This window comes from Odocoileus virginianus, chromosome 14 (assembly GCF_023699985.2).
Source record: "Odocoileus virginianus isolate 20LAN1187 ecotype Illinois chromosome 14, Ovbor_1.2, whole genome shotgun sequence".
Classification (NCBI taxonomy): domain Eukaryota; kingdom Metazoa; phylum Chordata; class Mammalia; order Artiodactyla; family Cervidae; genus Odocoileus; species Odocoileus virginianus.
This window is the reverse complement of record NC_069687.1, coordinates 29872670-29944758: the sequence shown is the minus strand read 5'-3', so window position 1 is coordinate 29944758 and position 72089 is coordinate 29872670. Positions and strand designations below refer to the sequence as shown.

General features: G+C 42.5%; 1 protein-coding gene, 1 long non-coding RNA gene and 1 other non-coding gene across 4 annotated transcripts in view; 1 reads left to right on the top strand and 2 right to left on the bottom strand.

Annotated features, from left to right (window-relative positions):
- Window positions 1–2218, bottom strand: part of LOC139038181 (uncharacterized) — a 6468-nt gene extending 4250 nt beyond the window's left edge. The window contains exon 1 of the long non-coding RNA XR_011491105.1: window positions 2110–2218. This is a non-coding gene — a long non-coding RNA (uncharacterized lncRNA). The remainder of the gene's footprint in view (window positions 1–2109) is intronic.
- Window positions 2219–39137: 36919 nt separating this feature from the next.
- C1QTNF3 (C1q and TNF related 3) lies at window positions 39138–66672 on the top strand. 2 transcript variants are annotated; one of them, XM_020891512.2, is made up of 6 exons: window positions 39138–39626; window positions 46916–47027; window positions 49373–49527; window positions 55571–55700; window positions 62793–62892; window positions 64526–66672. In XM_020891512.2, the coding sequence occupies exons 1-6, from the start codon at window positions 39324–39326 to the stop codon at window positions 64683–64685; spliced, it is 960 nt and encodes a 319-aa protein (XP_020747171.1). In that variant the 5' UTR covers window positions 39138–39323; the 3' UTR covers window positions 64686–66672. The 2 variants fall into 2 exon arrangements, with proteins under 2 accessions (XP_020747171.1, XP_020747173.1); XM_020891514.2 differs by having other exon boundaries at window positions 39141–39407.
- LOC139038335 (U6 spliceosomal RNA) lies at window positions 59136–59242 on the bottom strand. The gene has a single exon (XR_011491328.1). It is a non-coding gene; the product is annotated as a U6 spliceosomal RNA (small nuclear RNA).
- Window positions 66673–72089: the final 5417 nt, after the last annotated feature.

Sequence of the window (72089 nt, the reverse complement as noted above, 5' to 3'; positions counted from 1 at the left end):
TATGGACACTCGGGCTATAATTGAGCAGGGCCTGGGGATCCTGATCCCTGTGAAACTGAACCCTTGTCCTGCAGCTGTGTGGGGAGGGTGGGGGTCAAGAGATAGAGGAGCTTGGGGCCCCCGAGGCTGGAGGAGGGGGGTCAGGGTGGGGCTGGAGGCTGGGAGATGAACAGCACATGGAATTTCTAGGTGGCTAAGAGCACAAGCTCTCATCTGACTGCTTGAATCCTGGCTCTGCCACCTACTGTGTATGTGTGTGACCTGAGTTGGAGGCTTGGACTCTCTCTCTCTGTGCTCCTGTCTCTAAAATTCTAAGGCAGCCAGAGTAGGACCATAGCAGGTGCTGCTCAAGTGCCACCCCTAATCCCTTCAGGACACCCCTCCCTGAGGGCTTTGCTCTTTCTGGATGCCTAAGCCAGCTCTCCGCATCTAAGTGCCCTGTCCTCATCCGCTAACAGGACAGCAGCCCCCGAACGATGACTGCTCAGATGGGTATGTCCAAAGCCCCGCCCTCTTGGCCCGTTGTGACTGTGTGTCCTGTGCGGGTTCTAGAGCTTCCTCAGCAGGAATAAGCTCCAGTGACCTCGGTGAGCAGTACGTGAGTCTCACCCCTTTCCCTGTCTCACGTTCCAGCTTTCCTCAGCTTGCTTTCCAAGACCCCCTTCTGAACAAACAGCCTGCTCTTGAGTTCTCACCACAAGGTCCCCTTTGGGGGAACCCGAGCCAACCCAAGCGCTTCCCCGCTAAGGTTCATGTGAGGTTAATGCAATCAGCTTCGAGAACCATGCTCCACACACAACAGGTGCTCCATAAAGGACTGCCATTGCTGTTAGTAGCTGAGCACTGAGTGTGGAGTCAGGAAGCCCGATTCCAGTCTTGCTTTGCACCAGCCAGTGAGGGGAGCCTGAGGAAGCCAGTTATCCCCCCACCACTGCCTGAGGGTCAGTTTCTACCCTTTCAGGGCTCTTTGGAGAACAAAACAGAAGAGCTCAGCAGGCACTTTGCAAACTGTGAAGGGAAACACCAAAGTGAAAGGTAAGAGGAACCAATACCTGAGGAAACTCGCCCAGCTCAGCTCTATCTACCCTGGATCCCAGAACCAGGACTGCCTCGGGCCCAGATAGAACCCTCCTGAACCAGTGCCCACTGCCTACGGAGGCGGGGATGCTGAGGAGTGCTGAGTGCTGCTGAAAATTGGGCCTTTTGGTCCACCCTGTGCTGAGCACTTGGGGCTGAGTATCTTAGGCATCATAAGAGTTTTATTTCAAGGTATTTAAAATGGGTCTATTAGAAACAGGAGCAATTCCAAATGGGGTCTGAATACAGTTACATTCCAGTATTTATCTTTTACAAATTAAATGTTCGTAACAGGGAAAGTGTGAAGAGCCAACTTATTGGAAAAGACCCTGATGCTGGGAAAGATTGAAGGCAAGAGGAGAAGGGGACGACAGAGGATGAGATGTTAGGAGGGCATCACCAACTTAATGGACATGAATTTGAGCAAACTCCAGGAGATGGTGAAGAACAGGGAAGCCTGGTGTGCTGCAGTCAATGGGGTCGCAAAGAGTTGGACATGACTTAGCAACTGAACAACAAAAGGAAAAGTGCAAGGCAGTGTGAAAGCGCCATCAGCATGGCAATTAAACTATTTATGAATCATTCTTAATGCACAGTGCAGGACAGGCACTGGTCCAGGGCAAGGCTCGGAAGTCGTCTGCCCTGAACCATGTGAATTTTGTCGAAGAACCCGCAACCTCAATTGGCCACGATATCAGAGGCCCAAGTCCTTGGCCCGTGTCCTCTACCTGAGCAGGGAAGGCCGTTTTGAAAGTGGGGGTGTCAGAAGGGCTTTCTGGGGGTCCTGTGGATTGAGGACTGCAGAGGAGAGAAAGAGAATTTATTTGGACATAAAAGCAGCAAGCCGACTGGGATCCCGAAGGGCTGAAATAAAGACATAGAAAATGGTGACAAAAACGTGAAAGGGATTGACAGAGATATTTTGAAGGGAAAGGCTTTTTTTGTTTTTTAACCTCCATGAAATAACAGTAATACAACCAGAATTATTCATAGTAGAGGGCCATTTTTAAAGAAAGAATATGATGAGTTCACCTGTAACTTCCAGAAGCTTCCAGCAACTGGTGACTTCTGTCAGGCGACTGCTTCACTGACCTGGAGGAAGAACAAACTTTACTGAGGCAGGCAGCTTGCCAAGGACTGTTCCTCCAGCCAGGCACGGTTGTCTTTTTCTCCCCATGGCATGTTTTCCCTCAAAGGGAAAAGGACAAACAAAACATGTTTGTCCAGGCAAAGGGCAGTAGGAGACGACATGTCCCAGGGTGGTCAGTGTTGCTGACAAATACTGTGTCCCCTCAGACTTCATCCTGTAAGGTGGGAAAATGCTGAGGTGTCCAAGATGCTGCGATGCTGGAGGGGAGACTTGTCTGAAACAGAAGGGAGGGCGGACCCCAACTCTTCAAGTTAAAAGTGCCTGTGAGGGCGGAGGCGGGGTCCCAGGAGGGAGAAAGGGCCCCTGGAAGGTTGGCCAGGTCCCCTCCTCTCTGACGTAGTGCTCACCACAGGGAGGGGTCAGGCCGGTTGCTTTACCTCAAAGGCCTCAGTGTGACCAACTGAAAAGTGGTAATAACATGGCAGGGACCAGCTCCCAGACAGGCTTCAGTCTGAGAAGAGGCGGGTGCTGGGAGCTGGGGAAGCAAGAGGCCCAGTGGAGAGAAGCCAGCCTCCTGGTGATGGCCGAGGGTTCTGGGCCTTTGGGGGGTTTCTGAGAATGGTGGGAGCCTGTGCCTTGTGAGCACACAGCTTGCAAGGCCAAGTATGGGATTTCTGCAGGGCTCAGCCATGGAAACAAGAGAAGAAAGCTGAGAGCCATGGCCTAGAGACTGAGGCAAAACATTCCTGCTTCTTCACTTAGCTCAGGAGAAATGGAGCCGCCTGTCTTCAAATGGAGTCACCCCTCAGGGTGACTGGGAAAGAACCACATCTAGAGTTCCTCTTTCCAAATGTTGGCTCTTTGGATTCTTCTTGTCCGACTCTAGAGAGGAAAGACACCCCCAAAGGTGACTGGGTCAACATTTCTCTTCACCTTTATATGAATGCAACAGCACACAACTCCAGGCTTGTGGAGTTTAGCGCTTGGGAAACTTGGAGAGCCCTCTTTAAGAAAAACAATTCAAGGCTATGAATATACAAGGAGGTGTAGAAGTGATTGTTTATTCAGAACAAGAGCAGAAATCACAACAAATGACAAAATTTCAGCAGTGGACTGTATTAAATTCCTGTGGCTGCCTTAACTGATTACCCCACACTTAGTGACTTGAGGGAAATCGATTCTCTCATGGTCCTGGAGGTCAGAAGTTAGAAGCCAAGCCGCCAGTGAGGCCACACTCCCTCCCTCCCAGTGGCTCTAGGGGAGAACACTTTCCTGCCTATTCCAGCTTCTGGGAGCTCCCCCAGCGGGCCTTGGCTTCCTTGGTTTGTGGCCGCGTCACTCCAGTATCTGCTCCGGTAGTCACTTTGCCTCCTTTTCTTCTATTTTGGCTCCTCTTTATATTTCTCATGAGGACACTTGTCAGTGGATTCTGGGCTCACCTGGATAATTGGTCTCAATACCCTAACTTAACTATATCTGCAGGGAACCCTTTTTCCAAATATGGTAAGTTTCACGGGTTCCAAGGGAATAGGATGTGGACCTATTTTTTTGGAGGCCACTGTTCATCTCACTACACTGACAAATACCATAAACCTGACAAATATCAGGAAAATAATATTACATTTTTATTAAATAACCACCTGACACACTTCTGAAAGCTTTTTCCAAGTTTTTTGTCTGTATAATCTTTGACTGCCTCTCCAGATGACAATAATTTTATAATAATCTCATTTTCTGTACAGACAATAGAAAGAAGTTCCGTTTACTCCATCATGATTTATTCAAGTGTACATATTATGATTGAAAGTTTGGATGCCTAGAGTATATGATTCCACACATTTACTGCTTCCAGGACTGCTATAGATTTGTATACAAACACAGGAATTCTGATGAATTTTATTTCATGTGATTTCTATCAAAAGAGGAAAAGAAAATCTATTGTGCCATATTTGTTTCCTAGGGCTGATGTAGCAAAGTAGTACAGGTTGGATGACTTAAAACAGCAGGAATATATTTTTTCACAGGTCTGGAGGCTAGAAGTCCAAAATCAAGCTGTGGTCAGGGCCATGCTCCATCTGAGACTCTGGATAGAACCCTCTTCTCCTCTCTGTAGCTTCCAGTGTTGCTTTTTCCAGCACTTGGCTTTCCTTGGCCTTCCTTAGTTTGCAGCAGCATTATTGCAATCTCATCCTCTGTCATCACCTGGCGTTTTCCAGTGTGGCCAAATTTCCCTCTTTTTATAAGGCCATCAATCATTGGGTTAGAGTCAACCCTACTCCAACAGAAGTTGTTGGAGTATATGTAAGTATGAATCATATATGAATTTCTTATGAATTACATGTGAATCATATGTAAGTATGAATTTATTTTAACTGATACTTAATTATATCTGTCTTGAAATAAAATTTATATTTAAGGCAAGAAAAGAATAATTCAAACATAGGTTTTTTTCTTTGCCTATTTCAGCCTCTTCCCTCCCCTCTAGTGTTCATTGTACATCTGCATTATGCATTAACCAGACCTCTCCAACAGAAGAAATATCTGTTCAACCATAAAGCTCAATTTATCTTCTTTTGGCCTTGTAACTCCTTAGAAGATAATTTTCTTTCTTGGTCCTGTAAGGGGTCATAATGACCCACCATTCTCCATGTATGAGCAGAAATCTTTGATGAACTTTATGTGTAAAGTCCAGTATGTCATTTCCTTTAAAAACTAGAGTTTAGTTAAGGAACAGACCGGATCAGATGACCTGTGGAGCTACTGAACCAACCTAACGGAAGTTCTGAGCTTAAATACTTGTGATCTTACTAATGTCAGCAGTATTCTGCCTATTCTACAAGGCTATTTTTTTCTTGTATTACCAAATGTGTGACTGAGACTCCCATAAAAGTAATGATGACTAGGGAACTTGAAACAAGTGACCAAATGAACAGTGCTGTAAGATCAATGATTGTAATAGTGTAACTCTAGATATGGGAACAAGCAACAGGCAGCAACCATTTCCTGGATCATAACAGACTAGTAAAACAGTGGTCCAGAGGCTATCGGCCACTGTTAACTGGGCCTGACCCAGGAATAGTACATGAAGAGTCTTAACAAGGCAATCTTGACCTGGCCTGAGAATGAGAATTCCCAGTACAGTGGGATAGTTGGTCACAAAATGCCTCCCAAACCTTAGCTGAAATTGAGTAAAAGGGAGAGGACTATAAAATAAAGAATGGTGCCCACAAGCCAGTTCTACAAGAACCAAGTCATTAGCCACTGCAGTTGTTGACCTACAATACACTCTGAAAGAAATTTAGGGTGAAGATCAAGATGAGGCATTTTGTGCTCTGGGAAAGCTGGTAGAATTAGTCCCCAGATAGTTTTAAAGCCTTTTTAGAAGAATATCTTATGAACCCAGCTTCCTGCATCTTCCCACACTTAGAAAAGCACTGAAACCAGTGACTAAGATGTCTGGTCCTCGAGAATAACAGTCACCTTCTACCAAGATGCATGCTTGATGGCATGTACCCCTTCACCAAAACCACATACACCCTGGTCTCTCCCCCAACCCCCTTACCTCTTCACAACAGTCCTCAGGGCTTTCTGAAAGACTGTCTCCTGGGTTAGAATCCTCAGGTTGTCTCTAATAAAATTTTCTTTCCTTTTTGATTGACTATTAATTAATTTTTCCTCCGCATCTGCAAAGACTTCATTTCCAAATAACGTCACATTCATAGGTACAGGGGATGGTGGTCAGACTTCAATCCATCTTTTTGTGAGGCACAATTCAGGTGCACTTATAATTGTATAGGACACCTTCTTCAGTATATAGCAGGAGAGAGACTTCATTTCAGACTCTACATTAGTGAGAAGCTAATCCTCCACTGAGAGGTTTACAAACCCTCCTGATGACTGTGATCACCTTTCACAGGCTAGTTTCCATCTCTGGACATTTCAAACCTGTTTATTATGTTTGTCATCATTTTATGGAGGAATGGACCTATATCATAAATTCAGAAACCTCAAGTGAAATGCCCCCAGAGAAGAACCCAGAAAGAAGACTGTGATGTAGAGATGAATGTCTTAGGGCAGTGGGTGTTACCTCTGGATGGAGAACTGAGTGAGTTAATTCCTGAGAATGCTGGGGGTCATGAGATCTTAATGCTTTCACATGCTAGCAAAGTAATGCTCAAAATTCTCCAAGCCAGGCTTCAATTTCATGTGAACCGAGAACTTCCAGATGTTCAAGCTGGATTTAGAAAAGGCAGAGGAACCAGAGATCAAATTGCCAACATCCACTGGATCATAGAAAAAGCAAGAGAATTCTAGAGAAATATCTACTTCTGCTTCAAAGACACTAAAGCCTTTGACTGTGTAGACCACAACAAACTGTGGAAAATTCTTCAAGAGATGGGAATACCAGACCACCTTACCTGCCTCCTGGAAAACCTGTATCCAGGTCAAGAAGCAATAGTTAGACCCAGACATGGCACAACAGACTGGTTCCAAATTGGGAAAGAAGTATGTCAATGCTGTATATTGTCACCCTGCTTATTTAACTTATATGCGGAGTACATCATGTGAAATGCTGAGCTGGATGAAGCACAAGCTGGGGTCTCCATTGCTGGGAGAAATATCAATAACCTCAGATATGCAGATGACACCACCCTTATGGTGGAAAATGAAGAGGAACTAAAGAGCCTCTTGATGAAAGTGAAAGAGGGGAGCGAAAAAGCTGGCTTAAAGTTCAACATTCAAAAAACGAAGATCATGGCATCTGGTCCCATCATGTTATGGCATATAGAAATGGGGAAACGATGGAAAAAGTGACAGACTTTATTTTCTTGGGCTTCAAAATCACTGCAGATGGTGACTGCAGCCATGAAATTAAAAGATGCTTGCCCCTTGGAAGAAAAGCTATGACGAACCTAGACAGCATATTAAAAAGCAGAGACATTACTTTGCAGGCAAAGGTCCGTCTAGTCAAAGCTATGGTTTTTCCAGGAGTCATGGATAGATGTGAGAGTTGGACCATAATGAAGGCTAAGTGCCAAAGAATTGATGCTTTTGAACTGTGATGTTGGGGAAGACTCTTGAGAGTCTCTTGGACTGCAAGGAGATCAAATCAGTCAATCCTAAAGGAAATCAGTCCTGAATATTCATTGGAAGAACTAATGCTGAAGCTGAAGCTCCAGTACTTAGAGAACTGACTCATTGTAAAAGACCCTGATGCTGGGAAAGATTGAGGGCAGGAGGAAAAGGGGACAACAAAGGATGAGACAGTTGGATGGCATCACCAACTCGACAGACATGAGTCTGAACAAGCTCTGGAAGTTGGTGATGGACAGGGAAGCCTGGCATGCTGCAGTCCATGGGGTCTCAAAGAGTTGTACATGACTTAGCGACTGAGCTGAACTGAACTTGCTGTTGCTTTAGTCTTTTACAACTCTGTCTGAGAGTTCTTCAAACCTCATATGTCTCCTGCTTTACTTTCAGTTCAGTTCAGTTCAGTCGCGCAGTCGTGTCTGACTCTTTGCAACCCTATGAATCGCAGCATGCCAGGCCTCCCTGTCCATCACCAACTCCCGGAGTTTACTCAAACTCATGCCCATCAAGTCGGGGATGCCATCCAGCCATCTCATCCTCTGTCGTCCCCTTCTCCTCCTGCCCCCAATCCCTCCCAGCATCAGGGTCTTTTCCAATGAGTCAACTCTTCACATGAGGTGGCCAAAGTATTGGAGTTTCAGCTTCAGCATCAGCCTTCTAATGAACACCCAGGACTGATCTCCTTGAGGATGGACTGGTTGGATCTCCGTGCAGTCCAAGGGGCTCTCAGGAGTCTTCTCCAGCACCTTTTTGAGTGTAGGGGTCTCAGGACAGACACTGATGACTGGGCATGCTTGTCCTCCTGCCCTTCCTTCTGCCAGGATGCCAGGATCACTGAGCCGGGGCCCAGCTGCAGAGCGACTTCATTTGCATTGCTCCTCAGAAGCAAATGGCTCAGCTCCAAGGAAAGTCTTTCCTTTCTAACAAACAAGCCAGTATGTGGCATTTTTCTTTTCCTTACTCTGCAGGATAAAATGAACCTTGCAGATGTTCCTATAATCCCAGGAGAATAAGATTTGCAGATGAGCCGCTGAGAGTGGCTTGGCTTTGGTACTGGGTTAGCCAGTTGCCATGTGGCCTGTGGTCAAGTCCGAGGGAGCAGCTGGGAATCACATTTGAGAATTGACTTCATGGCTGCAATCAGAGAGCCAGAAAGCCTGTTTGTGCAGAGCCTCCCTCCACAAACTGCAACAAGTGAGCTTCCCCCAGTAACAAAGCCTGTGACAAAGAAGCAGAGATTAGAGCGCCTCCTTGTCCCAGTCAAGTGGTTGGGGCTCAGCTTTCTCTGACCTGGTGGTAGTGATCAGGCTGCGGAAATCCACGAAGGGTGGAGAAGGCAGGACCCCTAACCCACAGGGACTGGACTCAGGGGATTCAGATACATAAAAAATTCTACAAAACTGGTCCCTGATGACTCTGGGAATAGCTGTCACTTTAATAAGTAAAAGCAAATGGATGCTGGGCCTGAGTATACTGTGCAGACCCATTTTACTAAACCACGGTCAAAGGCACGTTCAAACCAACCAGTCAGCTACTATCTGTTTCCAGGGTCTTGTGGGCAGATCAACCCCAGGTTCCAGGCCCCAAATTTCAACCAACACCAAGAGGATACATTTAAGGACCATGCTCATGTTCAAATGTCAGAGTCTATTTGAGAAAGAGTTCAGTTTGTGAGTAACCATTAGATCACAACACAGCAAAACTCTTCTCACTGATGAAACTGATGCCCTTTTCTCTTCCTCATTCCATGCTGATTTTCACCCTTGTAAAACTGTGGAGGAGGGGGAAAAAAAGACTTTCCCTGCCCTCCTAGATTCTGCCTCTGGAGCCCTAGAAATTAAACTGACAAAAGGTAGATTAACAAGAGAAAAGGCATACACATTTTATTTGGTGTTAATATATTTATGTGTACTTGTAATCCTTCATATAAAAGAAATCAAGACCCTCCGGGGAGGTGGTTAAGCCTGAGAGTTTATAGACCATTTTTACCATAAAGAGATACATCATAGACATGGGACAGACAAGAGAAGAAGTTTGAACTTTTAGAGGCAATAAATTGTGGAAAAGTAAGTACATGGAGGAAAGTCATAGGAGGTAAGGGTCAATCAGTAAGATTTGTTATGCAGATTCCTCTCCCTGTGTCTCTGGGCTGATAAGAGTTTAGTCCTCTCTGGAGTTTAATGGTGAGTTAGAATTGTTCTGTCCTTGGTATGCAAAAGGATGGGGAAAATCTCCACAAAGGGAAATTAATGCCCTGATTTTAGACAAACAGTGTGTCTGTGTCTTTTTAAAGAAATATCATAACTGGATAGTAAAATGGTAAAAACAGGATTTATTCAAGGACTACTCCAGTAGGGGTAAAGAGACCTCAGTACAGAACTGGGCTCAATTCCAACTACAGCAGGGCCAAGTGGGGATTTATAGCCAAGAAGCAGGGTGGGGGTCAGTGGAAGGAAAATTACTAAGGAAACATGGAAGAGGAGGTTGATTCTTGGTGAAGGCAGGCCAGAGTCATTAGACATCACCAGGATGGGTGGAGGTGAGGAACCTGATGAAATATGGAGGATGATCAGATATTGAAGGTGGGGATTCTAACTAAACTGACAGCAGGATTGCTAATTGGATAGTGTAGAGGTAAAACACAAGTACAAAAGTCAAGATTTAGCCAAACAGTGCTCAGAAGAGCCGAACTGAAGTTTGGTTAAGGAGAGTGCATGTATGCTAAGTCACTTCAGTTGTATCCGACTCTTTGGGACCTATGGACAATAGCCTGCCAGGCTCCTCTGTCCATAGGATTCTCCAGGCAAGAATACAGGAGTGGGTTGCCATGTCCTCCTCCAGGGATCTTCCCAACCCAGGGATCAAACCCGGGTCTCCTGCATTGGCAGGTGGGTTCTTTACCACTAGCGCCACCTGAGAAGCCTGGTTAAGGAGAGCTTGTCAATCTGCTCTTTGTCAATTGCTTTCAGCTCTAAATGATCTTTATGCCAAAGTGGCATATTTGGAGCAGCATATTCTGATGCTGTTCCTTGCTATCATAGAATTCAACCATGTACCTGCATCTTTCAGGTGACCATGACAAGAAAGGGGACCCTTGGGCTGTGCATTTTAAATAATTTCCATAGGCACAGAGGCATTTGATTGCCATCATTGCAAGAACTTTTAGTTACAAAGATACGAATCTGCCCCAATTTTAAAAATTCAATAAAATAATATAGAGAAAATGACTAAAACATCGTCCCAATTATCTTAAAAATGTGCATGTATACATACTTGCATATATAAATATATTTGCATTTGTACCTGTGTTGATGATTCATATCTGTCTCCCCTCCTAAGTGCAATCCTCCTTGAGTGGCAACTGGAGTTTGCGAAAGAATGACTTTCTAAACAAATGAACAAGTGAAGAATTTCCATCAGTCAAATGTATTATATTTTCAGCCCCTTACCATGCCCTGGCTTCCCAGGTGACGCTAGTGGTAAAGAATCCACCTGCCTTGCGGGAGACCTGGGTTTAATCCCAGGGTCAGGAAGATCTCCTGGAGAAGAGATTGGCAATCCACTCCACTATTCTTGCCTGGAAAATTTCATCGACAGAGGAGCCTGTCGATGGTGGCATATAGTCCAAAAGGTCACAAAGAGTCAGACATGCCTAGTTATAAATGGCTTTCTCAAAAAAGATTCTGACCTTCAAGGCTTTGGACATTTTTAGATCTCTTTATTTAATCTCACAAATGACCAACATCCCAGCTGCTGTGGTCGAAATCCATCATCGGGTTCCCATGGAGACCAACCTTTCCCTGGGCTGCTCAGTAGTGGCAGGGACAGCAAGCAGGCTCATTTCTGGGATAGGTTGGTTTGAGGGTTCCTCGTCAGCCTTGCCAAACTTCCCTGGAAGTCCTACAGTCCCAAATGCTTCTACCCAACCTTCCTTCCTTCTCTCGCTCCTCCTGAAAACAGAGAAACCCTCTGACTTCCAGGGCGAACCACATGGAAGCACACACCAGAAGAGAAGATTCTGTGGCAGAAAATAGAAGTGGCTGCTGGATAATACTGGAGCTGAGCCTGAGAGAACCCCCTGAGTGGCGGCCCTGGGCCGGGAGGGACACAGAACACCCCTGAAGATGTCCTTTAGCTGTAGTTTTGAGGTATACTCTTTCTCTTAAAAACTTAGTTGTCATCCTAAGGGGGAAAAAATGGGAAAATTTCAGGGAGCTTCCTGAAATTGAAAATTTTCATACATGAAGAGATTGAATTATTACTAACTTAACCAAATGTCTTGCACTGGCAGCATCACTTCTAGAGGAAATGACAGCTCAAGATACAAATTTAGTTTAAGTTTGGAACAAATTTTAAAGGTAGGGGTTACAGATGAGTTTTGTGACTTTGAAAAATTTTTCACTGAGACACATATGTTTATTGTGTAAGTACCTTTTACACCGGACATTTCTTGACACAAAGTATGGTGAGCATCTTCCGTGTCAAGGAACAGGTTTTCATTTTTCATAGTCACAGGCTATCTGTTGAATAACCGCACCATCATTTACTCACTCACTCCCTTCCTTCCTGGTGGTCAAACAAAGCCGTTGTCAGCTCCTTGAGGCCACCTACATTCCTTGGTCAGCTGATCCCTCATCTTCAAGTGAGCAAAACTATGTCAAGGCCTTCTCACACTTGGAATTTCTCCAGCTTTCCCTTCAGCTGTATCTCTTCTGCCTCCAACCAACTCCAAGGTCCTCCCTATTCTATGTCTGTAATCTAAGTCATATCTGCAAAGTCCCTTTTCCACAGAATAGAACATCTTTCCAGGTTCCAGGGATCATGGCGTGAACACCTTTGGGGCCTGTTCCACCTGCTGCAGTGCTTTGTATGATATATACCTACAGGTAGGTGCTTTATAAATGTGAATTGTCTCAGTTTTCTGGTCTTTCCATTTCATGTTGCTCTTAGCTGTAGATAACATCACATTCATTACAATGAACCCATTTGTTTTGTTCTGCCTGAGTCATATCTTAAATATTCCAGATTTCCTCCACCCTGATGTTAACTCTTAAGGTGAGAACAAGGACCACAGCTGTAATCTTAGTTTGGAAAAGACACTTCATTCTACCTATGCCCAAGAATATAGAATTGAGGGTTGAGGGGAATAATGTAATGTACCTGGAAAAATCTTGTATCACTTAGAATTAGGCTCAACTCCAGGTGACAGACAATTTAACCTTTAAAGACATAAAGGGGCATGAATAAGACTGAAATTCATTTCTCTCATAGCAATGAAATCCAGAATTAAATTGAGTTGAATCCAAGAGCTGGTACAGTAAGTGCACAGTAGTCTTGGACCAAGGCTTTTTTTTATTTAATTGCAGTACTTTCCCCATATGGTTTCCATCTCATGGTACAAAATAACGGCTTGAGTTCTAGCCATGGCATCCACATTCCCATGAGCAGGAAGGACAAAAGATGGAGACATCACCCTTAAGACCTTTTCTATCCCATTGGCCAAAAGTTGCTCATATGGCTACACCTACCCTAAGGAAACCTGGGAAATGTAATCTCTAGTCTAAGTGGCCACTTTGTCCTTGTGTGTGTGTTCAGTCACTCAATCATGTCCAACTCTTTGAAACTCCTTGGACTATACCCTGCCAGGATCCTCTGTCCATGGAATTATCTAGGCAGGAATATTGGAAAGGATAGTCATTTCCTTCTCCAAGGGATCTTCCCAACCCAGGGATTGCACTGGGTTGCACTGCATGTGGATTCTTCACCAACTGAGCCACTAGAAAAGCCTATGATACCCTGCATGTTCTTAGTAATAAAGAAGTAGAGGGGACCAGATACTGTAGTGAAACCAGTAGTCTATCCTAGATCTAAATCTAAAATCATTTTCAGTTTTCATTCTGACTCCTCATACCACAGGATGAGGAAGCCACGTCTGGTGAGCTGTGGATATGCCCAGAAAGACGTGAAGGAAATACAGAGGAGCCTTACTGTCCAAAGATTCCTTATTTATTCCTCAAACAAGGAATTAAAGGTCACCAATGACCTAACTATATAGAAATGTCACCCCCACCCATCTCTCCCTCCTCACTTTACTAACATCTGTCACTATCCATCTCTTCACAACTCTGTCTTCAGCCTCTCCCAGAGTTTTAGCCCATGCAACAGGCAAGTGCCAGGCAACTGATTGCAAAGTAACACTGCAGATATTAAAACAGGTCCAGGGTTTCATGAAATCCATGAAATGCTATTAGGGAACCTCTTGCAGCCCAGCAAAACCAATGACAAATGAGCACCTCTAATCAGTGAGACTAATGAGCAATTAAAGAAGGAAAGATTGTTGAGGCATTTCAAAAGGGAGTTCTTTGAATACTTAAGGTTTAGGAAAAGCACTTGGTGAAATTTGTGAAAAGCATCATAGCCATGTATCCTTTTGAGTTAAAATTTTCTCTGTCCTTTCATCTTTCAATGTAGCCATCACGGGAAGGTTAATGCTTCAGTGCCCAGGTTATGCATGGACATGGTGGGCCTCTTCTCTCACATGGAGGAACGGGCTATGTGGAAACACCAGACCTATGTGGACAAGACAAAAGAAGTGTCAAAGACCAGGGCGGACGTGGAGAATCATGTTATCAGCTCTCTAACGTTGCTCAAGGCCACTTCCACAGTGTCAGACAGTGAGGTCATTTCAGTGAGGAAATATTTGCATGAGAGCCCCTGTGGTCAAGCTGGTATAAATAGTCACATTCTACAGGCTGATTGCATCTTCAGAAGGGTATCACTTAGAGACATGACTAACCCTTCCATCAGGCGCTGAAGAAGGCGGCCACTCCTCATCATGTAATAATACCCTCGGAGATGGAGTGGCAGAAACAGAATCCAGGGACTCTGGGGTTGTGGTGGACTTGGCACATTTTGGAGGCTGGGATGCTGGGGCCTGAAGTGTGGGCCAGGCTCCTCAGTGGCCATTGCTCTGGTTATGAGCTGAGCTATGTTCCCTGAAAGTTCACATGTTCAAGCTCTAGCGGCCAGTAGCTCAGAATGTGTCTTTATATGGAGAAAGGGCCTTTGAAGAGATAATTGAATTAAAATGAGGCCTCTGCTGTGGGCCCTAATCCAGTCTGACCAGTGTTCTTATAAGAAGTATGAATGCCCACAGATGATCATGTAAGGGTATATCAAGAAGGCAGCCATCTGCAAGCCAAGGAGAGAGGCCTCAGGGTTAACCAAACCTGCAGGCTCCTCAATCTCAGACGTCCAGGCTCCAGACTTTCAAAAAAATAAGTTCCTGTTGTTCAAACTGCTCAGCCTGTGGTGCCTTTTTGCAACGGCTCAAGCCAACCAGTAGAGCCGTTAAGAGGTGGGGAGCTGCTTGGCACCTCCAGCTTCCCCTCTGCTCTCCTGCACCTGGTGTGAACCTTCACTGCAGCTTTTCACGTGGCTGTAATTCTCTGTTCTCCTCATGGCCTCCTCCTCCGACTGCGAGTGCCTAAAGATGAGGGACTGTTTTGGTCCCTTTGTATTTTTAACACCTAGCACTTTGATTACATTGTGAAGGTTTGAGGAAAGTATCACTGGGAACTTTTGTGCCTGTCATGCTGAAGATGTAAACATTTATTCATTTGTTCAGTTATTGTGCCAATAATTATTTGTTCATTTAAAGAGTTAACACACAGTCACTCTTGCAACCTAAATTAGAGTGATGGTGTAGATTCTTGTTGTTGTTAGTTAGTCACTAATTGTGTCTGACTCTTTGTGATCCCATGAACTGTAGCACACCAGCCTTCCCTGTCTTCTACTATCTCCCATAGTTTGTTCAAACTCGTGTCCATTGAGTCGGTGATGCCATCCAACCATTCCATCCTCTGTCATCCCCTTCTCCTCTGCCTTCAATCTTTCCCAGCATCAGGGTCTTTTCCAATGAGTCAGCTCTTTGAATCAGGTAGCCAAAGTAGTGGAGCCTCAGCTTTAGCATCAGTCGTTCCAAGGAGTGTTCATGGTTGATTTCCTTTAGGATTGACTCGTTTGAGTCAAGGGACTCTCAAGAGTCTTCTCAGGCACCACAGTTTGAAAGCATCAATTCTTTGGCGCTCAGCCTTCTTTATGGTCCAGCTCTCACATCCATACATGACCACTGGAAAAACCATAGCTTTGACTAGATGGACCTCTGTTGGCAAAGAGATATCTCTGCTTTCTAATATACTGTCTAGGTTTGTCATAGCTTTTCTTCCAAGCAGGAAGTATCTTTTAATTTCAAGGCTACAGTCACTATCTATAGTGATTTTGGAGCCCAAGAAAATAAAGTCTGTCACTGTTCTCATTTTTTCACATCTATTTGCCATGAAGTGATGGGACTGGATGCTATGACCTTATTTTTTTGAATACTGAGTTTTAAGCCAGCTTTTTCACTCCCCTCTTTTACCTTCATCAAGAAGCTCTTTAGTTCCTCTTCACTTTCTGCCATTAGTGCAGTATCATCTGCATATCTGAATTTGTTGATATTTCTCCCAGCAATCTTGATTCCAGCTTGTGATTCATCCAGCCAAATATGTATATATATATTTGCTATTGTTGTTGTTGTTGTTGTTTTCCCTTTCTCTTTCCAGTAGGGAAGGAAAGTAAATCATGCCCGTCTTCTACTCCTAAGAGAGCAAGAAGAGGCCCCTATGTGTGCCTTTAGAGTCTTCTCTTAGATTGACTGGTTGAAATAAATGGGGCAGTTGACTGAGCCTTATGCAGGATGGCAGATAGAATGTTAGGACAATTGTGATTCCAACAGTGGGCTTTGAAAGTCTGCTTTCTGCAACTTAACACATTGTATAAGGCTTTGAGCTAGATCAACTGCTAGAGGAAGGGGAAAACGCAGAGCTAGCTGCCAGTAACATTTCCATCTCCTCTGTGCTCTGGTATGCACTGAGAGCTGGCCAAGCCTCCCTTGCCAGCCCATCATTTGTCTTACTTAGGCTTTCACTAGGGCTGAAAGCTATCATATTCTGATGAGAATGACATTTCTCTGAGCCCACTGGGTTGTTTGGATGCATGCGGAGTAGCTGCTCAATAGTCGTGGAAACAATGTATGGGTGAGTTATAGATTTTGGCAGGAACTCTAGCAGGAAAAGTGGTTAAACAGGTCTCTGCCTTGCCCCTCATTTCTCTCTCTCTCCAACTATATTGCTTTCCTTCTACCCTCCACACCATATCAGCAACTTTTACTCAATGATGGCAGAATCAGAATTCACAAAGAGCTCACAGTCTTCATTTAAACTTCAGAGAAGATAGGTGAAATAAAGGGGTGGGGGAACCAAGTCTGAAGTGAAAAGAAGCTTCCTATGATATCCACAGAGAGGAAGCACATATGATGGGAAAATAAATCAGACTGAGATTTTCCAGAGGAAGTTCCCCATCATTGACTCTGTCCTTTGTTCTCTAGGAGTATCTGGAGAAACTCACAGACATGCTTTCAGTGGACTGAGCCATCTTCGCAAATAAGCCAGAGGCAATCCCTGTCCTTCTCACCAAAAATGGTCCAGATTGGAGCTCAGGTGTCTGAGGAGCCAAGGGAGCCTGCTTCCTGCCCAGGAAGATAATTTAGGGCTTCATCTAAAAGCCATTTTCTTCAAGCATCCACTGGCACGTTTACAGTGGGGAGAAAAGTGTTTTCCTGGCTCTCTTGGAGGAACTGTGGATTCTGGGAACTCAAGATACCTCCTGCCTCAGCTCACAGACAGGGAGTGCTCATTAGCCATGAGTTACACTGGTCAATGGGAAGCATATGCCTCAGGTTCCCAGCCTTCCTCATTGCTATGAAGACAAGTTTCCTGCATACAGAGAAACTTTCCCTGGTGGTGGTGGTGGTAGAGTCGCTCAGTCGGGTCTGACTCTTTGTGACCCCATGGACTGTAGCCCACCAGGCTCCTCCGTCCATGGGATTTTCCAGGCAAGAGTACTGGAGTGGGCTGCCATTTCCTTCTCCAGGGGATCTTCCCGACCCAGGGATCAAACCCCGGTCTCCCGCATTGCGGGCAGACGCTTTACCATCTGAGCCACCAGGGAAGTTCCTGGATACAGAGAAACTTTCCCTAGTCATCAAAAAAAAAAAAAAAAAAAAAAAAAGACATTCAGCAAAGGATTGCTGCTAGAAGATTTAGAAAGCACATTTATAAATATTTTAGAATTGCTGAAGGGCACATCTTCCTGGAGAATGGATTATGGGAAAGAAGATTACAGGGAAAATCTGTCAATTGGCAAAAGTAAGCTGGGAATAAATGGCTTAGGAGACAGCTGCACATTTTTGTCCTCATAGTATGTAGCATGAAGATAAACGTTCCTGTACATCATCTGTGCCCATGCAAAGTATTTCCTGAAGAAGGCCAGTCATACATTATTATTATAAGTTCATTGTCATTTTTGTCCTGTGCCTGACTCAGTTTCACACATTCATCCTTAATGATTTGTGTTAGGGTTGTCCAGAGAAGCAGAACCAATGTATGGAGAAAGAGGCAGAGATTTATTTAAGGAATTGGCTCATCCCCTGGAGGAGGGCATGGCAACCCACTCTAGCTATCTTGCTTGGAGAATCCCATGCACAGAGGAGCCTGGTGGGCTACAGTCCATGGGGTCACAAAGAGTCAGACCCGACTGAGGCACACAGCACAGGTATCAGCTAACTTTAATAATGGGAAATTGCAAGTCACTAAACCAACCAAACAAAAGCATGAAATAAGGAACTGACTGACAGAATTATGAAAACTGGCCTGTCCAAAATCTGACAGTAGGCTGTCAGGCTAAAGACCCAGAGAAGTTAACGTGGTTCAAGTTCAAGGGCCATCTGTTGCCAGAATTCCTTCTCGCTTAGGAAGGATGGGAGGAATTCGTCTTTGTTCTTTCAAGACCTTCAAATGATCAGATGAGGCCCACTTATATTATAGAAAGCCACATGCTTTACTCAAACTCCACTGATTTAAATGTCAATACAATTTAGAAACACACTCATAGATACATCCGAAGTAATGTTTGGCCAAATATCTGGGCACTGTGGTGCAGACAAGTTGACACATATAATCAGTCATTCACACTCATGCTCATGATCTTCAATGGTGTTATAAATGATTCCTAGAGATCCTTTCAACCCCAAACTCAATGATTTTAGGGTCTAAATATTTCCATGCCACTTGTTCTACTTACCACTTGACATTGTTGATGAAAATTCAATGAACTATCAAGTTCAGAAGAAAAAGGGAATTTTGTTCGAGCCAAACCAAGGATCATGACCCAGCAAACAGACTCTCAGAAGCTCTGAGAACTGTTCTGCCTGTTAGAAGTCAAAGGCACAATCATATACATTTTTGAGATAAATGATTGTAATTAAAATGACATACTGATATTTTACATAAACTTCACCAAGGATACATAGTCCAGTGATGCATGTACAAAGCGAGCAGCAAGGCACCATGACCCCATACAGAGCTGGGAAAGAACACTATTCTTAAGAAGTTACATTGCTAGTGTCAGAAAAAAAGGCAAAAAATCAATCTTTCTGGTCAAGCAAGCACTTTGAGGAGCTGTGGTTAATGGAATGCAGATGCACACTGCATACTGGGGAGTGAGGGAGGGAGAAGGCCCACACAAACTCAGAGAGAGAATTCTAGGTTTAATCTTTTTCTTGTCCTGCCTTCAGATATAACTTTTATTTCATCAACGTGAAAGCCAAGTACTTTTCAAGTATAGTCTTTGAAACAACTGTTTGTCACATCTCCATAATATGGTTAGCAGGTAGTGTGACAGTTTCAGAAAAAAATAAGTGGATGTAAAAAACTGTCACAGATTTTTGAGGTACTAACTGGAGTATTAGCCCAGAAACAACACAGCATCCTTTATAAGTGTTATACTTTGTAAGGGAACCGAAGGTTGAGCTTGGGCCACTGGACTCTGCTTAGGTTCAGTTAAAGAAGACATTGGAGTCTGCTGAGGGCATTAAGTTGTTGTTGTGGCATTGAGTAAGTTGTTGTTCATGCTTGTTAAATTCACTTTTTTTTTCATTCTTTCTTTTTTATTTATTATATCCCAATTCATAAAAATGCATTAAGTACCTGGACTGGTTCACTAGATTATAAGGTCATGATAAAAATTAACAAGTAAAATTCTACAACCCAGAATAATGTCAAACTTTAAAAAAGTGAACTAGGACTCTTGGGTAAATAGTGACTAGTAAGTGTGTGTGTTTTGGGACAGGTAAAATCATGAGTGTGATAAATATACCCAAGCAACTGTAAGAGAAGGGCAAAGAGGCTGTATCATGATGAATACCTACAATTGAGCTTCGTTATTCTGTATTTATTCAGTCCCCATATTCTCTCCCTTTCCAATGTGTTGCCTATTGAGAAACTACAATGGGTTAGAACTCATCAAAGTCTTTAATAATTTTCAATCAAAGCAGAGAATCTTTTCATGTAAACTAATGAAATTTGGGGGGAACAAGTGTAAAACTCATGGTGGCTTCCCAGGTGGCACAGTGGTAAAGAATCCGCCTGCCAGTGCATGAGATGCAAGAGACTCGGGTTCTATCCCTGGATTGGGAAGATTCCTTGGAGTAGGAAATGGCAACCCACTTCAGTATTCTTGCGTGGAAAATTCCAAGGACAGAACATCCTGGCAGGCTACAGTCCATGGGGTCACAAAGAATCAGACCCAACTGAGCTCACACACTTGTTTGCTTGGTAAAAATCATGCATTCAAGGTAAAATTAAGGAATGCTGCCCCTAAATTGGAGAAGAGCAATCCTAGAAATTCTAATGACAATGACCAGGTTAGGTGATACATCCCCAGAGAGGCTTGTTACCTAGAACTGCAACCATTTGAGCAAAATGACCAGCTAATGAAGAGTGGCTGTCAGTGGGCAATGAACTCTGTTATCCCCAGGCCAAGCAGCTGTCTTCCAGCTGCTGTGTGTTTCAGGATTGAAAAGTGATGAACAAACGCACATTCCCCACTGCACACTGGAAAATATGAGATTTTCACAGGCATAACTGCTGGGGCATTGTGTCTGTCTCTGGAGTTTCAATTTATTGGTAAAGAGCCTGAGGACTTAGAAAACACATGTGGCCCACCCAGCATTGACAGGGGTATAATCCCCTCTCAGTGATTAATCTGTAGCCTTGGGCTCCCTCCATGAACTGAAAATCCTTCTACTGCAGGGAATGTGAGTCTGATTATATTGACAATCCATACCCCCAACTCATGCCTGTGCCCATAGGCAGAACACATGGGACAACGTTCTGGTCAGTTTAGAATCCACCCCTCAGATGTCAGTCCGCAGATATGAATTGGGTATTTCACACAGGGATCAAATTATGGCTTTGAATTTCCCATCTGTGCTAGTTGACTTTTGTCATTGCATTGGCTAGAATTCCCCATTGTGTGTAGTGCTTGTGGGTCTCAATGGCCTGTTGTCCACTAAGACACTTGAAATATAGAGATCTCTTGTCCTACCTACCCACTGCTAACTATGGAGTGGGTTTGTGTGTGGTTTAGAATCAGGCAGGACTTCAACTAAACAAAAAAGAATTGAAGGGTCAGTTAAAATTTAGTGATGGTGGCTTCATGGTCTCCAGGAGGACACAGGATCTGATCTGCAGCCTTATGTTTCCTCCTGCAAGATAATTGATTCACTTCCCATATAGGAGCCTCTATAGTGCCTTTGTGACATGTTTTCAAAGTCTGGTCCTCTATCTGTCAGTCCATTGTATGAGCACCTCAAAATTTCCCAGTGTGAACTTTTTTGCCTAAGACATCCTGTGATAGTTTCCATTGCTTCCACCCACATCCCTGATTGATACACATGCCTTTTGGTCTCTGTATGGTGGGGAACAAGTGACCCATAGTGGTAATCAAAAAGGAGGAGGAGGAGGAGGAGATGATAAAAATATCATGAAGATATGAAAGTGAAAGTGCAAGTTGCTCAGTTGTGTCTGACTCTTTTTGTCCCCATGGACTATACAGTCCTTGGAATTCTCCAGGCCAGAATATTGGAGTGGGTAGCCTATCCCTTCTCCAGTGGATTTTCCCAACCCAGGAATCAAACTGAGATGTCCTGCACTGCAGGTGGATACTTTACCAACTGAGCTATGAGGGAAGCCATGAACATACAGATGAAGACAAAAGACAAATACAAAAGTTATGAAGTAGATGAAAAATTTAGATTCTCACAGCTCTTTTAGAAGCATCATCTGTTATCCCTTTTTTTTTTTTTTTTAAAACTGCATCTTTCTGAATAATATTCCTGGTAAATTACAACTGTTCCCTAATTCAGTCAAGAAGACTCTGGAGAGACCAGGCTTAGAATAAACAAGGGGTCTGCAACCTGTGGGCCTCCATTTTTTTTTTCTTTTATTTTTATGAGTTGGAGGCTAATTACTTTACAATATTGTAGTGGTTTTTGCCATACATGGACATGAATCAGCCATGGATTTACATGTGTTCCCCATCCTGATCCCCCCACCCACCTCCCTCCCTATTCCATCCCTCTGGGTCTTCCCAGTGCACCAGCCCTGAGCACTTGTCTCATGCATGCAACCTGGGCTGGTGATCTGTTTCACCCTTGATAATATACAGGTTTCAATGCTATTCTCTCAGATCATTCTATCCTCGCCTTCTCCCACAGAGTCCAAAACTCTGTTCTATACATCTGTGTTTCTTTTTCTGTCCTGCATATAGGGTTATTGTTACCATCTATTTAAATTCCATATGTATGTGTTAGTATACTGTATTGGTCTTTATCTTTCTGGCTTACTTCACTCTGTATAATGGGCTCCAGTTTCATCCATCTCATTAGAATGGATTCAAATGTATTCTTTTTAATGGCTGAGTAATATTCCATTGTGTATATGTACCACAGCTTTCTTGTCCATTAGTCTGCTGATGGGCATCTAGGTTGCTTCCATGTCCTGGCTATTATAAACAGTGCTGTGATAAAAATTGGGGTACACGTGTCTCTTTCAGATCTGGTTTCCTCAGTGTGTATGCCCAACAGTGGGATTGCTGGGTCATATGGCAGTTCTATTTCGTTTTTTAAGGAATCTCCACACTGTTCTCCATAGTGGCTGTACTAGTTTGCATTCCCACCAACAGTGTAAGAGGGTTCCCTTTTCTCCACACCCTCTCTAGCATTTATTGCTTGTAGACTTTTGGATAGCAGCTATCCTGACTGGTGTGTAATGGTACCTCATTGTGGTTTTGATTTGCATTTCTCTGATAATGAATGATGTTGAGCATCTTTTCATGTGTTTGTTAGCCATCTGTATGTCTTCTTTGGAGAAATGTCTGTTTAGTTCTTTGACCCATTTTTTGATTAGGTCATTTATTTTTCTGGAATGGAGCTGCAGGAGTTGCTTGTATATTTTTGAGATTAATCCTTTTTTCTTCATTTGCTATTATTTTCTCCCATTCTGAAGGCTTTCTTTTCACCTTGCTTATAGTTTCCTTTGTTGCAAAAGGTTTTAAGTTTAATTAGGTCCCATTTGTTTATTTTTGCTTTTATTTCCAATATTCTGGGAGGTGGGTCATAGAGGATCCTGCTGTGATTTATGTCAGAGAGTGTTTTGCCTATGTTCTCCTCTAGGAGTTTTATAGTTTCTGGTCTTACATTTAGATCTTTAATCCATTTTGAGTTTATTTTTGTGTATGGTGTTAGAAAGTGTTCTAGTTTCATTCTTTTACAAGTGGTTGACCAGTTTTCCCAGCACCACTTGTTAGAGAGGTTATATTTTTTCCATTGTATATTCTTGCCTTCTTTGTTGAAGATAAGGTGTCCATAGGTATGTGGATTTATCTCTGGGCTTTTTATTTTGATCCATTGATCTATATTTCTGTCTTTGTGCCAGTACCATACTGTCTTGATGACTGTGGCTTTCTAGTAGAACCTGAAGTCAGGCAGGTTGATTCCTCCAGTTCCATTCTTCTTTCTCAAGATTACTTTGGCTATTTGAGATTTTTTGTATTTCCATACAAATTGTGAAATTATTTGTTCTAGTTCTGTGAAAAATACCGTTGGTAGCTTGATAGGGATTGCATTGAATCTATAGATTGCATTTCGGTAGTATACTTATTTTCACAGTATTGATTCTTCCAATCCATGAACACGGTACATTTTTCCATCTGTTTGTGTCCTCTTTGATTTCTTTCATCAGTGTTTTATAGTTTTCTATGTATAGGTCTTTTGTTTCTTTAGGTAGATATACTCCTAAGTATTTTATTCTTTTTGTTGCAATGGTGAATGGTATTGTTTCCTTAATTTCTCTTTCTGTTTTCTCATTGTTAGTGCATAGGAATGCAATACCTATCTTACTCAAACTCTTCCAGAAAATTGCAGAAGAAGGTAAACTTCCAAACTCATTTTATGAGGCCATCATCACCCTAATACCAAAACCAGACAAAGATGTCACAAAAAAAGAAAACTATAGGCCAATATCACTGATGAACATAGATGCAAAAATCCTTAACAAAATTCTAGCAAACAGAATCCAACAACATATTAAAAAGATCATACATCATGACTAAGTGGGCTTTATCCCAGGAATGCAAGGATTCTTTAATATCTGCAAATCAATCAATGTAATATACCACATTAACAAATTGAAAGATAAAAACCATATGATTATCTCAATAGATGCAAAAAAAGCCTTTGACAAAATTCAACATCCATTTATGATAAAAACTCTCCAGAAAGCAGGAATAGAAGGAACATACCTCAACATAATAAAAGCTATATATGACAAACCCACAGCAATCATTATCCTCAATGGTGAAAAATTGAAAGCATTTTCCCTAAAGTCAGGAACAAGACAAGGGTGCCCACTCTCATCACTACTATTCCTTTTATTTCTTCTTCTGCTCTGATTGCTGTAGCCAAAACTTCCTAAACTATGTTGAATAGTAGTGATGAGAGTGGGCACCCTTGTCTTGTTCCTGACTTTAGGGAAAATGCTTTCAATTTTTCACCGTTGAGGATAATGACTGCTGTGGGTCTGCCATATGACCCAGCAATCCCACTTCTGGGCATACACACCGAGGAAACCAGATCTGAAAGAGACACGTGCACCCCAATGTTCATTGCAGCACTGTTTATAATAGCCAGGACATGGAAGCAACCTAGATGCCCATCAGCAGACAAATGGATGAGGAAGCTGTGGTACATATACACCATAGAATATTACTCAGCCATTAAAAAGAATTCATTTGAATCAGTTCTAATGAGATGGATGAAACTGGAGCCCATTATACAGAGTGAAGTAAGCCAGAAAGATAAAGACCATTACAGTATACTAACACATATATATGGAATTTAGAAAGATGGTAACGATAACCCTATATGCAAAACAGAAAAAGAGACTCAGATGTATAGAACAGACTTGTGGACTCTGGGAGAAGGCAAGGGTGGGATGTTTCAAGAGAACAGCATCGAAACATGTATATTATCTAGGGTGAAACAGACCACCAGCCCAGGTTGGGTGCATGAGACAAGTGCTCAGGCCTGGTGCACTGGGAAGACCCAGAGGGATTGGGTGGAGAGGGAGGTGGGATGGGGGACCGGGATGGGGAATACATGTAAATCCATGGCTAATTCATTTCAATGTATGACAAAAACCACAGCAATGATGTAAAGTAATTAGCCTCCAACTAATAAAAATAAATGGAAAAACAAAAACAAAAAAAAAAAAAAAGAAAGAAATCCCTTGCATTCCTATATCCATTTGTTTTTGTAAATAGTTTTACCAGAACTGTTCAGTCAGTCAGTTCAGTCTCTCAGGCATGTCCAACTCTCTGCAACCCCATGGACTGCAGCATGCCAGGAGCTTGCTCAAACTCATGTCCCTCACCCTTTCCGTCACCAACTCCCAAAGCTTGCTCAGACTCATGTCCATTGGAGTCAGTGGTGCCATCCAGCCATCTCGTCCTCTGTCACCCCCTTCTCCTCCTGCCTTCAGTCTTTCCCAGCATCAGGGTCTTTTCCAATGAGTCAGTTCTTCACATCAGGTGACCAAAGTATTGGAGTATCAACTTCAGGATCAGTCCTTCCAATGAATATCCAGGGTTAATTTCCTTTAGGGTTGACAGATTTGATTTCCTTACAGTCCAAAGGACTCTGAAGAGTCTTCTCCAACACCACAGTTCAGAAGAATCAATTCTTTGGCACTCAGCCTTCTTTACAGTCCAACTCTCACATCCATATATAACTACTGGCAAAACCATAGCTTAGACTAGATGGATCTTTGTAAGCAAAGTAATGTCTCTGCTTTTTAATATGCTGTCTAGGTTGGTCATAGCTATTCTTCCAAGGAGCAAGCGTCTCTTAATTTCATGGCTGCAAACACCATCTGCAGTGATTTTGGAGCCCAAGAAAATGCTGATTCATTTCTGTATTGTCTATGGCTGCTTTCAAGTTTCAAAGGCAGAGCTGAGTAGTTGAGACAGAGATTGTACAGCCAGCAAAGCCTAAAATACTTACTCCAAGGCCCTTCCTAGAAGAGGCTGCCGATCCCTTGACCAGAACATCTGAATCTCTGGGAATTAAAGTACAGAAATATATTTTCCTCTTATTTTTCACTATTTACCTAGAGGCCCACCATTTCCAGCCCCATGAGTGCATATTTGGCTAGCACCACTGAAGGTGAATCTGGGTGCAAAATCAGCCAGTTTTTATGCACCTAGCTGGGCTGTGCATCCATGGAGAAGTCACAAGTTTTATGAGCAACAAGAGCAGCCCAGCCAAGGATCTTAAGAAAAGCAGAGCCAGCTACAGTCCATTTCATCTAATCCCCACCCCCTCAACCCTGTTATGTCTGAGCAGATAAGGGCCCAGGAAAGGAGAAGGAGTGTGGCCGAGGTAAACTTTCCCCATGCTGAAGGTTAACTCAAGGGGCCTGTCCTTTCTCAGAAGCCTGGGATTCGTGTTCTTAGAGGATAGGAACCAACCAGGGAAAGAATATGGAAGCAGCTCTCCATCCTTGCTCCTTGGGGGCCTGGACACTTCTGGAGGCAGCGTGGGGAAGCCAAGTGCTGGAGACCACAGGCTGGTTAGTGAAGAACTATGACCCAAAGCCAAGTCTTCCTACATGAGCCTGATGCCCTTTCTGCTGTCACTGTGGTTCATCAGGGAAGCCTTAAAGGAGGTGGTGGGAACTGAGTCTCCCTTAGAAGCCAGAGTGAGATCCACCCAAGCCAACACCATTATTTCATCTCCCTTCAGTACCCAAGTGCTGACGGCAGCATTTCGGTGTGCTAGAGACATACCACACCATCCATGAAGCATGAAGGTCACTGAACTAGAAGTCAGCAGACCTGTGCTTTCATTCTAATGCTGCCACTATCTAGCTCAGTTCCCTCAGCATGTTGTTTCTTCTTTCCTGGGCCATTATCTGCTCAGACATAACAGGGCAGGGGGAATTAGATGAAATCTGCTTTTCTTAAGATGCTCTTGTTGCTATAAATCATGTGACCTCTCCACGGATGCACATCCCAGCTAAGTGCATAAAAACTGGCTGATCTGGTGGCTAAGTGGTTAAGAATCTGCCTGCCAAAGCAGGAGACAAGGGTTCAGTCCCTGGTCAGGGAAGATTCCACATGCTGCGGAGTAACAAAGCCCGTGTACCATGACCACTGAGCCTGTGCTCTAGAGGCTAGGAACTGCAATCTACTGAAGCCCATGTGCCCTAGAGCTCATACTCTGCAGCAAGAGAAGCCACCACAATGAGAAGCCCACACACTGCAACTGAAGAGTAGCCCCCGCTCGTCACAACTAGAGAAAATCCCAAGCAGCAGTGAAGACCCAGTACAGACAAAAATAAATAAATAAATAAAACAATTTTAAAAAAAGAAGCTGGCTGATTTTGCATCCAAATTCATCCTCAGTGGGGCCAGCCAAGGATGTAGTCATGGGCACGAGCATTCGACTGGCTTCATGGGAAGTCCTGCAGCCTGAAGGAAAAGATGGCTCTGAAAGATGAGAGCACTATGTCACACCAGAGGACAGGGACCAATGGGATGAGGATGCTCATTAGCCAGCACGGCTGGGTAGACTCTTGGCTTAGAATCCAAGAATGTCTTTCCTGTATGGCCTACTTGAAGGCTTGGAATAAAGAAATGTATTTGGGACGCCAACCCAAGATCTACTCCACTCTGTGGTTGGGGTGGAGTGTCTGGAATCAGCATTACTCATGTGGAAACATTTTTCTCTTTAATACCTCCAGAAGATCCTGGAACGGCCTGTGGCAAACCATGAAAGCAGGCAAGACAGGGCTGCTCTATTATTTGCTGAACCAAATGATTAATTTTCAAGGTGGATTAAATGTTTTCTATGAGTTATTCATATACCTACAGAGCTTTATTCCTTAAGGAGCTTTGTCTTCGTTTCTGCCTAGAAAAGAAATCTATCCTCATTTTCCCAAATGTATCTTTGAGAAGTTAATGAAATATCTTTAAAAATTACAAGTCTCCCAAGCTATTTACTGGACACCAATATCCCATAGTTCATGAAGCTGAATTCAACAGAGGAAACATTTCTCCCAGCATTTAAAAAAGAAACACACTGTTTTTATTGATCTGACATCTCTTAATAGGTCTAATGACTCAAATGTTATTTTTAATTGCTTACTCACTAGCAGGAAGCATAATAAAGCTTATATTGACCAGATGTTTTCTTTCTAATAATTTCTTCCAGCTCCATTCCTTTTTTCTATCCCTGAGCTATAATAATAGTTAGTGGGTGCCAAGCAATGTGCTGGGAAGACAGTGCCTCATTACAGAACCATTTCTTTTAATCTTCACCACCACCATGGGAGACAAATATGATTAGTGTCCTTTTACTAATGGGGAACCTGATGCTTAGAATGGCTAAGGAAACACAGCTTAAAAGTTGGGAGTTGGGAATCAAACTCAAGTTGAGTCTGAAATAAAAATTGATATCCATTTGTCCATCCTTTCATTCATACATGGCCTTCCCAGGTGGCACTAGTGGTAAAGAACCCGCCTGCCAATGCAGGAGACATAAGAGACGTGGGTTTGATCCCTGGGTTGGGAAGATCCCCTGGAGAAAGAAATGGCAACCCACTCCATTATTCTTGCCAGGAGAATCCCATGGACAGAGGAGCCTGAAGGGCCACAGTCCATAGAGTTGCAAATCCACCCATCTGTCATCCATCCATCATCCATCCATTCACCCATCTACCCATCCATAGATAAATCATTCATCCATTCACCCACTCATCCTTCTGTTCATCATTAGCAAATATTTACTTGCACTTGCACTCCTGGCGCTATGTTGAATACTAAAAATATAATAGAAAACAAAAGATCTCACATGGAATACACATTCCAGAGAACAGAACAACGTTAATAAAAGAATACAACATCATTGGAGTCTACAAATAATAAATGCCGGAGAGGGTGCATGTAAAAGGGAACCTTCCTACACTATTGGTAGGAATGTAAATTGGTACAGCCACTATGGAGAACAGTATGAAAGTTCCTTAAAAAACTAAAATTAGAGTTACTATATGACTCAGCAATCCTACTCCTGATCCTATACCTGGAAAACACTAATTCGAGAAGATCCATGCACCTCAGTGTTCATGGCAGCACTATTTACAATAGCCATGGAAGCAACCTAAATGTCCGTAGACAGATGAATGGATAAAGAAGATGTGGTACTTTATATATATATGTAGAAGAAGATATCAGAGAAGGCAATGGCACCCCACTCCAGTACTCTTGCCTGGAAAATCCCATGGATGGAGGAGCCTGGTAGGTCGCAGTCCGTGGGGTCGCTAAGAGTCAGACACGACTAAGCAACTTCACTTTCACTTTTCATTTTTATGCATTGGAGAAGGAAATGGCAACCCACTCCAGTGTTCTTGCCTGGAGAATCCCAGGGACGGGGGAGCCTTGGTGGGCTGCTGTGTTTGGGGTCGCACAGAGTTGGACACGACTGAAGTGACTAAGCAGCAGCAGAGGAAGATATATATATATATATATATATATATACACACACAAACACTTATATATATACACATATAGATCACTTTGTTGTACACCTGAAACTAACACAACATTGAAAATCAACTATACTTCAATAAAAAAGAATACAAGAAACAAACACAAATATTAACTGGGAAAATACTACAAAGAAGAGATTTTAGTGCTCCAAGAACATATGAGAGAAGAAACTGCTATAGTTAAGGATGCCTATTAAGTGGGGTAGGATATAGATTATCCCTATAAATAAATTCATCCTCAAAATACAGTGATTTAACCCAATGAAGTTCATCGTTTACTTAGAGTGCATGATTTATAGGGGTCGGCAGGGTTCTCCTCCACCCAGTCACTCAGCTAACAGAGGCTCTGCCATCACAGCCTCCATCTGGAACACGTGGCCTCCAAGGTCAGTGTGGGAGAAGAAAAATAGGATAATCTCACTGGAGATTTTCAAGGCCAAGTTCAGAAGTGTCTTACCTCACCCATGTCCATCGACCAAAATCCAGTCACCTGGTCCCAACTGTACAGCAAGGGAGGCTGGTAAATGTCTAGGAAGAGAACAATGAAATGGCAACAAAGGGCACTGTTTCTGCTGTGAGAAGTCATAAAAGCCTTCCTTGAGGAAAAAGGGACTGACATGAGGTAGGAGTACACTGCCTCTTTAGGAAGTACGGGGGGACCTGCAAGTAGGGGCAGAATTCCCCAGCTTCCAAATTCCTTGGTTTCTTTCTAATTGGTTTATTTACCTCCACTAAAAGCAAGCTTTCATTAATTGGTCCATACATAACCTATTAGCTTGGGTTATATTTTCCTTTTACTTATTCTACCAATGAAAGGTATTTATGGCGTGTTTACTACATGAAAGTTGCAGAATGAGGCTCTGTACAATAATAAACATGGTGTTATTTTTTCCCTCAAGGATCCCTTCTGTCTAGTTGAAAGACAATAAATGTGCAGAGAGTATTAAGAAATAACATAATAAAGACAGTACTGTTTATCAAAGGCATAAATAATACATGTATTCTCTCGCAAGACAGTCGAGTGGCATGGAGGTTAGAATCAACGGCTCATAGAAGCCCTCGAGGATCAGGCTCTTTACATCTTTCCCTTCTGCTGTCCTCGGGGTTGTCCATATTGTTCGACTTAATCTGTAAACCTGACAAGATTAAGTGAAAGAAGAGACAGAAGAAGTGTAGTTCCCATTTTGCATGTTTGTTTTTAAGAGTGAGGAGTCCTTCCCCCAAGTACTCCAGCAGATTCCTTTCCCACTGGGTTATGTCAGTGTTGACGCCCCAAGTAATCACAGGCAGAAAGATGACATCAATCCTGATTTATTACCTGTGGCTGAGACTTACTTCCTCAGAAAGAAGAACAAAATCAAGATTTTGTTACAAAGAAGAAGGAGAATAGTAGTTGTTAAGGCCTCAAACAAATAGTGTCTGCCATGGAGATGATGTTAAGTGTGAAATGAATGTTAAGACATTTATTATAACAGTAACAGAACCCATTCTGGTGTCATCTGCATAAGACTGGCAAAACATGATGAAGAACTCTGCCATCACGGAGGGCTTTTCAGGCAAGGAGACTAACCAGGAGAGGGGGACATATGACTGTGGCGCATGGGAAGGAAGGGTCAGGCTGGGGCAAGGACATCTCTGGAAGGCTAAGGAAGGCTGGACCTAGAGATACTGGAGGTAGGGAGAGGGAGAGTGAGGGACCCCCACAGGCCTGTGCCCAAGGGCTAATCCTCTCCGGAATATTTCAGGATGAGAAAATTCTCTTCCATAATCTCAAATACTCTTGGATTAATCTTTATGGTTACCAAAGACACCCAGCTTTCTTGAGATATCTATTCATTCACCTTTTTAAATGATACCTGTAGTGATTAACTTTACAGGTCAACTTTTCCAGGCCCTGGTGCCCAGTTGCTGGGTCAAATACCAGTCTAGATCTTGCTGTGAGGGTGTTTTTAAATAGGTGATTAACATTGAAATCAGTAGGCGCTGAGTAAAGTAGGTCATCCTCCATAATGTGGGTGGCCTCATTCAATCAGCTGAAGGTCTTAAGAGAAAAGACTGAGGTCCACAGGGAGGACAGAAGTTCTGCCTCCACGTCATCTTTGGATTCAAGACTGCAGCGTGGACTCTTGCTAGAATTTCTAGACTGCTCGTCTGTCTTGTAGGTCAGACCTGTCAGCCTCCACAGTTGCATGTGGGAATTCCTTCAAGTAAATCTCTGTATGTGTGGGCACTTCATGCTAAGTCACTTCGGTCTGTCTGATTCTTCATGATCCTATGGACTGAAGCCCACCAGGCCCCTCTGTCTGTGGAATTCTCCAGGTAAGAATACTGGAGTGGGTTGCCATGCCTTCCTTCAAGGAATGCTCCTGAACCAGGAATCAAACCTGAGTCTCTTACGTCTCCTGCATTGGCAGGCAATTCTTTACCACTAGTGCTACCTGGGAAGCCCTCTCTTTATGTATGTGTGTGCATGTGTGTGCTCAGTCATGTCTGACTCTTTGTGACCCCATGGACCATAGCCCACCAGGTTCCGCTGTCCATGGAACTTTCCGGGCAAGAATACTGAGTGGCTTGCGATTTCCTACTCCACTCTTTATGTGTATATGCATCCAAATCTCTCATATATATCTATGTATATATACATGAATACATAGATATACATAGAAATGGGCTTCCCCAGTGGTAAATAATCCATCTGTAATGCAGGAGCTTCAGGAGACACAGGTTTGATTCTTAGGTTAGGAAGATCCCCTGGAGGAGGCCATGGTAGCTCACTCCAGTATTCTTGCCTGGAGAATCCCATGGACAGAGAAGTCTGGTAGGCTGCAGTCCATAGGGTAGCAAAGAGTCGGATATGACTGAAGCAACTTAGATGCACACAGCAGGAATACATAGATATATGTATGCATGTATACAAACACACACATATATATATACCTATATGTATATATATATATATATATGTATATATGCATCCATTGATTCCATTTGCTGGATCTTGCTTTAAGTCCAGCAAGATGTCTGAGGAAACCACACTTGTCTCACCTTGATTATGTGACTATACTTTGCCTCAAGTGACCAGGAGGATGGTATGGCCTGGCCCCTACTGGAAAATGGAATTCCTGAGGGTCAGCTGCTTCTGCCTCAGGCTTCTTCAGCATCTGGATCAAGTTCATTTGGCTTCCATTGGTAGAAGTGAAACCTCAGTTTCTGAATGAAGAAAATGGGGTTGTGCTGTCTTAGGGGAGGTCATTCCGTTAGGGTCTGCTATTCCCTGAAAGAGAAAGACTCAAAAGGTCATCTATGGATGCTCTAATCCAGTCCAGGTGTCCAGGTGCAGTCTCCAGGGGTAATAAGAAAGTTGGTTACTTCTTGTGATTACTGTCTCTGTGTTGAACCCATTTCTGATATTAAATTCTCCTCTCTTGAAATATCTGGTGTGGTTTCTGATTTTCTGCTTGGACTCTAATTACTGATAAAAATGCTTGATGATACCAGTCATTAATTTTAACAAACAAATTTCATTTCACACACCCACAGACACACACAACTTCATGCTTACCACACACCTCTCTGATTAGAATTTGACTTCTTTTGTAGATTTCTACAGAGAACATTTGCTGTCCAGCAAATGAGTACAACATGTATACTTCATTTGAGAGTCATACTTTTCATTTTAAGTGAAAATGTTTGAATGTGTATTTTTAAACATCAGTCTCTGACAGCCTTCTTTTGGTCATAGAGACCTGTCCTCTCCTGGAACACTGGCAACGGGTCTCCTACACTTGCCTAATGAGAGTCAGACCATAAGCTATGTAATTCCACCAAGGCGATGACATTCTGACTAGTTGACCAATTCCTTCTCTGACTTTGCCTTCTGTTGGTGCCAAGCATGAACCTGTTTTTATTCTAATGGCATAAAATAGCTCCTAGAGGAGGGCATGGCAATTCACTCCAGTATTCTAGCCTGGAGAATCCGATGGACAGAGAAGTCTGGCCGGCTACAAACCATAGGGTCACAGAGACACAGCTGAAGCGACTGAGCATGCAGGCATGCCTGCAAACCTCTAATTGGTTCCCATCAAAGGGATCAGGCCTTGAGTTTAGAACCTCAGAATTCACTGAACTGAGTGTAAGGGGAATTTTTTAGTGGGAAGGGGTAGGAGAGAGGCAGGTCACACTCCAACTGATCCCTTCTAGAACTCATGCAAACACATGCCTTCCTCAGCTACCGTTTCAGTTGGCGCTGATATAAAGACATGTTCAATCCCACACAATTCTCAACTGTCCCTTGCCAGACCAGAGCTGATCTCCTTTTGGCCAAGGCCACAGTGGGGCACCCTGGGGAAGCCACAGGATACCTACACATCTCATAACAGCCTTCTTTGTGAAGTTAAACAAATATTTGCCTCTGGCTTGCAGAGTTGGTCTGTGGAGCTGAGTTTTCACACATATTTGCAGTGTCTGCACCTCTACATTCACGGTGATGACTGTGTTCCCCGTGAATCTGAGGTTCTTGCTTCATCTCGAAAGAATTTGGAGACGAAGTGATAAGTAAGAAGTGGATTTATTTAAAGAGAAACACACTCCACAGACAGAGTTATGAGCCATTGCAGAAGGCAAGAGAGCCCTGAAGTATGACGTGATTAGTTTTTATGGACTGGGTAGTTTCATAGGCTAATGAGTGGGAGGATTATTGCAATCATTTGGGGAGAAGAGGCAGGGACTTGCAGGAGATGGGCCTCTGCTCACTTTTTGACCTTTTATAGTTGGTCTCAGACTGATTGTGGTGCCTGTGGGTGTATCATTTAGCACATGCTAATATACTCCATGGGCTTCTCTGGCGGCTCATAATGTAAAGAATCCAGTTGCAAGGCAGGAGACCTGGGTTCAATCCCTGGGTTGGGATGATCCCCTGGAGAAGAGAATGGCTATCCTCTTCAGTACTCTGGCCTGGAGAATTCCATGAACAGAGCCTGGTGGGCTACAGTTCATGGGCCCATCTCTTGCAAAGGGTCGGACATGACTGAGCGACTTTCACTTTCACTTTTTTCAATGTTTTACATGGTGCTGGAGAAGACTCTTGAATGTCCCTTGGACAGCAAGGGGATCAAACCAGTCAATCCTAAACGAAATCAATCTTGAATACTCATTGAAAGGACTAATGCTGAAGCTTGACTACTTTGGCCACCTGATGCAAAGAGCCGGCTCATTGGAAAAGACCTTGATGCAGGGCAAGATTGACGGCAGAAAGAGAAGAGGGTGACAGAAGATGAGATGGTTGGATGGTATCACTGATTCAGTGGACATGAACTTGGGCAAACTCTGGAAGATGGTGAGGGACAAAGAGGCCTGGTATGCTGCAGTCCAGGGAGTCACGAAGAGTCGGACACAGCTTGACGACTGAACCACAATGCATTACAATGAGCGTATAATGAGGCTCAAGGTCTACTGAAAAATTTAATCTTCCACCATCTTACACATGGTTCTAACCAGTCCTATGACCATGTCGTTCTTTTCAAGGTCGTGCTCTACCCCTTACCTCCTGTTTCAGCTGTGCCAACATCCTGACTATACTGCAGGAGCCAACCAAGCATGCAGTGGCAGTCCCAGTGCATGATAGCAGCCAGCTGTCCCCAGGCATTTACTGTGGGCTTTCAGAACCAGAGATCACTGCGCAGAACTGGGACTCTTGTACCTTCCATGATTTTCTGAAGGTAGATGTTCTCAACCCTCAGTCCACAGACAAGAAATGATACCTGACTCTGATTCACATCTTTGAGCAAGGGACATTGCCAGAACACCCAAATAAGGTTTAATAATAAGCCAGTTTAAAATGCATTTCCTGGGAAGGTGCCTGGGAAGACATACTAAGGGGCTGGGCACTCTTCTCTGGGATAGGTTTGCTATTCTCTGTCCATGAACTTGAACAACTGGTTAAATCTTTTAGACTGCCATCTCCATGTCTATAACATGATAAGGTCTGGAGGTTTTTAAAAGACTTCTTTAGGTGCTTTCCTTATTAGTTTGCTGGAACTGCCATAATAAAGTTCCATAAATTGGTGGCTTAAACAGAAATTTATTGTCTCATAGTTCTGGAGGCTGGAAGTCTGAGATGGAGGTGTCAGTAGGGTGGTTCCTTCTGAGGACTATGTGGGAGAATATCCTCCATGCCCTTCTTTTAGCTTCTGGTGGTTTGCTGGCAATCTTGAGCATTCCTTAATTTATAAATTCATCACCCCATCTCTGCCTTCATTTTTACACTGTGTTTTCCCTGTGTCCATATCTGTTTCTTGGTCTAACTTTCCCCCCTTTTGTAAGAACAGAGTCATATCTGGATCCACACTAATTACCTCATCTTAACTTGATTGTATAAAAAGATTATTACCAAAGTCAAACTCACAGGTACTGGGGGTTAGGATCTCAATGTCTCTCACAATTCAACTCATACTTCTTAGACCCAAATTCTTGTCCTGGAAGCTATGGAGCTGGCCTTCTCTCTGCAGTCTGCCTGATACTGATTTTCTCTTGTTTTGCTGTAGGAAGGCAGGAGGACAGATGGAGGCATAGCCTAATGACCTCCTTCCAACTGTGCAATACCAGGCAAGTCATTTTATTTCTCTGAACCTCTATTTACTCATCTATAAAATGGGAACAATAGGTTTACTGAGAGAAGTCAGTGAGTTAAAGCAAAGAAGTACTCAGTTGACATATGGTAAATGATCAACAAAGGAGAGATATTATTGTCATTTATTCCTACTCAGCAGTAAAGAATCCGCTGACCAATGCAGGAGACGCGGGTTTGATCACTGGGTCAGGAAGATCCCCTGGAGAAGGAAATGGCAACCCACTCCAGTATTCTTGTCTGGGAAAATCCCATGGATAGAGGAGCCTTGCAGGCTACAGTTCACGGGTCACAAAAGAGTTGGACACAACTTAGCCACTAAACAACAACAACACCATTTCTATTGAGTCAAGGATAGGATGGGTTAGCGATTCCTAACCCTGACTACAAATTAGCATCATCTCAGGGAATTTTAAAAAAACTCTTAATGCCCAGGCCCCACTAGGGATTCTGACTCAATTGGTCTGGGATGAGATCCAGGCATGATATATTTAGAATCTCCCTGGTTTATTTTATTATGCAGACAGGATTGAGAACCACAAGAACACACGAAAGAGTGGAAAACACCAATGGAAAATCTCAACGCAGTTGAAAGTCAGTAGAGGTTGACCTGAAGCTACTTATCCAGATTAGTGGAGCTGCCAGAAACAGCTCTTAGAAAACTTGTGAATGAGGTGACGTAGATTTCAGAGACATGTCTTGCCTTGTAGTCTCCCTGTAGAATGTTATCCAGGCTTCCCTGATGATGGAGCGTCCCCATCGAGAGACCCTAGGCCTTTTCTCCCACAGCAATCTGCCATACACTTGCTCATCCACAAGACCTAATAGCTGTCCTTCCCCAGTCTTCTGCTCCAGATCTGTTAAAAAATACTCTGTTAAGAATTAACGCCAGATAATAGCTTGATGTGCTACCTTCCCTGGGGATATCTGCTCAAGAGTGTTCATCAAAGAACTCAAAAAATCCTCCAGGAGATACATTCTGGACATCTAAGGGAAGACTTATGAAGTGGGGATGGCCAAGTTTCTTACACTTCAATAAGGTAGAGCCTCTTGATGAAAGTGAAAGAGGAGAGTGAAAAAGTTGGCTTAAAACTCAACATCCAAGCATCTGGTCCCATCACTTCATGGCAAACAGATGGGGAAACAATGGAAACAGTGACAGACTTTATTTTCTTGGGCCCCAAAATCACTGCAGATGGTGACTGCAGCCAAGAAATTAAAAGATACTTGCTCCTTGGAAGAAAAGCTATGACAAACTTAGACAGCATATTAAAAAGCAGAGACATTACCTTTCTGACAAAGGTCCATCTAGTCAAAGCTGTGGTTTTTCCAGCAGTCAGGTATGTATGTGAGAGTTGGTCTCTAAAGAAAGCTAAGCGCTGAAGAATTGATGCTTTTGAAGTGTGGTGTTGGGGAAGACTCTTGAGAGTCCCTTGGAAGGCAAGGAGATCATACCAGTCAATCCTGAAGGAATCAGTCCTGAATATTCACTGGAAGGACTGATGCTGAAGCCAAAACTCCAATACTTTGGCCACCTGATGCGAAGAACTGACTCACTGGAAAAGACCCTGATGCTGGGAAAGACTGAAGGCAGGAGGAGAAGGGGAGGACTGAGGATGAGATGGTTGAATGGCATCACCTACTCGATGGACATGAGTTTGAGCAAGCTCCAGTAGTTGGTGATGGACAGGGAAGCCTTGCGTGCTTCAGTCCGTGGGATGGCAAAGAGTCAGACACAACTGAGCAACTGATCTGACTGAGTGGGGAGCGGCCTGCTTGGAAGAAGCATTACTCCAAAGACCCCTGTGTTTGTGAACCAGAGAACTTTTATTTTACTGACTCCCTCTCTTGCTCCATCCTCCACACCGAGTCCGTTCTATGCCAAAGTGTGGGCTCTAGAAGCTGCTGTTCTGGCAGAGGCAGGAATGAGGTGTCTTGCAGCAAGAGATGGCTTTTGGTTCCCGGGCCCTTTTTGCGGAGTGAGGAGGGCAGCTGTGAGCAGCCTCTGCCCTCTCTCCAGCGGCTCTATCACCTCATTCTCAGGCCTGGCTTTCCCAGTTGTGGCTTCTGACAGTGCTGCCCTTGTCCTCTTAGCATCACACATACTGGCCACTCACTGTCTTTAAGTCCCAGGGTCTCCTCTCATGGGGCAGGACAGTGACTTTGTGTTATGTGAGTGAATGAGCACTATTAAATAAAATGATGTGGAAATAGAGGCAGTTTTTAACAGCAAAACTATATGAGTTCTCTTTATTATCACAAAGAGCTTAGTGAGACTTCCCTGGTGGTCCAGTGGTTAAGAATCCACAACGAAGAGGACGTGAGTTCAATTGCTGGTTGGGGAACTAAGATCCCACACGATGCAGGGCAACTAAGCCAGCGTCACAACTAGAGAAGCCAGCTCACCGCAAGGAAGACCCAGCAGGCCAAGAGAGAAAAAAAAGAAAGAGTTAGGAAAGTCCATTTTCTCTTTGGCTGAATTCATTAAAATGTGGCAAGCATCCTAAAGGCAATGATAATTTTCTCCAGCCTGATCTACTTGGAGGACGGTGTTTGGTTGGAATCTTTGCATTTCTTTCATTTTAATCAAGAATGTGTCAGAAGGAAGAGGAGCCAGAGACAATTTTCTTTTAATATGAAGCAGGCTGTCGAATCTTCATCTGGCCAGAAGCGACTTCATCCACTTTGATCTGACTCTGGCTTTTGGAAACTCCAGGGAAAAGGAAATGAAACCTAGGATGGAGAGATGATTTTTGCTAAACCCAGAGACTCTGAACCTGAATCCAGTTCAGTGTTCTGGAGTCACCCAACTGCCTTGTGCTGCCGGAGCCAGAACGGGAAATGAGTTCCTTTAAGTGGGGGAAATATGAACTGTATAATGAGAGCGCATAGCTCTCTCGATGGCCCTGAACACGTTTCCACTGCCATTTCAGACGGAACTGATGCAGTTAAGCCCGAATTTCCTGGCAAGCCCGGGAGGAGTTTTTTCCAAAAGGCATCTTAGACCGCAAAGGCGCAGCCTTTCCATGTCTAATCGCAAAAGCAAACCGCGAGACACATGCTGCCTGTTTCCAGCTGGTTGTGTATGTTCCCTTCACACTTTCACAAAAAAACGTGCCAAGGTGTGACATTTATGAACCCCACCAACCGGGAGCTGTGCACACAAGCCGTTTTGCCTGTGGTGTGGGAAAGTGATGAATGGGGCCTCTTCTGCCGGCGGAAGAGGACCGCTCTCCCTCTGGCTTGCCTGCTGCCTTATTTATTACACACCGAGCTATAAAAACCGCGCGGCCGGAGGCAGCTCTGATCTCCAGCCGCTGGCGCTTGCCCGAGGAGACCACGGCGCCCAGAGCCCCGGCCGTCTTCCCCGGGAGGCTCTGTGGCTCTGTTGAGAACCATGCGGGGAAGGCAGCTCGTCTGTTGGCACCTTCTGGCTTTGCTTTTCCTCCCTTTTTGCCTGTGTCAAGATGAATACATGGAGGTGAGCGGAAGAGCTAATAAAGTGGTGGCGCGAATAGTGCAAAGCCATCAGCAGACTGGCCGTAGCGGCTCCAGAAGGGAGAAAGTGAGAGAGCGGAGCCATCCTAGAACTGGGACTGTGGATAATAACACTTCTACAGACCTAAAATCCCTGAGGCCGGATGAGCTACCGCCCCCCGAGGTAGATGACCTAGCCCAGATCACCCCATTCTGGGGCCAGGTACTCGGAATTCTCTTTTAAGGGTTACTGTCAAAGCTTCATGAGATGTGTTGTCTTTGTTCTTTTTTTTTTCCTTTTTTCCAGCTGTGATTCCCGGGAGCAGTTCTTCCAGAAGCTGGCTGAGCTGCTCGCGGGTCTCTCTCTCCGGGTCGCTGTGGGATGCTAGGGGCGCTGGCAGTGTGTGTTAGACACTCAGCATAGGTAGCATTGATATACGGAGATAAAGAGAAGCCACAGACGCCCCATCAGAAAGGGGAGTGGAGCATCAACCCTGCTCTGCTGTGATTTTGTTTCTTTCTTGCTCTGTTGGTGTGGAAAGGAGGAGGAGAGCTGACCTTTGCCGATAGACGGGTTGCTAGAGATAATCATTTACAGATCGTAAATTGGATTTTCTCCATTCTTCCTGGCAGAGAGAAGCTGCCCTTTGAGTTTTTCATTTGATTTGCGAGTTTACTGTGACATTTCATGCCAGGCTTGATTATTTGATTTAACAGCACTCTAGGTTACTAAGTCTCTACCTTCACTTTGTTTTAAAAAGGACCAAAGGGTTAAAACAAAAACATATATCTGTATTTAAAATGCAGACTTCGTGCTATTGTATGACTGAGTGCCTGATAATCAGAGGATTTGTGTAAAATGATGAGGATAAGCTCAGCATCTAAGGAGGCATCTTTAACTCTTTCAGGGTGGCATAGGAGTGAGTTAATGTTTTAGTGTAGTGAATAGCAACTTGATGAAACTCAATTTCATTGAAAACATTAAGGACAGGAAGAAACAGGTTTTTGAATGTCTATTATTTTTGATTTAAAAAATTTAATTGGTGTATATATAACATGATATTAGTCTCAGGTGTGCAACATAAGGAAGAAGCAGATTTTGATTTGCCTTCCAGGAATCAGCATGATGAAATCAGATGAGGGGGCAAGGAGAGTTACTCTGAATTATATGATTTTTGGACAGATAAATTTTACTGTAAGAATTTACTGTTTCTGGTAGCTCAGCTGGTAAAGAACCTGCCTGAAATGTGTGAGACCCCAGTTTGATTCCTGGGTTGGGAAGATCCCCTGGAGAAGGGAATGGCAACCCACTCCAGTTTTCTGGCCAGGAGTATCCCATGGACAGGGGAGTCTGGTGGGCAGAGTGGGACACCACTGAAGCGACTGAGCATGCAAAGCCGTTGAGCACGCGCACACACGTGCATTGGATAGGCCCTGAAGACGCCCATGCAGTTGAAATCTAAACCTCTCCAACCACAAACTGAACGCGTGGGTTGAGACCGGTAGAATGATCACAGCAAGATAATAAGCAGAAGCAGTTGTGGATCTGAAACAAACCTGGGACTTCTAACTTGACCACAGATGTAGTTGTGCAAATCATTCTGTGGGGCCTGGTTGAATTGGTGGAGCTGCAGGAGAAAAAATAACCTCTAAACACAATCCTGTTTATTTATTTATTTATTTATTTATTTATTGGCCATGCTGTGTGGCAAGTGAGATCTTAGTTCCCCAACCAAGGACGAATCCGTATCCCCTCAGTGGAAGTGAGAAGCCCTAACCACTGGACCACCAGGGAAGTCCCCAGTCCTGCTTTTTGAAAGCCACTTTTAGAGATTGTCCTTTCATCTGATAGTCTTTTGGCTGAAGAGTGATTAATGCTGATTTGTGTTTATCAGTGGTGAAGATATCTGTGCTTTTGTCCAAGCCTTGACCTGGATTTTCCACTTCAGTAAATGGGCTCTCTGCTGGATCCTTCTTGGCCATGGCTGTGTGAGCCCCCAGAGGCAACAGAAGGCAGATGTGGGCTGTCATGGGTTATTATTTTTTGGCACCCATCAGGCCACTGAAATTCAAATTACATTTCTGTTCCATGCTACCTGCTAGTGGCCTAGGCATCTAGCATATTAAAATCATATGAGGTGGGTAAGAAGCCACTTCGGGGTTTCCTTTTTTTTCTTTCTTTCTTTTTTTTTTTGAAGGAGGGTGCTTTTAAACTCCCTTGGATTCCTGCAGTATTTCCAAATCAGCCTCCAACTGTGGAGATTTAGCCACTGATACTCTAGAAGTTTTAGTACAATTCTCTGCCTATGGATGTGGAGCCCCACGTTGAATTTAGGATTTTTCTGTGTGCTTCCTTCTTTCCTCACTCCCCCCACTCCCCACCTCTTCTCTTAATCCTCATTCACTCTTTTACCAATCTTTTTTTTTTCCTTCACCAATCTATTCCCTGTGCTTCTCCTGTGAGTCACATTTTAGGATGGGGATAGATACACTCAAACTTCTATTGCTGAACAATTCTGAAGGGCTCTTGTGGGGATAAATTAACAGATAATTCAATACCACGTGATAAAGTTCACACACAAAAGACTGTTGGGAGGAAAGGGTCAGAATGGTGGTGGCTGTTGAGTTGGATCTCAAAGGATGAGACAAAAAGGATGGCTATTCATAGAAAAGATAAAATAAATTTGTGTGACAGGAAGAGCCTTGAGAGAGCCTGGAGGAGTGGATGTTGGTGGCATGCCTGGGCTGTGGGAGGAAGACACCCGTGATTTTAGTGCCATTTGATGGATTCTGTTGACCGGTTAAGAAGCTTAGAGCTTGTTTTGCACACAGAAGTTTTGTTCATGCATAGCAGGGCAGTGAAGTCAGGTATGTGTTCTAAAAAGAGGACTCTGGCCATAGGGTTTGTGCAGAGATGCATAGAGGTGGGTGACCACTCTCCCAGGGAGACCTGCACTCCCCTTTTCCTGGCATTTTCTTCTCTGCAGCTCTTCACCATTTCCACCTGTATCAACCTTCCCTGCTCTTCCTGGGCACCTGTCTCTCCCTCCTCCACTTCCCTTCACTTTCTTTCTCTTCGCTTTTCCCTTTCCACAGAAGGGGCTGTGGACCCTCTTTCCTGAAGTCATTTCCCAATAGTAGAGCTTCATTCTCGGTAGCTGCCCCTAGGCCTCCATCTACAGAATAGATGGAACTTGTCTTAGGGACCTTCTTCCTCCCATACCACACATTTGCATGAACTTCGTGCTCAAATTTGACCTAATTTTGGGAAAAGAGTCGATAGCAAGGTGATATACAGAATTACCTAGTTTGTGAATCTCCCTTACCTGGGAGAAAACTTCTCAACTAACACATCCTGTCCAACTTGTTCTAAGGCTCACAGACATTGTTCCATTTGATTGATTTTTGAAAGACCAGGCCAGAGGGAGGACCATGTTGTGAAATGTTGCAGGAGGGTTCTTAGGAGGGGGCCCACATAGTGACCAGAAATCTCTCCCTGTTTTGATGGCAGCTCTGTGCTCTCAACTTGCCTGTTGGCTCAGTGGTAAAGAATCTGCCTAGCAATGCAGGAGATGCAGGAGACATGGATTCAATACATAGGTCGGGAAGATCCCCTTGAGAAATGGCAACCCACTCCAGTGTTCTTGCCTGGGAAATCCCACAGACAAACTGTAGCCTGGTGGGCTACAGTCCATGGAGTCGTAAAAAGAGTCAGACACAACTTAGCGACTAAACAACAACTGGACTCTCAGAAGTGCTTGGGTGTGCACCTCATCTCTTGGAGCTAATTTCCTGTGCCCAGACACTAGACTTCAAAACAAAAGCTTTCTAAGTCACCATCTGAGGCTTTGCGAAAGACTTCAGTATCATTGTTTGTGTTATAGAGCTGGAAGGAAATTTCATGACCATTTTTACCCTGTCCTCTAATTTAGTGGACAAGAAAAATGTCTGGATAAAATGACTTCATAAAAGTCACACAGACCTGTAATGGGAGTTCTGGTTCCAGTCCAGTTCTCTTTCTGACATTCTTAGTTTTGTCTCAGTTTTTCAATTCTATTTTTAAATAAATGGTTCCACTTCAGGATTTTCCCTCATCCCCACCCGTCTCTTTCCCTTAAATTCATTATTGGCAGAGCTTAGAATTTCTTGGAGCTTAAAAATCTGTATTTCATATTAGCAAAATCATACCAGGAAATTACAGAATACTTACTCCTCAGAGTTCATCTTTGGATTAGAAGGTGGGGCAGTGCTGTGGTGTCTGACTTCCCAAGTGTCTGAAATCCCTTGTCTCCAACCAATTGCTTTGGCTAATTTTCTTTTCCTCCGCCAGTTTTGTAAAAGGTTTTCATGGACTGTCCGGAGTTGGGTCTGAGGGACTGAAGACTAGACCAGGAGATTGGTCCAAATCCTAGCTCCTGAAACCTTGAGTTTGGGCTCTGAGCTGTTGCAGGACTACGGATGAGGCATTTGTTTCTTAATATTTTAGCTAGGTGGGAACCTGTTTAAATTAAAAAAAAACAAAAAACAAAAACTATGAGTCAGGGAAAGTATTCTAGCTTACAAATTTAATTTTTAAAAATAATTTTTATCAGAGCATAGTTGATTTGCAATGTTGTGTTAGTTTCAGGTGTACGGCAAAGTAAATCGGTTATACACACACATGTACATGGGGCTTTCCAGGCAGTGATAATGGTAAAGAACCTGCCTACTAATACAAGAGACATATGAGACTCTGGTTCAGTCCCTGGGTTGGAAAGGTGCCCTGGTGGATGAAATGGCAACCCACTCCAGTATTCTTGCCTGGAGAATCCAATGGACAGAGGAGCCTGGAGGGCTCATAGGGTTGCAAAGAATAGGCCGTGACTGAAGCAACTTAGCACACATACACTCTTTCTTAAAAATGTATTTATTTATTTATTTTATTTTTGGCTCCATTGGGTCTTCATTGCTGTGCACAGGCTTTATCTAGTTGCTGTGAGCGGGGACTACTCCCTAGTTGTGGTGTTTGGGCTTCTCGTTGTGGTGGCTTGTCTTGTTGCAGAGCATCAGCTCTAGGGCACGTGGGCTCAGTAGTTGTGGCACACAACTTAGTGGCCCCACAGCACAAGGAATCTTCCCTGACCAGGGATCAAGCCAGTCTCCTGCATTGGCAGGCAGAGTCTTAACCACTGGACCACAAGGGCTGTTCTATCCATTCTTTTTTAGATTCTTCTCCCATATAGGCCTTTACAGAGTATTGAGTGGAATTTGCTGTGCTGTAAAAGTCTAGAGGTGCAACAATGTGAAGCACTAATCCATTGTTCTGCTTGGATTTCTAATGACAGAGAAAACTTGAATTTTAAATGACTTCTTCCTCCCTCCTTTTCTCCATTTCTCTCTCTCCCTTCCTTCCTCTCTCACCCCATCCCTTCCTTTTAAAAAATGAATCCCTTAGCAACAATATGCTATTTTCAAAAAACCTTTGATTTTTAATTGGTGTCAAGGAACGTTTTCACAAGTCTTTTGTATGCTACCTATAATTATAAGTTGCCCATTTAGAAGAGACTCGAAATTCTATGAGTGACTCTAACTCTTCTGCTGTTCAACTTCTGTCAAATCTCTACCTCCTTGACAGTAAGCCCAAATTTTAGATATTTATCATTGAATAAGTAAGTGTTGAACTCAGAGTCATATTTGAATACATTTAATATTCATTAAACAAGGCTTCAACAGTACATGAACCAAGAACTTTTAGATGTTCAAGCTGGATTTAGAAAAGGCAGAGGAGCCAGAGATCAAGTTGCCAACATCTGTTGGATCGTAGAAAAAGCAAGAGAGTTCCAGAAAAACATATACTTCTGCTTCATTGCCTACACCAAATCCTTTGACTATGTTGATCACAAGAAACTGTGGGAAATTCTTCAAGAGATGGGAATACCAGACCACCTTACCTGTCTCCTGAAAAATCTGTATGCAGGTCATGAAGCAACAGTTAGAACTGGACATGGAACAACAGACTGGTTCCAAATCAGGAGAGGAGTATGTCAAGGCTGTATATTATCACCCTGATTATTTAACTTATATGCAGAGTACACCATGTGAAATACCAGGCTGGATGAAGAAGCACAAGCTGGGATCAAGATTGCTGGGAGAAATATCAATAACCTCAGATGTGCAGATGACACCACCCTTATGGCAGAAAGTGAAGAAGAACCAAAGAGCCTCTTGATGAAAGTGAAAGAGGAGAGTGAAAAAGCTGGCTTAAAACTCAACATTCAGAAAACTAAAATCATGGCATCCGGTCCCATCACTTCAAGGCAAAGAGAAATGGGGAAACAATGGAAACAGTGACAGACTTTATCATTTTGGGCTCCAAAATCACTGCAGATGGTGACTGCAGCCATGAAATTTAAAAATGCTTGCTCCTTGGAAGAAAAGCTGTGACATATCTAGACAGCAAATTAAAAAGCAGAGATATTACTTTGCCAACAAAGGTCCGTCTAGTCAAAGCTGTGGTTTTTCCAGTAGTCATGTATGGATGTGAGAGTTGGACCATAAAGAAAGCTGAGCACCAAAAAATTGATTCTTTTGAGCTATGGTGTTGGAGAAGACCCTTGAGAGTCCCTTGGACTGCAAGGAGATCCAACCAGTCAATCCTAAAAAAAAATCAACCCTGAATATTCATTGGAAGGTCTGATGCTGAAGCTCCAATACTTTGGCTACCTGATGCGAATAACTGACTCATGGAAAAGACCCTGATTCTGGGAAAGATTGAAGGCAGGAAGCGAAGGGGATGACAGAGGATGAGATGGTTGAATTGCATCACTGACTCAATAGACATTCAATCTTGATTCAAACAGTGCAATAGTCACTTAAATTTTCAAGTGGAATATGAAACAGACCCGCATGTTAAAGGCAGAAGTTTAAAAAAGTAAAATTCTTTCAAGTTGTAAATAACTAATGAACTTTTTGGATTCATGAATCTTAATTTTCTAAGGCAATTTATGTGTGCCTTGACTGTTGGAAAAACTAGAGTTGCAATTTAGAATTTCTAAGAACATTTAATGCAGTAGTATCATGAATATACATAGTCTTAATTACTGTATTTGATGCTGGTAATTTTATCATTTGTGGGTCATCTACTCAGTCTAGCTATGTCTGAGACTATAGCCAGTTGGAAAAGAAAAGGAATGTTTCCAAGTCTACTTCTGAAGGAGATTTCTCTTTTCCCATAGCTTCCAGAACATACTTTCTAGAAACACTGCCCCGATCCTCCACTCCCACTCCCACTTTCCAAGGAGCCTGTTCTTCTACCTACTCTATTGTTTCCTTTGCCTCTGATCATCAACTCGCCTGAGCTGTTCTCTGACTCCTTTGCCATTGACATACCCACCCCACACCTTCTTTTCTGATGTTGTTGTGGGTTGTTTGGAATTAAACTTACCTAGGGACCAAAGCCAGAGGAAATTCAAAGGTTCTAGTTACTCACATGTACCCTTCTTTGAAGTTTCTCTTTGTGTCTTTTTTTTAAAGTCTCCACAAACTGGAGGACTGCCCCCAGACTGCAGCAAGTGTTGCCATGGAGACTACAGCTTCCGAGGCTACCAAGGCCCCCCTGGACCTCCTGGTCCCCCTGGCATTCCAGGTAAGGATGAGAGAGATGCGTTATTTCCAGTCTACTTGCAGGCCATACCAAATCAGGAGCCAGGTGTGAATCTCAGTGATCTGGGATCACTTGTGTATGATCCAGAGCTTGTGCATGGAAAATCCAAAAGAGAGTTGGGTAGGCAACTGAGCTTATTGAATTCATGAGGTAGAAGTCTATAAGATATAGTATTTATTATCCATACCACTCGCAGAATCCCACAGGCATTAGGCATACTGGGACCCCAGCCTACAGGCTAGGAGGCCCTTCACCAGCGTGGAGTGTGGAATCACCAGAGCTTAACAGGTTCATACTTTTGTTTCAGTGTTTCTGCCAATGTGTGCTCCATAGGGCACTCTAGATCTAGCCTTCTGGGGATTTGGGAAGCGAGAGTGGGGAGGAGAAATTGCTGGTCTGGGTTATAGTCATCTTCACAGTCCCTTTCGCTGAATGATACATCCTGTCTGATTCTAGGTCTAGCTGAGTTTGTCTTCCCCAACCTCCAGGTGCACCATGCTCAGCTGTCTCTCAGTTGACCTTTGTGCTTCTTTTGGACTCAAGGGAACATTTTTGGGCTCCAGCACCATATGGTGGCATGGGGTGTGCTGTCAAACTCCACTGGGTCCCTCTAGAGCCACCTCTCAGCCATCTCTACTCTACGCGAGTGGTACCCCAGGCATGGATCATTTGGGGAACTCGCTAGCCTCCTGGGTCAGGCAAGGAGATGGCAGCCAGGTCCCCTCTGTCCACGACCTCCAAATCTGAGGGCCTATCTGACTCTATTGTCTCCAGGTCAATTCCTGGGAGTAAAACTTTTTCTCAAGGTTTGGCAAAAGTCCTCTTACTCTTCTCTTACTCTCACTGATGTTAGTAGTTAAAAAACAATGAGACTTAGTTTTTCTTAATACCTTTGAGAGGCTTCTCAAACAAAACCAAATATAGAACGAGCAAGTGCTCTGTTAGACTTCATGATTAGTAGCTTGGAACCTATGTCAGTGACCATCATGGGCAGCAGGCAGCAGGTGCAGTGATTAGGGGTAGGGAACATTCAGACCCTCCTAAAATATTCTTAGGTCTACACTCTTCTGAGGCCACAGGATGGACTGGCTTTGATTCCATGTTTCCCATCAGGAAGAGTTTTGTCATCAGCACATTAACCTGCAAATACAGTCAAAGTTTATCAGTATGGAAGAATTTCAAGCTTGTTATGAAATCTGACCAAAGGTGGCACACAAAATAAATGACAGAAGGGCCTGGAATTCAACAAGTGCAAAAATAAAGGGAGAGGTGTAGAAATTCTCTCTGAGTAAAGAGCTGAAATCATTATCCAAATCTTGCTTTCAAGATTATTGTTATAATTTTTATCAATGATTTTACTTTTCCTTCAGTTATAAAAGTGGTACATGTTCTTGTAGAAATTTTTTAAAATGCAGAAAATTATATAGGATCATACAAAAATCACTTGTGTTCCATCCACTTAGAAAAAAGATTCCTATTGTTTTCTTACTAAGTCATGTACAACTCTTTGTGACCCCATGGACTGTAGCCTGCCAGGCTCCTCTGTCCATGGGATTTCCCAGGCAAAATGAACCACTGTAAAATATTTTTATGTAATATGTTATAATCTTTTTCCTCTTTGGATAAAGCATATATATATACACACATATACATATATACATGTATATGTAATATACATACATACATGTAGTATCATGCGAACCCTATTGATTCTTAGCCTCTTTAATCTAAAACATATGTTATTAAATATTTTTCTTCATCATTATTTTTTTGTGACTATATAACATTATTTACTGGGATATATATATACCATTTTAAAACAATTCTGTCTACAAATCCTTTATTATTATTATTATTATTTTGGCTGTGCCATGCAGCTTGCAGGATTATAGTTCCCTGATCAGGGATAGAAATCATGCCCCCTGCAGTGAAAATACAGAGTTTTAACCACTAGACCACCAGGAATTCTCTGCCATTTAAAAATTTTACCCTTTCAATACTGATGGACATTTAGGTAGTTTCTAATCTTTGCTATTATAAAGGAGCCTTTGATAATCAGTCTTCTATGCAACTATTCTTCCAAGTCTTGCTTTACAGGAAAAATAGGCTTTAGAATCTGGAGACTTAAAAGTATCTAAGTCTGTTTTCATTGTTCCATTTAAGAGAGATCCTATTCCATGATGACCTCATGGCTGTGTTTAGGCTTGTTTCAAATGGTCCCCTTATGCCTTTGAATTTGTATTTTTGAAGAAAGGATCTATGTTTCTATAGAAATAGTGAGTATGAGTGACTAGGCTTTCTCATGTGATGATGTCTGGTTGTTTAAGGAAACCATGGGAACAATGGCAATAATGGAGCCACTGGCCACGAAGGGGCCAAAGGTGAGAAAGGAGACAAAGGTGACCTGGGACCACGAGGGGAGCGTGGGCAGCATGGCCCCAAAGGAGAGAAGGGCTACCCGGGGATTCCACCTGAACTGCAGGTAAACAATCTTGGCACGTCTCCAGATGACCCTTAGGGTCCAGGAGTCAGAAGGCTTGAGTGTTTTTTTATCCTCAGTGTTGAGTAAACAAACCCTGTCTCAATTTGTTTGTCTCAATTTTTTTCACCATGGGATATTTGCCTAAGACTGATGCTGTCAAAGTGTTTTGAAATCATTCTTAGGGAGAAGAAAAATGTATGAAGGGTGAAATTCAGCACTCTCTTTAGACCAAATACAGAGTAACCCTGAACATCAGCTAATTTCCATTTTCCAAATGGAAAGGTATGTGCAATAAAAAGATTTTTGGCAACTTGAATATATAAACTTTTAGATGCATGAAATATTATTAGACATTTGACCATCCCACTTATTTATCAATTTTGTTGCATTTGCATGTTTAGGTCACACAGATAGACATTAATGTACAAATACTGCTTTCTATCAAATCAGTTTTTGTGGCATTAATTTTTATTTAAATTTTCTCATCACTATCTTCTTTATCACTAAAGACATTCTGAGCCGTTCACCTACAGATTTCCAGACCAGACCATATTCACTTCAGCTTAGAGTTTTAAAAATTCATTTACGAGGCTATCATTGGACATTTTAATCTCAAGCCCAACTACCCATTTATCTGTTATTTCTCTTTTAAGTGATCTTCTGAAATGCTTGTTGTCAGTAACACTTAAAACTTGCAAATGTGAGATTAGGTCACACCAAGAAAATTACTAAGTCTGAGTTGTTTATTTATTTATTTGGTTAATATTTTAAAAATGGACTCTTCCAAGAAACACCTATCAACATTGAAAACTAGCATTTTATATTGCTTGTTTCTGGCTGAAATGTCTTCCTGAAATAATAACTTGTGATTAAAATTAAGTAATTGAAAGAATATACTGATGAAATAAAATTTATATTTTAAAGCAAGTCAAGGAAAGTTTATACATAATATTTTCTCTGCCCTTTACCTCTCCCCTTTACCATGTATTGTACATCTGCATTATGCATTAACCAGACCTCACCACTGGCAGAAATACCTACTTGACCATAAAGCTCAATTTCTCTTCTTTTGACAGCAGACATGTAATTCCTTAGAAGATACTACTACTTATTTACAACCTTATTAATGTTACTAGCTATATTACTTGTATTCCACCTATTTTACAAAATTATTGTTTCTTGCATTACCAGTGTGTGACTGAGTCTCTGATAAAATTAGTGATGACTAGGGAACTTGAAACAATTGACCAAATAAACAGTTCTGTAAGGTCAATGACTGTAATAGATACTGGAAGAAGCAACAAGGAGGAACCATTTCCTGGACCATTATAGACTAGTAAGGCAGGTGGTCCAGAGGCTATTGGCTACTGTTAAGTGGGCCTCGTCCAGTAACAGGACATGGAGTGTCTTATCAAGAAAATCTTGGCTTGGCCTTGGAATGAGCATCCCTAGGGCAATGGGAGAGTTGGTCACAAAATGCATCCCAAACCTTGGTTGAAATTAAGGGCAAAAGGGAAACGATTGTAAAATAAAGAGTGTTGCCCACCAGCCAGTTCTATAAGAACCAAGTCGTTAGTGACTGCAATCTCTGACCTACAATATACCCTGAAAGGAATTTAAGGTGACAATCAGGATTAAGTACTTTGTGCTCTGGGAAAACTGGCAGAATTGGCCCTCAGACAGTTAAACCTTTTCAGGAGAGAATCTTTTTATTTTAATTTTTTTTTTATTAGTTGGAGGCTAATTACTTTACAATATTGTAGTGGGTTTTGTCATACATTGACATGAGCCAGCCATGGATTTACATGTGTTCCCCATCCCGATCCCCCCTCCCACCTCCTTCTCCACCCGATCCCTCTGGGTCTTCCCAGTGCACCAGGCCCGAGCACTTGTCTCATGCATCCAGCCTGGGCTGGTGATCTGTTTCACCCTAGATAATATACACATTTCAATGCTGTTCTCTCAAAACAGCCCACCCTCGCCTTCTCCCACAGAGTCCAAAATTCTGTTCTGTACATTTGTGTCTCTTTTTCTGTTTTGCATATGGGGTTATCGTTACCATCTTTCTAAATTCCATATATATGTGTTAGTATACTGTATTGGTCTTTATCTTTCTGGCTTACTTCACTCTATATAATGGGCTCCAGTTTCATCCATCTCATTAGAACTGATTCAAATGAATTCTTTTTAATGGCTTAGTAATAGTCCATGGTGTATATGTACCACAGCTTCCTTATCCATTCGTCTGCTGATGCGCATCTAGGTTGCTTCCATGTTCAGGAGAGAATCTTATGGACCCGGTTTCCTGCGTCTTCCCACACTTAGAAAAGCACTGAACCAGTGACTAAGACGTCTGGTCCTCGAGAATAGCAGTCACATTCTACTGAGATGTGTGCTTGATGGCATGTACCCCTTCACCAAAACCACATACACACTGGTTTCTCCCTCAACCCCATTACTTCTTTACAACAGTCCTTAGGGCTTTCTGAAAGACTGTCTCCTGGGTTAGAATCCTCAGGTTGGCTCTAATAAAACTTTCCAGTTTCTTTCATAGATTATTAATGTTTCCATGAACAGTACTATAACACGAGAAACTTTTAAAGAACTAGAAAGTACAGTAACTCTATCTGAAAGATCAATGGGGGAAAAACTGCCCCTTATTTGAGCACATGTGGTAGTTGATTGCCCTTGGATAAATTCCATCATTCTTCTGGGTCTCAGGTTTTTTTAAAGGGTAAACTAAGAGGTCCTGTGTTTGTATTTTCATAACTTTTTAATGAATGCTGTTTAATAATCTTAATAACCTGGGGTCTGTGTGCTGGTATAAATTTAGAAAGAAAAGGAGACAGATACAGTTGCCCAGGTTATTGTTGTTGCTATTGGGTTGCTCAGTTGTATCCAACTCTTTGTGACCCCATGGACTGCTGCACACCAGGCTTCCCTGTCCAGGTTATTAGGTAATAAGATTGATAATAAACATTCTCAAGATTAGAAATTAACCCAAATCTATAAATGGTTATATTCTAGTTAAGGAGCCCTGTAGTAGCCAGTTTAAGGGAGAACACCTTGGCAGCTGTTACCTTTGCTCTGTCAGCTTCTTAACCCTAAAACCATAATATGATCATTTGGGAGAACTACATTCACACATTTTGAAGGAATCCCTAAAGAGGATAGAAGATTGGTCTTAGGCAGATTGTAAAGAAGGGTAACCTCTGGCCCTTGATCCCCATTCCTAAATGTTTTGTCTGATATCACCGCTTCTTCATCCTTCTGCATCCAGTGCCCTCATGTGGTCCTTCTGACTGCCCAAATCCTTTCTGTGTTAATTCTCCTAGGCCTGGCTTCCCAGTCTACCCGAAGTCTTCCAGAACTTCATGTTATTTGCTCTTTCTTCTCTCATTCTTCTCTCTTAAAACTTCCATTCATTCAAGAAGATAATCCCCCCAAATTAAAGAACTTACTGATCTAGGGGTTTCTTTGGTGGCTCAGTGATAAAGAATCTGCCTGCCAGTGCAGGAGACCAAGGTTCGATCCCTGGCCTGGGAAGATCCTACATATGATGGAGTAACTAAACCTGTGTTCCACAACTACTGAGCCAGTAATGTAGAGCCCACGCTGCAACTACTAAGCCCCCTTTTGCAACTACTGAAGCCTGTGCACCCATGAGTCCATGTTCTGCAACAAGAGAAGACATTGCGATGTGAAGCTCATGCACCACACTGGAGAGTATACCCCAATCCTTAGAACTAGAGAAAAGAACAGCAATGAAGAACCATCACAGCCAAGAAATAATAATTTTTAAAAAGTTATTGATTTAATTCACACTCAGTTTCAATGTCTCCTTTGGACAGGGAATTGGTTTTGACTTTCAAATGTGACTCTCCAGTAGTGTTACAATATCCATGTGTGGGTTATTCCCATATCACTGAGCAATTCTCTGATACCACCTAGATGTCCTATGTGCGTGGGTGTGCTAAGTCATTCAGTCATGTCCGACTCTTTGTGACCCCATGGACTGTAGCCCGCCAGGCTCCTCTGTCCATGGGATTCTCCAGGCAAGAATACTGGAGTGGGTTGCCATTCCCTTCTGCAGGGGATCTTCCCAACTTAGGGATTGAACCCACGTCTCCTGCATTGACAGGTGGATGCTTTACTACTAGCATGCCACCTGGGAAGCCAACGTCTTACAGTTCAGCTCAATTCTAACCCTTAAGAGCTCAGCCCTTTGAGACTGCTCCACCCTTCCCCTACTTTAGGCACCAGTCCAAGTTCAGGTTGTCACCTGTGCTTCTGCCTGGCTATAGATCAAAGGTTCCAAATGACCCCCTCATTGAATTTGATTAATGTACCAAAGAGGCTCACAGAAGAACTCAGAGAAACATTTTACTTATTTTCTCACCAATTTATTATAAAAGGATATAACTGAAGAGCAGCCAGATGGAAGAGATGCATAAGGCAAGGTATGGAGAAAGGGGGCTGAGAGGTACTCTCCCTGAAACTCCATGTGTTCACCAACCTGGAAACTCTCCAAAACTTGTCTTTTGGGTTTTTATGAAGGCTTCATTATTCAGGCATAAGTGATTAAATCGCTAGCTACTGGATTCTCTGCCCAGGCCCTGTCTTCTCCGCAGAGATCTGTGGGGGAAGGGTTGGGAGGGGGGAGGTATGGGGGATGGGAGGCACAGCTCAGCTCAGTTCAGTTCAGTTCAGTTCAGTCGCTCAGTCACGTCCAACTCTTTGTGACCCCAAGGACTGTAGCACTCCAGGCTTCCCTGTCCATCACCAACTCCCAGAGCTTACTCAAACTCATGTCCATTGAGGTGGTGATACCATCCAACCATCTGTCGTCCCCTTCTCCTCCTGCCCCCAATCCATCCCGGCATCAGGGTCTTTTCCAATGAGTCAACACTTCACATGAGGTGGCCAAAGTATTGGAGTGTCAGCTTCAGCATCAGTCCTTCCAATGAACACCCAGGACTGATCTCCTTTAGGATGGACTGGTTGGGTCTCCTTGCAGTCCAAGGGACTCTCAAGAGTCTTCTCCAACACCACAGTTCAAAAGCATCAATTCTCCGGCTCTCAGCTTTCTTTATAGTCCAATTCTCACATCCATACATGGCTACTGGAAAAACCATAGCTTTGACTAGACGGACCTTTGACTAGACGGATTACTTTGTTGGCAAAGTAATCTCTGCTTTTTAATATGCTGTCTAGGTTTGTCATAACTTTTCTTCCAAGGAGCAAGTGTCTTTTAATTTCATGGCTGCAGTCACCATCTGCAGTGATTTTGGAGCCCAAGAAAATAGTCTCTCACTGTTTCCACTGTTTCCCCATCCATTTGCCATGAAGTGATGGGACTAGATGCCCTGATCTTAGTTTTCTGAATGCTGAGCTTTGAGCCAGCTTTTTCACTCTCCTCTTCCTCTTTCATCAAGAGGCTCTGAGAGTTCAAAACTTTCAGTCGGCAATACAGGCAACCAGACCCTCCTGAGGGGCTTTTCCAAAGTTATCTCATTAACATCACAAGATACACCTTGATTGTCCTTAACACTTAGGAAATTCTGAGGATTTTAGGAGGTCTCTGTCAAAACTGAGGGACAAATATTAAATATCTACTTATCATAAATCATAATGTCATAGGTGTCTTTTGTGGAAAAAACACAGGGTAAACAAAATTAAAAAGTTGTTTGGCTGAAAGACTTTTCAAATTCTTTAGTATATGCCAATGGGCATTTAATAACTGTACATAGAAGATTTTGTCAAAATTTTCCAGGATTATTTGCTAATAGAATTTTAATATCTCAAAAAGCCTTTCTAATGTTCACTGAAACCCATGCTCACAACTATTGATATATACTGTCATTCCAGTGGCTGCATAGCATTAAAATGTTAAAAATAACCATGACTCAATTTTTCTCCATAGATTAATGTTCATATTATTCCCACTCTTGCTGTTACAAATATTGTTGAAATAATACTTGTCCTGAAACCTTGTTTCTCTAAGATAAATTGCCTTTTAGTTAACCTCTAACTCTTTCCTTAGATTGCGTTCATGGCTTCCCTGGCAACTCACTTCACCAATCAGAACAGTGGGATCATTTTCAGCAGTGTTGAAACCAACATCGGAAACTTCTTTGATGTCATGACCGGGAGATTTGGGGCCCCAGTATCAGGTGAGAGGTAAAAATAAATGAATGGATTAATCAATCTAGCAACCAAGAAGGGGAAGGAAGGAAGGAAGGATGGAAGGAAGGAAGAGAGGGAGGAGGGGAAGGAAGGGAGAGGGAACAAAGAAAGACATAAAAGGAGTTGAGTTCTCTGTGATTCTGGTTAAAACATACATATATATATAACACATACACATATACACACACACAGGTGTATATACATGCATACACGCACACACATAAATATACACATATATACACATACATGGGGCTTAGACAATAAAGAATCTGCCTGCCACGCAGGAGACTCAGGTTTGATCCCTAGGTCAGGAAGATCCTCTGGAGAATGAAATGTCAACCTGTTACCGAAAGGGTGGGGGTGGGGAGTGGGGGAGTCTGGCTGCTTGCCGCCAATAAACAGGCCAGGGGTGGAAAGGAAAGTTAGCTTTATTTCAGATGCCAGCAACTGCCCATCCCCACCCCACCCCCCCAGGCAACCAGTGGGGCAAGAGCTTTTATATACAGAAGGAGGGGTTTACCTGCAGAAACAGCACAGTCAGCTGACAGTCATCTTTAGTCATCTGACTAACATCATCTTGATTGTTATAGGTACAGTTAATCTTCAGTTCCTGGTTTCCCACTTGGCACTAATGGTAAAGAACCTGGCTGCCAATGCAGGAGACATAGGAGATGTGGGTTTGATCCCTGGGTCAGGAAGATCCCCTGGAGGAGGGCATGGCAACTCACTCTAGTATTCTTGCCTGGTGAACTGCACGGATAGAGTAGCCTGGCAGGCTATAGTTCATGGGTTCGCAAAGAGTTGGAACAACTGAAGCGACTTAGCATGCACGCATCCATACTCACGTCCTAAAATCCCCAGGATCTGTGACTGTTGCCTTATATGGCAAAAGAGATTTTGCGGGTGTAATTAAATTCAAGGTTTTATGATGGGGAGCTCATCCTGGATTGTCCAGGTAGGCCCAAGGTAATCACACCATCTCTATGAAAGAGCCAAGGAGGTCAGAATCTGAGAAGACAAAGTGACATGACAACGGAAGCAGAGCCTGAGATGTTGTGGCCAACACACAGGGGCTGGTGTCAGCCTCTGGAAGCTGGAAGAGGCTGGCCGGCAAACTCCTCTGTCCATGGGATTTCCCAGGCAAGAATACAGGAGTGGGTTGCCATGCCCTCCTCCAGCAGATCTTCCCAACCCAGGGATCAAACCCAGGTCTCATATCTACCTTCTGCATGGGCAGGCAGATTCTTTATCGCTCGTACCACCTGGGAAGCCCAGAAATGAGCATACGTGGAAGCTGTTATTCAGTCCCCCACAACATTCTTAGTTCTTGTGCCATAAGTGGCTTCAAGCTCATATTCCATTTTCTTCTGTCCCAGCTCTGGCAATACTCATTTTTCCAAGGAGCCCTGGTTCCTTTTATTGGGGAGTAGTATTTAGAACAACCCACTCCAGTGTTCTTGCCTGGAGAATCCCAGGGATGGCGGAGTCTGGTGGGCTGCCGTCTAGTCTATGGGATCGCACAGAGTCGGACCCAACTGAAGTGACTTGGCGGCGGCAGCAGCAGCAGAAGCAGTATTTAGAAACAAAGACCCATGCTAAACATACTCATTGCTCTGAAGATGTCACCACTTCTGGGTCCTATCCACGGGCAGGGCTAGGAAATATACATATATACTAATCATGAGTGCATGCATAACTATATTTATTTTTCTATCTACCTATCTTGTGTGTTAAAAAACAAAAAGAAACATGAGTTGATTCTGATACCTCTGACTCAAATCCAGCACCCCTGGGTTCGTCCTAGCAGCCTCTTTGTTTCTTTGTAACTTTTTCTTTGACAAGGAGAACCCTAACTCTCTTAACCTGTAACATATTTACTTATTTGTTAAACCTTAGTATACAAATAAAGTAGTTAAACAATTGCACACCCATGTCCCGTGAAAAACAAATTTACCAACTAAGATGTAATGTTTGTGCACATTTTTTTTTCTTTTTATGGTATCTAGTCAAAATGCCATCTTTAAAACCCTTGCTGTTGTTGTTTAGTGGCTAAATTGTCTCCCCAACTCTTTTGCAACCCCATGGACTGTAGCCTACCAGGCTTCTCTGTCCATGGGATTTCCCAGGCAAGAATACTGGAGTGGGTTGCCATTTCCTTCTCTAGGGGATCTTCCTGACTTAGGGATGAAACCCACATCTCCTGCATTAGCAGGCAGAGCTGAGCCACCTGGAAAGCCTTTAAAACTGGTCGTCTTTTTTCCTCATGCCCTTTAGTTCTGTTACTTCATTGATTTTATAATACAGTTAGATTCATTTGTCATAATCTTATCTTGAGATTCTCTGATATTCTACTTGAGCTTTTAAAATTCCACATGCAGCAAAATGTATTCTTTCTGATGTACAGTTCTACGGGTTTTGAGAAGTGCATATAGGTATGTCTCCATCACTATAGTTTCAAACAGAACAAGCTTTCATCTCCCAAATTCCCTTGTGCTATCTCTTTGTAGTCAACTCCTGTGAACTACAACCCCTGAAAATGACTGATTGATTTTCCATCCCTAGAGCTCTGAAATATGATATAAATGGAATTGTCATACAATCTTTTGTTTTGTTTCTAACTTTCCTTAGTCTGTCTTCTACATGTATTATTTTCTCTAATTTTTTGGTGTTCTTTACTTCCATTTCATGTTTGCTTTTTTCCTTTGGTGGCACTAGTGGTAAAGAACCCATCTGCCAATGCAGGAGACACAAGAGATGCAGGTTCCATCTCTGGGTTGGGAAGATCCCTTGGAGGAGGTCTTGGCAACCCACTCCAATATTCTTGCCTGGAGAATCCCATGGATAGAGGAGCCGAATGGGCTACAGTCCATGGGGTTGCAGAGTCAGACACGACTGAGCGGCCAACACACACATCCTGCATATGCTTAATTGCTTCTTCCTAGGATTGATTCTCCTTTTGCTTCTACCAGTTCCTTCTCTCTTCTGCTTGTTTCTGTGGTAGTATTTTAACCTTTTCTGTGTTTTACATTAGTCATGTCATCCTGGTGTTCAGTTCTGCCTCTTGTCTGATCATTTCTACCATGGGTTTCCATGTTCTGTTTTACAATGTTCTTTTGTAGAGGGATTTGCTTCATTAATATACTTTTAGACCCATGATGGAATCTTTGGTTTTATTTTTCATCTCCCACATGACAACATTTCTTCTTGTTGAGTATTCTTTATCTGTTGATAATTTTTGTTCTTTTCTACTTTCTAAAATTAACTGATGGTTGATGGATTTCCTGGATCAGCACTATGCCGTAGTTTCTTGAAGAAGAGGAGGGACCCCAGCCTGCTTCCAGGCTTGGTAATTCAGTGGTTCATCCCTTGCTGCCAGGGAACTCCTCATCTCTCTCTCTCTCTCTCTCTCTCTCTCTCTCTTTTTTAATATAAAATGCTTCATAAATGTGTATGTCATCCTTGCGCAGGGTCCATATTAATCTTCTCTGTATTTTTCCAATTTTAATATGTGTGCTGCTGAAGTGAGCACTCTCCATTTCTTTTAACTACAGCCGCTCTGTGTGTTTTCTCTGTGCGGCCACACTTCTCTGCCTTCCCAGGCTACACCAGGTCTAGAAAAACATGAGACCAGCCTTGCACTTGCCAGTTCCTTTGCCTCTTATTTGCTGGCAGATTCCAGGATCCACCACTGCAGAAGGACTTTTCACACTTTCTGTACTTTATCTAGCAAACTTCCTCCCAAACTTAACTTTGGCTTTATCTCAGCTCTGCTTGAGGAGGCTCCTTTTCAGCATCAGTACTTCAGAGTGACACTTCTGTGTTGGGGGTGGGGGGAGGGCACTTTCCTGGGAATTATTTGAGATCTGCTGCCACTTGGCCTCCTCAAAATTCCCTGCCCAGCCTCCCTGTTGCCTCCCCGTGACTCTGCCTGCTATCGCTGACATATGACAGCACTTAACTGATACTTTAAGTTGATTGATTTTCTTTCCAGTCTCCTAGTTTTGCAGAGAATGGATATTTTTGGCTCTTGTTTTCAACTTTCTTTGTCTCTGTCTATGGCATTGAGAAAGAAAAGAAGAAAATTCTGATGGAGGCAGTGGCCATGTTAGATTTGTCACAAATACTTTTAATGTGTGCCTTGATTTATTTTTCTACCCAGCTGAAGTCAGAAATGAACTGACATATGAAGTGGGAAGCAATCTTTTATCACCCTTCAGTCAGCTTTAAACGGTCTTATGTGATTTTCTGTTCTGAAGATTTGTGTTAAATTTTCCTATAACTGTTCTGTTAAGCACTCCTAGATATGCCCAGTGAGTGGTTCCATTGCTTTCAATGATTTTATAATTGAAGCTCAAGGATTTAGTTGGTTTTTAGAATTTTCTTGGGCTAGACATAATTTGGACAATAACAACCATCATTAGACTCCCACATTACTGTTTAAACTTCAAGTTGATTATAAAAAGACCATTTGAGAGTTATGGGACAGAGAAAGTTGAATTTCACATGAAGATGTGAAAAGCAGAGTGAAAATATATTGTCTCTGGTTTCAGTATGTTCCCTTGCAGAGAAAAGCCATGTGTGGATGTAATATAGATGCACTTTTATATTTCCAATTCTAATCATTTCATTTATTCACCATCTGGTTTCTTAGTGTTTCTAAAATACCTCTACATCTATTTTTTTTAATAGAGTCATCATTTTTCTTTTTTCAGGAAAAGTAATATTTTTTTTCTGTCATTTTGATTTCCACTTTATCTTCTTGAGGCATTGAAAATTGTGTGTGTAAGTAATAAGAAGTTTTGTAAAATGCAAAAAACTGCACACGTATAAATTACTTTATTTGAGTCTCTGATTTCTATCTGCCTTTATGTTTCATCTGTAGATCCATCTTTAGGCATATGAATGGGCATAGCTTATTTTTGTACTGTATCCTTTATTCTCAGCACATTGAAAATGCAAGCTTGGCTCTAAATTAAGCAAAATCATACATCTCAATGGACATGAGCTTGGGTAAACTCTGGAAGTTGGTGATGGACAGGGAGGCCTGGTGTGCTGCAGTCCATGGGATCACAAAGAGTCAGACATGACTGAGCGACTGAACTGAACTGAACTGACACCTCTGTCTGTGGTTCAACTTGACTCAGAGGCAGAGGGATCAACATGGTAGCCTTATAGCTTCTCTTTTACTTGATTGCACCTTTGGAAAACAGCATAGAACTGTGTGGTGCTTTTTTTTTTTCCTTCTAGATGTTTCTGGGTTTTTCTTTCACAAAGTATACTATGGCTTGACTGTGTTCCCCCAAAACTCACACATGATGAAAACCTGATGCCCAAGGTGATTGTATTAGGTATCACAATGAACTCTTTTTAGTCGAATTAGTGCCCACAGAGAAGGGACCCCACAGAGCTCCCTAACCCATTCTGCTATGAGAGGACACAGCCAGAACTCAGTGACCTATAAGAGGGCCCTCACCTGCCTTGGGATTCCAGCCTCCAGAGCTGTGAGGAATAAATTTGTTGCTATTTCTAAGCTACTCAGTCTGTTTGGGGCTTCCCAAGTGGCGCAGTGGCAGAATCTGCCTGCCAATGCCAGAGATGCAAGAGACCTGGTTTCAATCCTTGGGTTGGGAAGACCCTTTGGAGGAGGAAATGGCAACCCACTCCAATATTCTTGCCTGGGAAATCCCATGGACAGAGGACCCTGGCAGGCTACAGTCCATGGGGTCGCAGAGAGTCAGACAAGTCTGAGCAACTGAGCATGAGCAGTCTGTTGTGTTTTGTTATAGCAGCTCAAATGCATTAAGGCAAGGCCATTAGTTTAAACATGTAACATGGAAATCAGTAAGAATGTGATGCTTTATGTTCTTTCATCTTTCTAAAATGCACTCTCAAAACCAAGATCATTTGAAGTTGGGAAGATTTTCCTTTTCATTCATCTCTCTACTATTGGATTCCTCTTAATCTTTCAGTAAAAGTATTTTCTAAACTGATATTTAAAGTGAATCAGGTATACTAAGTTGCTTTCAATTATAAAACTAACTTATTTTAAAGTGTGTTGGTCTTTTTTAAATGAAAAGGGTTCTTATTTTTCGTAGCAAGGTCATGCTGCTCAGTGAAACTTCAATCTATTTATTGTACATAATTTCACCTACTTACAGTGAATAACATGAGAAATTGCTGCAGCCATTAGAAGTGGCGAACATTTCTCTGTGCTATATAACTTCCTTATCTTTGGTTAATGGCAGTGTTGTCCTTGGGTCATTTTGTCAGGCCACAGAAGGCCACGGGTGCCTCCATGCTGGGCTTTCTACTGCGTCTATATATGTTCTGAGGAAGGTGCTGCTGATGGTTACTCTAAACCTAGGGGATAGGCTTTTATACCTTATTCTATGCACTGAGAAAGTCTCATAAAAATTTAAAGCAGTTTGAATGTGTAAGCAGATAAATGGATTCTCGTAGGAATAAAGGCCAAGAAGAACCTACATATCAGGAATTCCCCAGTGCTCCAGTGGCTAAGACTCTGTGCTCCCAGTTCAGGGACCCGGGATCCAATCCCTGGTCAGGGAACCAGATCCCGCATGGCAGAACTAAGAGTTCTCATGCTGAAACTAAAGATCTCACATGCCGCAATGAAGACGGAAGATCCTGAGTGCTGTAACTAAGACCAAGGACAGCCCCCCCCTCCACAAAACACACACACACACACACACACACACACACACACACGACCGGGCTTCCCTGATGGCTCAGATGGTAAAGAATCTGCTTTCAATACAAGAGACCCAGTTTCAATTGCTGGGAAGGGAAGATTCCCTGGGGAAGGGAATGGCCTGGAGAATTCCACTGATAGAGGAGCCTGGTGAGCTACAGTCCATGTGGTTGCAAAGAGTCGGACAGGACTTAGCAAGTAACATTTACACTTTCAACAAAACAAACAAACAAACAAACAAAAAAGAACCTACATACCACTTAGAATAGCAACAAATGAGATGTGAAGTCCTGTGATATATCTCCTTGCTATCTCCCAGTCCTCAGTGTTCAATAGTTAACATAAATGTGGATTCATATCTACCTTTCAGGCGTGTACTTCTTCACCTTCAGCATGATGAAGCATGAGGATGTTGAGGAAGTGTATGTATACCTCATGCACAATGGCAACACGGTCTTCAGCATGTACAGGTAAGTGGTCTTTCCTGCTGTAGGTATCCATGCTGCCATTGTTTGCTCAAAGGATGGCCGATGCCAGGATGTGAATAGGATTCAACAGAGACCGGCGCAGACTTTGTTGTCATCCAGAGCTCCCATATACCAGTATATGATCAGATTCTCGTTATTCTTTGTGGGGCAGTGAATCTGATAAACTTGAGCATACGCAGGTTGATAAGAGGTCTTGCATTAATTACTAGCAATGCTCATCGTAACTAATTATTTGCATTCTTTTCTTAACTCTTTCTTTCCTTCTTGCTCAGGCTTTCCTTCTCCTTTCCTCCTCTCTGCTCCCTTTGCCTAGAGTTAGCTCTCTTGATGGCCTTCTCTATCATCCCTGGAGCTGGCAGATTAAGAGATAGGAACCAGTCTGCCTCTTTAGGCTATGCTGCAACTCTGATGGTTCTCTTAGCAACCTGGCCCTAAGGCTCCTTGGAAAAAAGTCCATATAAAAAAGAAAAAATGCAGTTTGCTCTGATGTAAGCTTAAGATTTAGAGAAGAGGCAGAGAGCCAACACCTTTCCCATAATTAAATAAATGGGTGTTGAGAAACTGTGAAAAACTTTGTGTTTGCTATCTTTTATAAAAAATTTTTGATGATTTGTGGGGATTGCCATCTTTTTTTTTTTTTTTCCTTTTGGAACCTGGCCTCTAGTAAGATGGTGTACTTGAAAAGCCAAAAGAGAAAAGATGAGTTAGATAGGTGAAACTGCTACAACAAAGAGATCTAGAAGATTGTGGCTTGAACATATTAGAATTCTATTTTTCTTGGCTGGTTCCAGGTTGGGGAAGGATGGGGTAGAAAGAGAGGAGGGGAATGTGTGGAAGTTGGGTGGAGGATTGCTCCAACAGGTTTCTAAGGGATGTGGGCTGATAAAAGCTTTTCTGCCATCTGTAAAACTGACTCCCAAATTTTCACTGGTCATTATCATTGCCACAGTCAGAAGGTGGAAAGAACACAAGCTTATAGTACATTTTTATGCATCAGACATTCTATTCCAAGTTACCACATTTTCCCAAATGGTTTTCTCTAACATGACAGGGATCTCCAGCTTTGAAGCCCACAATATCTATTTCCTCATTGTTCCATCCCTGATCATGAGCAGCACCCTTCTTTAGATACAAATTCTAGAGTTAGTTCAGGTGGATTGAACTGCTCTAACATTGACCTAAGGGCTTGAACATGATAGAAATTCCTTTTCTTTTCATGCCACAATCTTCAAGCACTCAGGCTTCAAAAGGTTTCCAAGTTCATTCTTGTCATTGTCATTAGCATTCCACACAGTCATAATGAGGAAAGAGCATGGGGGATTGTTTGTGGGAGTTTTACTGGCCAGTTCTATAAGTGGCACATATAATTTCTGCTCATGTGTCATTTAGAGAATTTAATCCAGATTATACCGAGAATCCCAGGGATGGGGGAGCCTGGTGGGCTGCCGTCTATGGGATCACACAGAGTCGAACACGACTGAAGTGACTTAGCAGCAGCAGCAGCAGCATACCTAAATATATGGGATTCTGGGAGAGAAGGGGGATAGATTTTGGTTAAGAGCTGACTATTCTCTTCAAAGACTAAGTAGTTGGTGCTTCTTCTTTTTCCTTCTAGCTATGAAACAAAGGGGAAATCAGATACATCCAGCAACCATGCAGTGCTGAAGCTGGCCAAAGGGGATGAAGTGTGGCTGAGAATGGGCAATGGTGCTCTTCACGGGGACCACCAGCGCTTCTCTACCTTTGCAGGCTTTCTGCTCTTCGAAACTAAGTAAAACTATGAATAGACCAGCTCCACTTTGGGGAAGACTTATAACTGAGATGGTATTGTCATGACCCAAGGGATTTTGGAGTTGATGGCTCTACATGTTGTATTTAAAAACATTTTTATTGGTTACATTGCTAATCGCAGTACAGGTACATCAATAATATGGGATGACTCAGGGGCTCAGAAGAATAAACCACAAAACAGTCTTCCCAAGAGACCTTGACTAATATACCCAGCAACCTTTATTGCTCTTTTCTAGGCACCTAAATGAGAATTACCCTCTTCATACAGGTTAGAAATGATTGTTCCCATCAGAAAAGTCATTTGCAAAGAGTTTTGGCTGCTCTAATAACAGCTTTCAGGAACCCTTAAGGTTTGGGGTTCCTCATTCTTTGGAACGTTTCAGAGAATAGGGTGCAGTGATTATGATGGGGACAAGAAAAGAATAGGGGGCACTTGCCTGGATCAAGGTACCAGAAATATTTGTAAAGTCTAAACTGGGGAGTAACACTTTGATCCAGTGGGTCAATATTCATGAATAAAGTAGATATTTTTTAGTAATTCCAGACAGCTTTTAGGTAGCAGAAGTATTCACAGTGTTCACAAGTATTCACAAATAATTGACTCCTTTTTAATAAGGATACTGCTATAATTAAATCTTGACTTCTAATGGCTTTTATTTTTGGAAGTAGAATTTTCCTATGATCCAAAATTGGGCTTATCAGGTCTAGATTACCAGATGGACTCTTTTTCCATTGCATTTCTTACATTACGATAGAGCTCTGTTGACTCTGGCCTACAGTGAGTGTAGGTTCATATTGTGCAAATGTAATCACCTACTTTTCTGTCAGCTTAGAAATTAGCCTAATATTCTTTACACACACTGGCATGGAGTATTTAAGGAATTGTAAACGCAGTCATATGCAGTCAAACTGATGTGTACAAAATATAAGGGCATTTCACTTAGCAGGCATATAATAAAATTGCTTAAGCTGTTTTGAAAATAGAAAATTATATGGGAATTCCCTGGTGGTCCAGTGGTTAAGACTCAGTGCTTTCATTGCCTGGCCTGGGTTCAACCCCTGGTCAGGGAACTAAGATCCCACAAGCTGCATAGTGGGGCCAAAAATTTTAAAAAATCTGTGTATTTTTAAAAAGTTATATGACTTCTTTGATTACCATATTTAATCAATTTTCACAGAGCAGCCGTGCAGCTAGACTTTTGCCTATTCTGCCCCCGAAAACAATTCTCAAAGAATTAAATTTGCCATAAAAACTATACTCATGAAAATGTGCCATAAGTTCGGATGATAGAACCCCAAATGAGTTAACTTTAAGCAAAGAATTATTGGAATATGCATTTACCTTAATGTTGAATCATATTTAAAATGTACTACAGAGATGTCTATTTAACAAATATTACATAATGAATTCCCTTAGAAGTAACAAGCCCTTAAATTTATTTTCTGTTACAATTTGAATTTTCACAAAGGCTTTTCAACTGTAAGTTTACTTCTATTTGATTACCCCCTATAGCTAGAAGTGGAAATAAAGAATGAGAGCTACCCTGTTAGCTAATTTAATGTGTTCCACATTCCTGTCAGTCTTTGACTCTTTCCTTTTGATCTTCAAATATTTTGAAATTCTCCCTGAATCCATATGCAATGCTATTTTAAGGTGAAATGGATATTAGCTCTAAGGTGCTTGACTGTAATGTCTTTGTGATTTTGTGTATATTTTCCCTCTCCCACCCCACCCTGGTATGGGGTCATGGGGTTGCAGTTTATGTTTACCAAATTTCAAAACTTTCCTTGAAGTGCATTGCCAACAGATAACTGAATGTTGCTTGTTTCCCAGAAGGACTTTATATCTAAAGAGCCTACATTACTAATAAAGTGATTTAGAGTAAGATATTGACCTGGCTTTAAATAAAACTGAGGCGAGAAAAATGTAACAAGCATTACATGGAAATAAACCCACTTTTGTTAAATGTACTATTTTAGAATGTCTTTAATTAAGTTGAATAATCATGTAATTATAAGTCACTCTGGTTTTATCGGGGGACTGTGTAATTTCTCGGTTCTGTCTCACTGCAGCAAAGGATTGAAATGGCAGACCAGTGTTACGGCTTAGTTACAGCTCAGTTTTACTTGGCAAGCAAAGGAAAATACATCCATGAGGCATGAGGGCAGACCAACCCAAAAGAAGAGAGGGGCTCAATTTTGGTTCCTCTTTTTATGTATTTTCGCCTCCCCCTGAGCCTGCCCTATGTAAATTAGGCTAGCCAGGAGGGCTGTTTGTTTCACCTGAGGTTCTCACTCAGGTCCTCAGATGTCAGGAAGCATTTAAAAGTAAGATTCTGTGTGCTGTTTCCTATCTCTCTTTTTTCTTTTTTCATTTATTTTTATTAGTTGGAGGCTAATTACTTTACAATATTGTAGTGGTTTTTGTCATACATTGACCTGAATCAGCCATGGATTTACATGTGTTCCCCATCCCGATCCTCCCTCCCACCTCCCTCTCCACCCTATCCCCCTGGGTCTTCCCAGTGCACCAGGCCCGAGCACTTGTCTCATGCATCCAGCCTGGGCTGGTGATCTGTTTCACCTAGATAATATACATGTTTCGATGCTGTTCTCTCAAAACATCCCACCCTCACCTTCTCCCACAGAGTCCAAAAGTCTGTTCTGTACAACTGTGTCTCTTTTTCTGTTTTACAATAGGGTTATCATTACCATCTTTCTAAATTCCATATATATGTGTTAGTATACTGTATTGGTCTTTATCTTTCTGGCTTACTTCACTCTGTATAATGGGCTCCAGTTTCATCCATCTCATTAGAACGGATTCAAATGAATTTTTTTTAATGGCTGAGTAATAGTCCATGGTGTATAGGTACCACAGTTTCCTTATCCATTTGTCTGCAGATGGGTATCTAGATTGCTTCCATGTCCTGGCTATTATAAACAGTGCACTGGGGTGCACATGTCTCTTTCAGATCTGGTTTCCTTGGTGTGTATGACCAGAAGTTGGATTGCTGGGTCATCTGGCAGTTCTATTTCCAGTTTTTTAAGGAATCTCCACACTGTTCTCCATAGTGGCTGTACTAGTTTGCATTCCCACCAACAGTGTAAGAGGGTTCCCTTTTCTCCACACCCTCTCCAGCATTTATTGCTTGTAGACTTTTGGATAGCAGCCATCCTGACTGGTGTGTAATGGTACCTCATTGTGGTTTTGATTTGCATTTCTCTGATAATGAGTGATGTTGAGCATCTTTTCATGTGTTTGTTAGCCATCTGTATGTCTTCTTTGGAGAAATGTCTGTTTAGTTCTTTGACCCATTTTTTGATTAGGTCATTTATTTTTCTGGAATTGAGCTGCAGGAGTTGCTTGTATATTTTTGAGATTAATCTCTCTTGAGCCCTCTGTTCCTTATCAGTCCCTGTCAGGGGTGAGAGCAGGCAAGCCTCTCCCAGGGCGGAGATCAAAGACGTGGGATGCTTGCATAGGATTTCCTTCATTAGCTTTTCCATTTGGTGAAAGGGGTTATTTACGACCCTATTTGGTTATGGATCACCTCTTGGCCTTATGGCCTCTATTGCTCCTTGCTTCCTTGGTAAACTTGTAAAGTCTGGTCTCTCAATCTTTATCTAAAGAAGCTACTGGTATATATACCCTTACAGAATTCAATAAAACACCTTTGCTCCATCAGAGCTTGGGTCCCCGTGTCTTTCTTTCTCTCTCTCTCTACTTCTGGCTGATTCCCTGGAGCATGAAAGCCAGCTGCATAACCCAGGGAAGCTGTCAGACAGGGAAAAAATATTCTGATAGATTTCTGGCCCCTATGGGCTCTCCTTGAAGCTGTGAGTCTGCCATTACAAGATAATTCTAGCCCTCCTGATATTCGGCAACAGGCAGAACACTTATTACATGAATATGAATTAGACGATGATACCTTACAAAAGGCCCAATTAGAACAACATAAGATATTTCAGAATTTTCCTACTAACCCTGCCCTGGTTGCTCCAAGCACTCCTCCCCTGCCAGCAGGCACAAATCCCAAAGTCTCTCCCTTGATAGAACCTAATGATTCTGGCAGTGACTCCCTTAAGCCCATACTGTAATTAAAAAAAAGAAGCTATAAGACAACTTAAAAAAAAAGTACCTGTTTATGATAATACAAATCACGAATGTCAAAAGGCTGTAGCCCCAATTCGTGAGACAGGGATTATTTTCGATTATTTGAAGGCTTGTCGCCATATAAGATCAGAAACTCAAAAAATGCAAATGCTACCTGAGACAATGGCTGCTTGCTTTAAAAAGGGAAATGAAGGATGCTTTACATGTGGAGATAAAAACCATTTAAAAAGGGACTGTCCTAAGAAAGCTAATAACAAACCTCCAAAAATCTGCCCTCGCTGCCGTAGAGAAATGCATTGGGCCAAGGAGTGTAAATCTAAATTTGATATTGAAGGAAAACCTATTCCGGGAAACTCCAAGCAGGAGACCACCCAGGTACTCTTCATCAAAAACCAGGGCAAATTCCACCTTTTCCCTCAAACCCTCAACATCCAGCAGTGCTACAGTCAATATACCAGTCCTAAACTCCTTTACGCTCAAGCAGTCCCCTCTAGAATACCTACTGGACTTTTTGGGCCCCTGCCCCCACAAACCTTTCTTTTATTTGGCCGATCTAGTTTGACTTAACAGGCATGAAGGCCTGGGGTCTCCAAATGCAGAAAATAGCCTGCAAGTGCCAGACATTTTTCTCTCTCTTTAGCAGCAGGAGGAAACAAACTAGCGATATTTCTTTTTTTTCCTTCTCTATACAAATTTAAAAGGAGGTTTCTCTTAAAATTCTCCTAAAAACTTGCCATAACGACAGCTGGTTCCACCTGAACCTAACTTTTCTCAAACCTTGAGGTAAACCATGCGTTTTTCTTATGGAAATGTTTATCTTAAGCTATGTTAATGTGCTATATATTTACCCTAGACTCTTTTCAAGTCAGTTCTGCCTAAGATTCCGAACCAACTTGACAAACCTGTTTGTTTTACTCATGCAAATGTTCTCTGAAGCTATGTTAATGAAACTGTATTTGCTTAGAAAACTTTCTTCTTCAAGATTCATGTCAATCATTCTGTGGCCAGGACAACTCACCTGGTGCCAAGGTTATCTCAAGATGCATGTTGTGGGTGAGGGGCCTGGTGCTATTCTCTGTGGTTTTGAGACATTTCCTTTCTCTAATTAGCAGAATGCTAGTAGTTATATGACACCTGGCCTAGGACTACCAGGGGAGCACTCTTTCCGCCCCCTTCTGATGCCTATGTCAGGAGCTTTCTCTATTTCCTTTATACTTTAAAAAAACTTTATTACAAATAAATCTCAATTTGAGAACACATTACAAACTTCTACTGATTTCCAATTAGCTTTTCTAAAATATTTTGGAGAAATTTCATTTCATTATCCTTTTGGTAAGCTGTGAAATTTCTTCAAAAACACTGAATTTATTATTTCTCGCATTTCTTTTATATAGATGGGACTAAAAATGCCGAAGCTTCATTCTGGTCTCTTAAAAAATATAAAGTCTTTTATACTAGATTTCCTTCTGCTCAACAAAATGAATTATATGCTATTATTCAAGTTATTTGTGTCACGCGAGTGTATGCTCCTCGGTTCTTTGTCTTGTCACAACAAAAATTTGGAGTGACGGACATTAAAGCCCCTTGGCGGGTCACAGCTCTCGGAGGACAGACCGTGTTATAGCTCTCAGGTCTCGAATGGACCGTGTTATAGCTCTTAAATAAATCAGTGTTACAGCTCTATTTGTTTAGATAATAGCAGGAAAATCCATCTTCGAGGCATGAGGGCACGTTGAACCAAAGACACGAAGAGAAGATCGCCCCATTGCGCAGGGGAGAGAGAGGGAGCAAAAGGAGAGAATGCTTTGGCTTCTCTCTTTATATGTTTCTCTGTCCCTGGGCCCGTCTTGTGTAAATTGGGCTTAGGCAGGAGGTTGTTTGTTTTACCTGAGGCTCTCACTCTGGTCTTCAGACCTTCCTTTGTTCTATTTTCACGGACTTTCCCTCCCAGGTCTTTTAGCCACCGCCATTTTGGACTCTTTTTCCCTATTCTAACTACCTAACATTTGCCTACATCCTTACCCCATTAATATAGTCTCTGACTGTATATATTCAGTTTTTGTATTAAAAAATATAAAAACCTCCACTATAAACTCCTAGTTCTACTAAAACAGACAATGGCCCTGCCTATATTTCTAGACACTTTAAACAATTTTTACAATCTTTTTCTGTTAAACATATTACAGGTATTCTTTATAATCCAAAGGCACAAGGCATAGTCAAACAAGCACATCACACACTAAAGTTGCAAATAAAAAAGTTGAAGAAGGGGGAATACACAGGTACACTACTGTCTTCCTTATCTAAAGCACACTTTACTAGATTCAAACATAAGATATTTTCTAAGCCTATAACTAGTGTTAATACAGCTTTATTTGTTTTAAATTTTTAAAAAAAAAACTTACTACAGGGAGATACCTTAACAAGAACAGAAATACATTTTGAGGAATTGAAGGACACTTCTCTTCCTCTGCCCATTTGGTATCACGAAGGGTTCAATAAACAATGGAAATTTGGGAAATTAATCTTACAGGGAAAGGGATATGCTTGTGTTTCCCCAGATGGATCCAACAAACTTTTTCCTCAGAATATTTGACCCAAGGGGGCCCCTGACATCCAAAGTGGAGATGAAACAACAAGAACCCCAGGAGGAAGAAATTCCAATACAGGCCATGGTGGCTCTAAAGATCTCCAGAAAGCGCCGCCCTTAGCGACATCAACCCTATGATCTCCCCACTTGGGGACAAATAAAAACCCTTATTAATCAAGTTAAAAATCTGGCTTTTCAACAGGAAATGCCTCAGAGTCCTGAAAACCTTCCTGTCTCTCTGCTGACCTGCACGACCCCCGCTTGAGCCAGATTAACAAGTCAGACTTAAATGGTCTTACTTACCAAACCCCCCTTTATTACAGGTCATAAAATGGAAGGAGAAAAGACTGATCCTATCAACCAATGACTCCACCCATATGCCCCCTCCCTGGAATCCTCACATCCTGGGTTGGAGGGAAAACTAATTAACATTTCTTTAGGCTATGAAGTCCTTCCATTGCCTGGGCCCAGGAAAATTATGCATAAACTTCGACAAACTTCAGCTTTCGTCCTGCCTCCAAAAGAAGACTTTCAGACATTGCTACCCTTTCTTTGTCTGTGAACCATGTTTACTACTGAAACTAGGGAAAGGGTTCAGGAAAGAACAAAAAACATTATGTAAAAGGTTACTAACACTACGTTGAAACGTTACCGTGACAAAGGACTTCTTGGCTGGCTTGA

What these genes read in the sequence shown, in the direction of transcription:
- C1QTNF3 (XM_020891512.2), top strand. Translation starts at nt 39,324, where the DNA reads ATGCGGGGAAGGCAGCTCGTCTGTTGGCACCTTCTGGCTTTGCTTTTC. An exon ending in TCACCCCATTCTGGGGCCAG is followed by an intron (nt 39,627 to 46,915) that starts GTACTCGGAATT and finishes TTTTTTTTAAAG; the next exon opens with TCTCCACAAACTGGAGGACT. An exon ending in GGATTCCACCTGAACTGCAG is followed by an intron (nt 49,528 to 55,570) that starts GTAAACAATCTT and finishes CTCTTTCCTTAG; the next exon opens with ATTGCGTTCATGGCTTCCCT.